Here is a 72,089-nt window from a genome sequence, read left to right on the forward strand (position 1 = left end):
AGACATTGTCGTCTTCGAAATGTAAATGAAGACATTGTCGTCTTCGAAATGTAAATGAAGACATTGTCGCCTTTGAAGGCATGCAATGACTGAAGATATTGTCATCTTCGAAATGTAAATGAGGGTTATTGTCGCCTTTTGAAGGCATGCAATGACTGAAGACATTGTCGTCTTCGAAATGTAGATGAGGACATTGTCGCCTTTGAAGGCATGCAATGACTGAAGACATTGTCATCTTCGAAATGTAAATGAGGGTCATTGTCGCCTTTTGAAGGCATGCAATGACTGAAGACATTTTTTGTCTTCAAAATGTGTGCAGATTACTGTATAGGGCGTTTGTGCATGCTACCTGACTTCTCACAGGTCAGGGTAGCATAAATGTGTGTATGGATAACCCTTGGGTGTCTCCGCATGTCACCCGATTCTCACAGGTCGGGGTAACATATTTGTGTGTGTGCGGATAACCCTTGGGTATATCCACCGGCCACCTGATGCATGGGTCAGGATTAACAGATGTTGTGTTTATATGGATAACCACTTGGGGTATTTTTGCCTGCCACTTGACGCATGGGTCAATATTAACAGATGTTGTGTTTTTACGGATAACCACTCGGGGTATTTCCACCTGCCACCTGACGCCTGGGTCAGGATCAGCAGATGTTGTCTTTGTACGGATAATCACTTGGGTATATCCTCCTGCAACCTGGCGTATGGATCAGGATCAATAGATGTTGTGTGTGCAGATAACCATCGGGTGTTTTCGCATGCCATTGGACTCTTGAGTCACGTCAACAAAAGGTGTGTGTGTGGATAACCATTGGGTGTCTCCGCATGCCACCGGACTCTTGGGTCACGGTAACAAAAGTGTGAGACTAAAAAAAGTCTCGGTGTTCAACAAGCTTGCTTGCCCCTAGTTGACAAAGGTGCGGATAACCCTTGGGTATTGATGTGCCATTATTTTCTCTTATTTCTTAACCCTTTTTGCACCATTTTAATGACTGATTAGTCTTAATTGTCAAATTAATTAGGCAGTTTTATTATTTGGGCTCATTCAGCTAATTTGATGTTTTTAATCTAATTTCAGGAATTAATGAAGCATTGGGCTTGAATCCAGAATTGGGCTTGAACTTGAAGAGGGCTGACTATTTTATTCTACAAATTTTTATCTTATCTAGACTTTATCTTATCTAGATATTATTTAGATTTGATCTCATCTAGATATTATTTCATCTAGATCTTATCTTATCTTATCTAGATTTGATTTTATTTTATTTATGGGCTTGGATTTAAAACAGATTTGTAAGCTTTGGGGCTGGAAAAAAAACTATATAACAGCACCAAGGTTCTAGTTTAGGCTCTCTCCTCTCTTCTCTCTCCTCCTCTCACTCCTCTTTTCGTTTTAGTTTTAGGCTTCTCTTCTTCTTTTAGACACTTTTTCGTTTTGCAATTCTAGTTGTTACTTTTCGCTTTAGCAATAAAATTTCGTTCTCTATTGATTAATGGAAGGCTAAGTCTCCAGCGTTGTTTTCTCTTGAGGATCAAGCACAGTTCTCTTTGAGGTTCTATTATTACTATTAAATTATGTTTAGTTTTTTCTCTTCACTAATTACTCTGAATTTGTTGCTATTAATTCATGCATGCTAAGTGCTTGATTAATTGTCTCTGTGCTTAATTTACGTTCATGCTTAATGATCGTTTATGATTAATTGGTGTATGTGTTGCTTAATCACATAATGAATGCCTTATGTTAAATTTCGCTTAGTAATTTAATTTAGGGTTGGATTAAGTGGTTGAACTAATAAAGGATAAACTCTCGTAACCTAGGATAAGAGACTTGCTTGTGAATCAAGGGGAAGCAACGTGTTTTAATTCTGATATTTTCTAATTCAATTTTTTATCATTGCTCGTTGGGAAACGACCTAGGATCACTTCCTAGTTACTGCATTTTAATGTTTATTTGATTCGGGTACGACCTCGATCAGGTATCTTCGCATGTCATCGGACTTGCCGTCTCTAGATGACAAAGGTGTGAGACTAAAATAGTCTCGGTCAACAGGCTTACTTGCCTCTAGTTGACAAAGGTGCGGATAATCCTTGGGTATCTCCCCATGTCATCGGACTTGTCATCTCTAGATGACAAAGGTGTGAGACTAAAATAGTCTCGGTCAACAAGCTCGCTTGCCTCTAGTTGAAAAAGGTGCAGATAACCCTTGGGTATCTCCGCATGTCATCGGACTTGCGGTCTTGGATGACTAAGCTGTGAGACTAAAATAGTCTCGATCAACAGGCTCGCTTGCCTCTAGTTGACAAAGGTGCGGATAACCCTTGGGTATCTCTGCATGTCATCGGACTTGCCGTCTCTGGATGACAAAGGGGTGAGACTAAAATAGTCTCGATCAGCAGGCTCGCTTGCCTCTAGTTGACAAAAGTGCGGATAACCCTTGAGTATCTCCACATGCCACCTGACTTGCTGTCTCTGGATGACAAAGGGGTGAGACTAAAATAGTCTCGCTCAATAGGCTCGCTTGCCTCTAGTTGACAAAGATGCAAATAACCCTTGGGTATCTCCGTATGTCATCGGACTTGCCGTCTCTTGATGACAAAGGGGTAAGACTAAAATAGTCTCGATTAACAGGCTCGCTTGCCTCTAGTTGACAAAAGTACGGATAACCCTTGGGTATCTCTACATGCCACCTGACTCATGGGTCGAGGTGACAAAGGGGTGAGACTAAAATAGTCTCGATCAATAGGCTCGCTTACCTCTAGTTAACAAAGGTGCGGATAACCCTTGGGTATCTCCGCATGTCATCGGACTTGTCATCTCTGGATGACAAAAGGGTGAGACTAAAATAGTCTCGATCAACATGCTCGCTTGCCTCTAGTTGACAAAGGTGAGGATAACCCTTAGGTATCTTCGCATGTCACCTGACTCATGGGTCGGGGTGAGACTAAAATATTCTCGATCAACAGGCTCGATTGCCTTTAGTTGACAAAGGTGCGGATAACCCTTGGGTATCTCCACATGCCACCTGACTCATGGGTCGGGGTGACAGAACTGTGGGGTGGTCGACAAAAACGGGGCTTTTGCTCCTACGTATCCTCAATTGCGATGAGGAACTCAGGCCTACGCAGTTCATCAGGCAGTGTGAGACTAAAATAATCTCGGCGTTCTTTCACTAAAATGTGAACATGCTTTAGTAAAGAAACAAAAACCTCCAACTGATTAGAGCAACATATAATTTTTGGAGAAAAACAATGTGTCTATTGGGGAAGGAGAGTATGCTGATAAAATTTTCCCATAACCACAAATGAGATTTTGGATGTTAGCGTTTCGTTTCTAAACGACCATTTAGAGGAAACACTAGGTCCAACAAAATAGAAGAAAATCACTCGAAGTGTATCAATCTCACACAGGCAAGTGTTTTATCCTAATTCCGAACCATAGATATGTCATGACTTGATTTTGCAAATCATTTCCTATCAAATCAAAGATTACATGCGTGATTATGGATCAATAGGACTTTTTCGGGAATGGTGTTTTGGTGAGAAATTTGGCTCTGAGTGTTTTGGCCTTTTCCTTTTCTATTTTTGTTTAGTGCGGGGCGAGAAAGTCGCCAGCGCACAGGATTTTGGTTGGCATTCAAAGAGAGAGGACCACTTTAAGTCGTGGTTTCCTTCTTTCCTTATTTGGTTGTGACTATTCCGTATTGTTTGGATATTTGTCTGGTCCGAAGACCCTTCTATATAATTCTTTCATTTTCTTCCGATCTTTGATATGGGATTTTCTTTTTTCCTTTGTTTTCTTTCGATCTTTGATCGGGAACTTTCTTTTTTCTTGTTTTCTTCCGATCTTTGATCGGGAAATTTCTTCTCTTTTTTTGTTTTTGAAACATGTTAGCAGCTCAGCAGTGAGTGACCCTTCTTTCTTAGGAAACCCCATTGTTCCTTCTTCCGAGGGCAAGGATGGAAATTCTCATCCTGGGTCAAGGTTTATGGTGAGTTGGGATTTTGGCTCAAGGCTTGTAGAACGGCTGGACATGATGTATGTCAGGGTGTTGGTTTGGCCAGCGGTTCAGGGATAAAGGGGATGTCCCACATTATTTCCATGACACACATGTAACAATGATGATTAGGAAATTTTATGCAAAACTGGTCATGCATGCACCCATGTGGACACTCAAGCATCAAGTTTTTATGGTCATGTGACACTAGGGCTCAGGATTCATTTTCCCTATTTAAGTCAACCCAGTGTTTCCAAAACATGCTCTTCTATCAATTCATGCATTCATCCAAGTCCATTTTGGGCATTCGGGAAAATTTTCACAGCATTCACCCTTCAAGTGCATACACTTTTTTTTCAAAAACCTTGTGTCCTGAATGGCCAATTCATTTCCTTTCAAAAGCAAGTTGGCTTTTTAGCTAACCAATTTTATTTTTATTTTGTTTCTGTTTTTGTTTTTGTTTTTGTTTTTTCCATGAAGTATTTTGCTACCTAAACATATACATACATATTCAAAGTATTTTTGCTACCTAAACATATATATATATATATATATATATATATATATATATATATATATATATATATATATATATTTGTGAGGTATTGGCTACCTTCCCAGTTTGTGCTTATTTATTTAAATTCCTAGGATTATAAGCAACTAGGTGTGTCCTACTATGACTTGAGAAACAAAGGTGATCAAATAACAAGCAGAAATTTAAAAGGTATTAGGTTGCCTCCTAGTAGCGCTTCTTTAACGTCTTGAGCCAGACGCATGATGACGATTTGTCGATCATGGGCCCAGTACCTTTTCGTACTTGCCCGGGTGGTTGGTCGCCTACTGGTCGGCCACGTGTCGTAGGCAACGCTCCAGCCTTTGTAGATGAGCTGAGTTGGACTCTGGAGGCGGTGGCGATGTGTCTGTTGCCCGCTACTGTGATGCCTCGCCTTGCGCCTGCCTGGGGGCGCAGTACTTCTCGATGAAAGCCCTATTAATAGGGGCCTGATGACCCTGCTGAGGGCAACGGGCACTCCATAGAACTGACAGAGGCTCGTAATCATAGCTGGAAACCCTAGGACCCTGTTGGACTTCTCCGAGCCCACTGAGTGTCTTGTGGGCACGATCCCTGCAAACAATAGATGGCATCAGAAATCAGTTCAGCCACGTGTATACTTACCTATGTCATGATGGCATAAACCAGCTGACTCTTCGGCAGGGGGAGATCGGAGTTGTGGTGGTACGCATGATCCACACTCGTCTCCCTGCAGCGGTCTAAGTGAAATCTTGCCCCAGTATGCATAGTAGTTGTGCGATAGCCTCCTCGTTGAAGCTGGAGACCTGCCTCCTCCTCTGGTTGTGCTTGCACAGTTGTCCCTCCTCCGAGATCAGGGGGGTGGCCCAGGGACTGATAAAAGGAAACTATTGGCCCCTCACCCGAGAACGCAAGTCTCGGTTAAGCATTAAGGGCAAAGCACCTTGAGTTCTCCAAAGGCGTAGATGTGGAGCCCCCTAAAAGCGAGGACGTGCAGCCCTCTGAAGGCGAGGACGTGTAGTCTTCTAAAGGCGAGGGTGTGTGGCCCTCTGAAGGCGAAGACGTGTAGTCCTCTAAAGGCGATAACGTGTAGTCCTCTAAAGGGAAGGATGTGTAGTCCTCTAAAGGTGAGGGCGTCCAGCCCTCTGAAGGTGAGGACATGTAGTCCTCAAAAGGCGAGGGTGTGCAGCCCTCTAAAGGCGAGGACGTGTAGTCCTCTGAAGGCAAGGGCGTGTAGCCCTCTAAAGGTGTGGGCATGTAGCCCTCCGAAGGTGTGGGCGTGCAGCCTTCTGATGGTGAGGACGTGTATTCCTCTGAAGGCGAAGGCATGTAGCCCTATGAAGGTGAGGGCGTGTAGCCCTCTGAAGGCGTGGGCGTGCAACCCTATAAAGGCGAGGACGTGTAGTCCTTTGAAGGTAAGGACGTGTAGTCTTCTCAAGGCGAAGGTGTGTAGCCCTCTGAAGGTGAGGACGTGCAGCGCTCTAGAGGCGAGGACGTGTAGTCCTCTAAAGGTGAGGACGTGTAGTCCTCTAAAGGGGAGGACATTAGTCCTCTGAAGGCGAGGGCGTGCAGCCCTCTGAAGGTGAGGACATGTAGTCCTCTAAAGGCGAGGACCTGTAGCCCTCTGAAGGCGAGGGCGTGTAGCCCTCTGAGGGTGAGGGCGTGTAGCCCTCTGAGGGTGAGGGCGTGTAGCCCTCTGAAGGCAAGGGCGTGCAGCCCTCTGAAGGCGAGGACGTGTAGCCCTCTGAAGGTGAAGGTGTGCTACCCTCTGAAGGCGAGGACATGTAGTCCTTTAAAGGCGAGGGCGTGTAGCCCTCTGAAGGCGTGGGCGTGCAGCCCTCTGAAGGCAAGGACGTGTAGTCCTCAAAAGGCGATGATGTGTAGTTCTCTAAAGGGGAGGACGTTAGTCCTCTGAAGGCGAGGGCATGCAGCCCTCTAAAGGTGAGGGCGTGTAATCCTCTAAAGGCGAGGATGTGTAGTCCTTTGAAGGCGAAGACTTGTAGTCCTCTGAAGGTTAGGACGTGTAACCCTCTGAAGGCGGGGGCGTGCAGCTCTCTGAAGGCGAGGATGTGTAGTCCTCTAAAGGCGAGGACCTGTAGCCCTTTGAAGGCGAGGGCATGCAGCCTTCTGAAGGCGAGGACATGTAGTCCTCTGAAGGCGAGGACTTGTAGCCCTCTGAAGGTGAGGGTGTCTAGCCCTCTGAAGGTGAGGGCGTGTAGTCCTCTAAAGGCGAGGAGGTGTAGTCCTCTGAAGGCGAGGACGTGTAGCCCTCTGAAGGCGAGGACGTGTAGCCCTCTGAAGGTGAGGGTACTAGTACCCAAGGATCCACCCTTATGGGAAAGCAAGAGATTGACTTATTGAGAGGGTCGGTCATCCCAAATTCAAAAGATTGGACATTAGAGTAGGAAATATATGTAGTTAATATGATTTTTAGGGATGCAGATGCATGCAACCTTTGTCTTGAAATGTGGTAAATGCGGACTTCGTATGCAACAATGCAATGTGATGGAAAGTTGTACAATGTTCATGACATTTTTTTCATATTTTGTGGTTTTGATTTTGATTTAATTTTTTTGGAAAACACAGATTGACTGTCTTTTGAAAGAGGTGATAATTCATGCAACCTTATCCTATCTTTTGCAAATCTCTCCGGGAACTCCCTCAGAGTGGATGTTCTGTTTGATTTAGTCACTTGACCATTTTGGAGTGACGATAATGAAGTCGTTTGACGTTTAATCAATCCATTGAAATCCTAAGGTTTGTCCCCCCTTTTTTGTTTAAAAACATCAACGGGTGAGAACTTTTGATCTGCCCCTAGGTTCGCTTGAGGCTCATACACGGTGCCCCTCATTGCCCCAGTGTAGGGCTCTAAGGTATCCATCGTTCTTTTGTTTTCACAACCTTGTAGCAAGGAAGAATGAAAGAAGCGGTTTGAAATTCTGATACTGAGGACAGATGTCGTACAGGATGTCACGACATCCCGCTTCAGAACATGCAGATTATATATGACAGTATGAACAGATTAAACAAGTAAATAACACAAGAGAATTGTTAACCCAGTTCGGTGCAACATCACCTACATCTGGGGGCTACCAAGCCAGGGAGGAAATCCACTAGAATAGTATTAGTTCGAAGATCTAACAGCCACTGTATACAACCTTCTCACCTAATCACTACCCATGCAACTTCTACCTAAGAGCCACTCTTAGATATGAGAACCCCTCTCACTCCCTCTCAATCACTCACCCGTGTTTACAAACAAATCAAAGACACACCAGAGATTGCTCTCTGAACAATAGAGATCAACTCTACACACTCAGGTCCAACACTTGATGTTAGGGTAACATCAAGGTGGCTCACAAAACACTCAAGTCCCAAAACTCACAAAATAACTCTTCAATCTCGGACTTGGTAGAAAACTCGTGCAGCCTTCATGTTTATATAGCAGTGTGCGTATCTGGGCTGCAACAACTTGCGCTGGATAAGATCTATCATTCTCCTGAAAAATCTGCACTTAAAGATCTAAAAGATAAAGTTTGATCTTTTAGTTTTTATCTTTAATCTTTAATCCCTGAACGAACTATTCAAGTTTGTAATTCGAACTTTAATTATCTTTTAATTCGTTCCTAAAGATAGATCGCCTAATCTGTTGCTGACTGCACATTAATCTGTTAAAGGTATAACAGATTTATGTGTCCAGTATTTTCGGGCAGGATGTCCTGGACATTGTATCCGACATCGTGGATCCTGCAGCTTCAATTCTTCATTTGACATTTTATCTTGCCTTGTGCATTGTGCAGCCCGATCTGATTCCTTGACATAATGTTAGACATCATGTGCAGCAACTCCAGCTTTCCTTCATTGTCTAAGTGCTTATGTTTTAACAAAATTTTAGCCAATCTTTTAAAACTCAGTAAAGCTAAGCACTAACAATCTCCCCCTTTGGCAAATTTTGTCTAAAACATACTTATACACTTCCTGAGCAGGTACGAGCAGTCATGCAAGTGGGATCAGCAACTTTCATTATCAGAGTAATCAAGCACAGCAGTCTCTGTAGTGGTGACAGCAAAATTCTGCAAGTTGCAAATCTACAAGTCTTTTCCAGGATGTCAAGACATCTCACGTGACATCAGCTTTCTGCTCCCCCTGTCTCCATGCTCTTACTGCAGCATCTTCTATCAGCTACTAGTTTCAGTAGCTTACATCAATCATCATCAGCAGCAGCACAGTATAAATACTACTCCCCCTCAAAATCATAAATCATGCATAATATCCTACATGCATAATCTACATGCATAATATCCTATCCTACTACTCCCCCTTTTTAGACAGAATTTGGCAAAAGTAGAATGCATGAAATTAAGGTGCAAATATTACAGACCAATAGCAATCCATTGTTCAAAGGGACATGCCCCAATAGCTAGTAACAGTAAAAAAATAAAGGTCTGATGGTCATGGGGTGGCATCAGAATCATCATCATCTGATTCTGTATCCTCTGCTGCATCTTCTTCTTCCTCAGCTGCTTCTCCATCATCAATGCCATTGTCTGAGAGTCTTTTGATCAGGTGTTCCAGCTCCATTTTCTTCTCTGTGTTGGCTTTGATGGTTGCCTCCAGCACCTTGCATGTGTCCTTGAGTTCAGCAATCAAATCATCCTTGGACACAGCACCTGAAGCAGCAGCTTTCCCTGATGTCGAGACAATGTCTGGGACATGTGTCCCCTCAAACAGTTTGTAATGCAGGGATAGAGGAGATTCTCTCTTCTTCACAGAGTCAATGTTGTTTAAGATATTGGGATGTTGACTCAACATAATGCCACACAATACAGTTGGGAAGGCAATGGGTAATTTGACAGCAAAAGATTCTGAATGCTTAATAGTTTGATCAAAAATATAGTTTCCAAAATTAAATTTGGACTCGGTTCCAACAGCATACAGAAATTTACCCAAACCTGTGGCAACAGTGGAAGTATGATTGGTGGGTACCCAGTTGGCAGTGCCAATCCTATGCAGGATTGCATACTTCACACTTAGCTTCCCTGCAGAAAGCTTCCCTTTCTTTGGCCAATGCTGGACTTGCTTGGCAGTGATTTCCTTGGCAATTTGATGCTCAGAAACAGCAATATCCACCACTCCTTCAGTTGGTCTGCCCAGGTATTTGTTGATTACAGCAGGGGAGAATCTAATACATTTTCCTCTGACAAACACTTTCTGATACTCATCACTCTTTCTGTTTGTTATGTCAGAGGGAATGTTGACAATGAATTCCCTGACTAGGCTTTCATAACAATCTCCCAACTTGGTGACTGTTTTCAGCAGTCCAGCAGCCTTGATGAGGTCCATGATCTCCTTGCAATCCAAGGCATCTCTTCCCAGTTCTCTTTCTACAGCAAGTCTGCGTTGATATACAAATTTCCACCTTTCAACATTGCCAATGGAGTGGAATGAAATGTTGTCCAATGGGGCATCAGGGACATTTCCAGGCACCTTTTTCCCTGATTTCCTGGCTCTCTTGATGTCGGGAACATCTAGTTCGACATCATCATCAGAATCAGATGAGGAAGTTTCTTTCCTCTTCTTGGAAGGGATTGCAACTTTGCTCCATCTGGATGTGGTAGGAGTGATTGGTGTGCTCTTCTTCTGTGCAATAGTTTTGATTCGTCCAGACCTAGTAATGGGGTTTTTTCCCTTTCTGCTTTGTAATCTTTCTGCAATGCCAAGTGCCAACTTTTTGACAATGGGTTCCTCATCAGATTCTACCTCTTCTAGATCAATGAGGTCACCTGGAGCAGGTTCTGGTGCCCTTGGTGCAGGGGTCTCCTCTGTGGCTTGATCCTCTTCCTCTGTTGATTTCTCTTTACTGGATGAAGAGAGGACTTCAGCATTTGGGGTGGAAGATGTTGGGACATCTTTATCAGCATCAGGGACAGAAGCATTTTTCAAAATGCTATTCACAAGACTGCGGATCTTCTTATCCATCTCAGTGTCTACTTCCCTAGGGCTTGTTGCAAAGCTAGGGTTTTCAGAAATCTTCACTCCCTGTTGTCTTTTAGGGATCAGTTTCTCAGGAACAGGGCCTGGACCAGGAATCATTTGTATGGGTTGGATATTGAATTCGGGTTGTTCCTGGTTTGATGGAGTTTTGGAGGATGATGGAGATGATGGTACAGAGGGTGAAACAGGGGATGAGGTTTCTTTTGGTGAGGTAGCCATGGAGAAGCAGAGCTTTTGGAGTGGTTTCGTGAATATCTGAGAAGTGTTGGGGAATGAAAACGAGATTGCCACGAAAATGTAAGTTTGAATGAGGAAGGTAGGGGGACGGAGTTTGAATTTGTTTTGGCTCAGTAGTGAACGTGCTATTAATGTTGAGTGAGACGTTTGAGCACGTTCAGATAGAAGTAGCTGCTATAATTCCTCTAGCAGACAAATGCCCAGCTTGCCCCTCAGTTTTTCAAACTGATTTGCATCCAATTCCTTTGTGAAAATATCTGCTACTTGTTCCTCTGTTGCAACATGCTCTAGTGTGATAACTTTATCATCAACAAGATCTCTAATATAATGATGTCTAATGTCAATGTGCTTGGTTCTGCTGTGTTGAACAGGATTTTTAGAGATATTAATAGCACTCATGTTGTCACAGTACAATGTCATGCCATCTTGTTCGACATTGTACTCCTTCAGCATCTGCTTCATCCAAACTAGTTGTGAACAGCTGCTTCCTGCTGCAATATACTCTGCTTCTGCAGTAGATAGGGACACACAGTTCTGCTTCTTGCTGAACCATGAAATAAGATTGTTTCCCAAATAGAAACATCCACCAGAAGTGCTTTTTCTGTCATCTGCACTTCCAGCCCAATCAGCATCACAATATCCAACCAGCATTGAATCTGAACAATGACAGTACATAATCCCATAGTCACTGGTGCCATTTACATATTTCAGAATTCTCTTTACTTGATTCAAGTGACTTATCTTGGGATTGGCTTGGTATCTTGCACAAACACCTACTGCAAAGGTGATGTCAGGTCTGCTTGCTGTTAAATATAGTAAGCTCCCAATCATGCTTCTGTACAGACTTTGATCAACACTGGTGCCAGCTTCATCCTTTGACAGCTTCAAGTGAGTAGGTGCAGGTGTTCTTTTATGGCTGGCATTTTCCATCCCAAACTTCTTGACAATGTTCTTTGCATACTTGCTTTGTGAGAGGAATATGGAGTCTTCCATCTGCTTCACTTGGAGTCCCAGAAAATAAGTCAGCTCTCCAACAAGACTCATCTCAAATTCAGATTGCATCTGTTGGACAAAATGTCGAAGCATCTCATTCGACATCCCTCCAAACACAATGTCATCAACATATATCTGTGCTATCATCAAGTTTTCAGCATCTTGTTTGACAAAGAGAGTCTTGTCAATTCCTCCCTTCCTATACCCTTGCTGAGTAAGGAACTCTGTTAGCCTTTCATACCAAGCTCTTGGAGCTTGCTTCAATCCATAGAGAGCCTTCTTGAGCCTGTATACATGATCTGGATGAGTTGGATCTACAAATCCCTTTGGCTGCTCCACATAGACTTCTTCATTCAGGTATCCATTCAGAAACGCGCTCTTTACATCCATCTGGTACAACTTGAATTTGAGGATGCAAGCTACACCAAGTAACAATCTGATGGACTCAAGTCTAGCAACAGGGGCGAAAGTTTCATCAAAGTCTACACCTTCAATCTGAGTGTAGCCTTGAGCAACAAGTCTGGCCTTGTTTCTGGTTATAACACCTTCTTCATTGGTTTTGTTCTTGAAGATCCACTTGGTGCCAATCACATTAGTTCCCTCGGGTCTAGGAACTAGCTCCCAAACTTCATTCCTTTTGAATTGCTCCAATTCCTCTTGCATAGCATTGATCCAGAACTCATCAGTCAGTGCCTCTTTCACATTCTTTGGCTCAGTTTTGGAGACAAAACATGAATTGGAGACAATCTCAGACTCCCTTGATCTTGTAGTGACTCCTCTGTTTGGATCTCCTATAATCAGCTCCTTGGGGTGCATCTTCTGGATTCTAATGGAAGGACTCTTGTCAGGTTGATTGATGTTTGGTTCATCTGAAGCAGAATCAGAGTTTTCTGCATTTTCTGCACTTTTAGCTGTATCTGCTACATTGTCTCCCGATGTTCTGACATCGTCTTCGACATCCTTCTTTCTTGCTGGAGTTAGATCATCAACAACCACATTGATGGATTCCATCACAGTTCTGGTTCTGGAATTGAATACTCTATATGCTCTGCTGTTTGTAGAGTATCCCAAGAATATTCCTGCATCACTCTTGGGATCCATCTTTCTCCTTTGCTCTCTATCTGCCAAAATGTAACATGGACTTCCAAAGATGTGGAAGTGCTTGACAGTTGGCTTCCTCCCTTTCCAGATTTCATACAGTGTGGTTGGAGTCCCTCTTCTAAGTGTGACTCTGTTGTGGATATAACATGCTGTGTTCATGGCTTCAGCCCAGAAATTATAGGGAAGTTCTTTGGCATGAAGCATGACCCTAGTAGCTTCTTGCAAAGTCCTGTTTTTCCTTTCAACTATGCCATTTTGTTGTGGTGTGACGGCTGCAGAGAACTCATGAGTGATGCCTTCAGATGTGCAGAATTCAGTAAACTTGCTGTTTTCAAACTCTCTGCCATGGTCACTCCTAATTCTCTTGATGACACAGTCTTTTTCTCTTTGAAGTCTTAGACTCAACTCTTTGAATACTTCAAAGGTGTCTGATTTCTCTCTGATAAAGTTGACCCAGGTAAATCTGGAGAAATCATCCACAACAACATAGGCATACCTCTTTCCTCCAAGGCTTTCAACTTGCATAGGCCTCATCAAGTCCATGTGAAGTAGTTCCAGCACCCTGGAAGTGGTCTGATGTTGAAGCTTCTGGTGGGACATCTTGACTTACTTTCCAATCTGACATTCACCACAGATTCTGCCTTCTTCTATTTTCAGATTGGGAATGCCTCTAACAGCACCTTTGTCAATGATATTCTTCATGCCTCTTAAGTGCAGATGTCCAAATCTTTGATGCCATATTTTGACCTCATCTTCTTTGGAGGATGGACATGTGGAGGAGTAACTGGTTTCTTGAGGTGTCCATAGGTAGCAGTTGTCCTTTGATCTGCTGCCCTTCATTAGAACTTCATTCTTCTCATTTGTCACCAAGCATTCTGACTTTGTGAAGTTTACATTGAATCCTTCATCACACAACTGACTGATGCTGATCAAGTTTGCAGTCAGTCCCTTCACCAGCAGTACTTTGTTCAGACTAGGAAGTCCATCATGGACTAGCTTTCCCATTCCAGTGATCTTTCCTTTAGAGCCATCTCCAAATGTCACATAGCTAGTGGAGCAAGGTTCAATGTTCACCAGGAATTCTTTAACTCCTGTCATGTGTCTGGAACAGCCGCTATCTAGGTACCAATCTTCCTTAGCTGATGCTCTAAGTGAAGTATGAACAACAAGACTAACAATCTTGTGTTTTGGAACCCACACCATCTTTCTTCCGCTGCTGCTATTTTGAGTTCCATGACGTGGATGGCCATGTAGATGATAACAAAAAGGCTTTATGTGACCATACTTGCCACAGTAGTGACACCTCCACTTCTTTCTGTTGCTCTTTTTCTGCTGCGCTCCATGATGTCGAGACCGATGTTGTGACATCGAGGCTCCAGTGCTGTTTTTGGCAGGAACAAATTCTGTCATGGTTGATCTGCCAGCAGATTTATGATTAAATCCAAGTCCTCTCTGGTTTCCAACATTCTTTCCAAGCTGTAGCACCTCATCAAGCATATCTGAGCCTTTATTCAGCATCTTTATTGATTTTGTCATGTTTTCCAGTTTAGAGTTCAGAAAACCAATTTCTCCTTTAAGCTCAGAGATTTCCTCTTCATGTGCCTCCTTCTCAGCCTCCAGATTTGCAATGATCTTCTTCAGTTGTGCTTCTTGCTGAAGAATCTTCTCACTTTTGATGCATAGTTCTCTATAGGATATAGCAAGCTCATCAAAAGTGATTTCAACATCAATATCACTTGAATCTTCATCAGATTCAAATATCCCAGTGAGTGCATTCACATCTCTGTCAGAATCACTTTCTTGTTCACTCTCTGTATCATCAGACCAACATACAGAAAGTCCTTTCCTCTGCTTCTTGAGATGGGTGGGACATTCAGCTTTGATGTGTCCGTAGCCTTCACACCCATGGCATTGAATTCCTTTGCTGGGCTTTTCATCTGACATCTTCTGGTGTTCACTACCTTTCCTGATGTCGAAAGGGATGTTCCGGACATGTGGTTTCTGCCTCCTGTCCATTCTTTTCAGCACTTTGTTGAACTGTTTTCCAAGGAGCACAACTGCGTTAGTCAGACCTTCATCAGTATCCAGGTCATACTCATCTTCTTCTCCTTCATCATTGGACACGAACGCCAGGCTCTTGCTCTTCTTTTCAGTCCTATCCGAGAGTCCCAGCTCAAAGGTTTGAAGGGAACCAATGAGTTCATCTACTCTCATGTTGCAAATGTCTTGGGCCTCCTCTATTGCAGTGACTTTCATGTCAAATCTCTTAGGCAAAGATCTGAGGATCTTTCTCACCAGCTTTTCATCTGTCATCCTTTCTCCCAAGGCAGTGCAAGCATTGGCAATTTCAAGAATGTTCATGTGGAAGTCATGAATGCATTCTTCCTCCTTCATCTTCAGATTTTCGAATTTTGTAGCCAATAGTTGCAACCTGGACATCTTCACTTTGGAGGTTCCTTCATGAGTGATTTTCAGAATCTCCCATGCATCCTTGGCAACTGTGCATGTGTTGATCAATCTGAAGATATTCTTGTCAACTCCATTGAATAGGGCATTCAAGGCTTTGGAGTTTCCAAGTGCCAATTCGTCTTCTTCTTTTGTCCAGTCTTCTTCTGGCTTCAATTCATCAGTGGGCTTTCCTTCTGTGTCCAGCATCTTGGGATGTTCCCAGCCTTTGATGACAGCTTTCCAGGTTCTGCTATCCAGTGATTTGAGGAAGGCCACCATCCTTGCTTTCCAGTATTCATAGTTGGTTCCATCCAGAATTGGTGGTCTGTTCACTGGTCCTCCTTCTTTCTCCATGTTCATCAGAATTTATCTCCCTAGATCTCACTCAGTGATTTAGAGTGCCTGCTCTGATACCAATTGAAATTCTGATACTGAGGACAGATGTCGTACAGGATGTCACGACATCCCGCTTCAGAACATGCAGATTATATATGACAGTATGAACAGATTAAACAAGTAAATAACACAAGAGAATTGTTAACCCAGTTCGGTGCAACGTCACCTACATCTGGGGGCTACCAAGCCAGGGAGGAAATCCACTAGAATAGTATTAGTTCGAAGATCTAACAGCCACTGTATACAACCTTCTCACCTAATCACTACCCATGCAACTTCTACCTAAGAGCCACTCTTAGATATGAGAACCCCTCTCACTCCCTCTCAATCACTCACCCGTGTTTACAAACAAATCAAAGACACACCAGAGATTGCTCTCTGAACAATAGAGATCAACTCTACACACTCAGGTCCAACACTTGATGTTAGGGTAACATCAAGGTGGCTCACAAAACACTCAAGTCCCAAAACTCACAAAATAACTCTTCAATCTCGGACTTGGTAGAAAACTCGTGCAGCCTTCATGTTTATATAGCAGTGTGCGTATCTGGGCTGCAACAACTTGCGCTGGATAAGATCTATCATTCTCCTGAAAAATCTGCACTTAAAGATCTAAAAGATAAAGTTTGATCTTTTAGTTTTTATCTTTAATCTTTAATCCCTGAACGAACTATTCAAGTTTGTAATTCGAACTTTAATTATCTTTTAATTCGTTCCTAAAGATAGATCGCCTAATCTGTTGCTGACTGCACATTAATCTGTTAAAGGTATAACAGATTTATGTGTCCAGTATTTTCGGGCAGGATGTCCTGGACATTGTATCCGACATCGTGGATCCTGCAGCTTCAATTCTTCATTTGACATTTTATCTTGCCTTGTGCATTGTGCAGCCCGATCTGATTCCTTGACATAATGTTAGACATCATGTGCAGCAACTCCAGCTTTCCTTCATTGTCTAAGTGCTTATGTTTTAACAAAATTTTAGCCAATCTTTTAAAACTCAGTAAAGCTAAGCACTAACACGGTTGATTCTCGCAAAAAGAATTTTTCAAGGACGAGAAATAGTTGAAGGATTTTTTCAGTTGACAGATTAAGTCAAATGACTCCTATTCTTGATAACTCAGTTCTCTCTAAAAAAGACAAACTTTTCGGAATGATAAAATGAGGTCATATGAACGTCTATATTTTACTTGAAAACACAGTCAATCAAATGTTCTTTTCCTTTTCTTTTTGAACTTTTCTGCTTTACTCGTTGTTTATGACATCCTCACCAAATGTGTAGCACGAGTAATTTCTGATTGAACGGTCTTGAAAGTCCAAACTCAGGAGTGCAACGCTTGAGCAAACAAACCAATGGTTTGCACCCACATTCCAGTGGAAGCAAAGATGTAATTACGAGAGGATGAGGGACAAAGATGTCAAATTTATCCATTTTATTTAGCATTGTAACAGTGGTTTACAATAATGACATAAACTTGAAAATCCTGATGAGTCATTAGAGACATCTAACAACAGCTTTCAAAATTGCCCCATGTATGGTGTCGCTTGTCAATGTTAGGATTCACAAGCGATTCTCCTCAAATTTCAGCCAACCCGCATCAATTAGACTTTGCACCTTATGCTTCGAGGTCATACAGTGCTCAATGGAATGTCCCGGCACTCCTCCATGATATGCACATGTTGCGTTCGAGTCGTATCCTCGAAAAAATGGAGGTTGAGGAACCCTGGCAAGGGTTATGACTACCACTACATCATCAAGTAGATATGGGAGCAAGTTAGCATATGACACCAGAATTTGGGGTGAATCCTACAGGCTTTTTTCTACAAAATTCCTTTTTCGTTGGTGTTTTGGCATCGAATGTGCGGCAGACAGATTTTATGGTTGATTTAGGGACGGCCTTTGTGGATGACTAGGTGGTGGGTAATGAGAAGGGCTGATATTGGCTGAGTAATGACATTGTTGGGCTGATGGGAAATTTGACCATGTAGGAATGGCAGTCATAGCAAGGATTTCTCCCTCGTTCTCATCCTCTTCATTTGCCCAGTTTTTGCATTTATCAAAGCAGGATGATCAGATTTACCTCTTTTCAGACCCACTTTGATCCTTTCGCCAGCGAAGACCAAATCCGCAAAGCTTGAAGGTGTGCAACCCACCATTTTTCCATATAAGGGTTGTGGTTGGGGGCGAAATTGAGGCCCCTCTAAAGTGTTTTGCAGGGATATACCACCAACTGCTTGCCCTTCAGTGGCATATCTGAGGCAAGGCTCGAAGTTGGCTAGATTATGGTGGGGAATTTCATGTGTCTCCCTCATGGGTTGAGAGACATGTGCATGATCAGATTGAGGTTGTTGGCTCTCAATGAGTATGGGAGTGGAGTTATTGACATTCTCATTGGGAGTGTACGCCACATTGGGTGGTGTATAGTTGGGAGGCAAGCCATATGGCGGGAAGGCGTGCTTGTTTTGAATTTGCACATAATGGGGGCCGCCCGTACTTCCCAAATCTTTTCCTACCATATCTGAGGTTGGATGATTCATTTGGTTGAGGCCAAATAGGGGCATCGAGTTCACCTTAGCAACAGCACTGGTAGCGACAACTGCAACCGCATTGGCTTCCATTATCTTCTTCATGCTCATCATGGCCTCCATCATTGTGGCCATTTGCTCTTTCATGGCCTCCATGTCGGCCTTCATCTGCTCTTGCACCTCCTCTACTTCACCCATTACTCTAGCTCTAACACGGGTTCGGTAAGGGCATCGTAAAACGTGTTCTTTTCTTTTTGATAACAATGATTAAGTTCATTTTTTTTCAAGGAAAGAATGCAATAAGCAATGCAACCAATGAAAAGCATGGATGTATGCGAATGATACGCAGTTGAAGTATTGCGAATTTTTACGCAGGACATGGGGTTGAATCAATTTAGATTTTCAGCATGGTCCATGAAATCTTGGTCAAAGTGAAACTGAAAGTTACAGGGACATCAACAGTCCTAAATGTGTTTGGCAGTAAACAAAGTAGCAATGTAACTCGATTCATCTTTTGCCCCAATTTGCAAGTTGGTTACTTCCATACTTGACCTTGACTTGATGAACCTTTTCTAGAAAGCATGAGCTTGGTTCAACCCTATAATCCAAGGAATGGCAATTTCGATTGCCAATAATTTGACAACATTTCATAGAGATGAATGACTCGAGCATACTTAAGCTATGCATGACAAATGTAATTATGAAATTAAGATGGCCGAAGAAACATCTTTTCTTAGTTAACCATGCATTAGGTACCATGTTCAATCATTTTGTTTTTAAGTGAACGGGTTTATGATCCCAACATAGTTGGCTCATGGTACCGAACATGTGCAACTAAGAATGCAGCGTGAATTTTCATGCTTCAATTTTTTTGTTTTTGTTTTGCAGAGGAAAATGCAAGGATCATGCATGAGTAAACATGAAAACAAATGGTATGCAAAAAACATGTTAGATGCATATGCATGGTGATGAAATGACTTATGCAAAATGCAATGCGTGAATATGGTAAGTGACAAATGCAGGAACGATATGTCAATTACGATGCCATGAAGAGATGCTTATGCGGTGCGTGATATGAATGCATTTACGAACACGAGAGCCCGAAAAATCATCTCTTCTTGCTTGTGCATTTGGGGGCGCAGTGCCCCGTGTGTGCAGTTAAGAAGGTGATATGGACCTTTCGGCTTCCCGTGTCAAAAGACAAGACCAACATACAACGCATGCGTGACAACATGATGCAGATGCGCAAAAGCGTAACAAGGGGATGTACACAGCATGGCAATATCCACAAAATAATCATACAGCAAAGGCATACATGACATTTAGGTTATATGCATGACAGTGTTTAAAAGAAAACAAAACACGTAGCGTGTTTGCTTCGTGCCCCTACTTTGGGAACCTAAATGGGAAGAGCTAAAGGTCTTTAGTAACATTTCTCGAGGTGGTCATATCTCTCTTAATGGTTTCTAAAGGTATCATCCCCTTTAAGAAAACATATTGCGGCAGTAGGAACTACCAGCAACAATATGTTATCAAAGAGAAAAACTCTAGATGAGGGTTCATTGTTATCAAGCAAGTCGGAGACCCAACATGACCACAGATTCACCTCCACTCCTTATGTTCCCATGGACCCGGGTGTAGGGCCTAGTATCTCATTGTGTGTATGAAGGGTAGGTGTCATGTGTGTGTAGAAAAATAGTATTTCTAACTATGAATGTAATTGATAAACAAACACATCAAACACAACAACATAGCAAAGGTTATGTACAAATATGGACAAAAACCAAAGATAAAAGGGAAGGGAGAACATAAATAAAGAAGAAGTCATGATGAGATGTTGCACACTGATTGATTGGCCTAACTCTCTAAAAAACAGTCCCCAGCAGAGTCGCCAACTGTCGCAACCTACCCTTCGGCGAGAGGGTGACGTGGGGCTCACGGGTGCGTCTTCCAAGGGAGGAAGGCGCGCGGAGTCGCCACCAACGTTTATTCAGGGAAAATGTCGGAAAAACCGAAAAGCATGTGTTCTACGAACTTTAAGTATGAAAGGTTCGGGAGTTGTTTTTACGCATGGGAAAAGTATTAGCACCCCACACGTTCGAGTGTGCAAGACATAACTTCAAAATTATGTATTTTTCCTTTTTTATGTTTTTTAGCTTTTATGGGCCTTTTTGTATTTTTATCTTTTTGTGGTCGACAAGGGTGTTTCTCTCGCTCCTACGTATTCCTCAATTGCGATGAGGAAATCAGACCTACGTAGTTCTTTCAGAACTAAACGTTGGTTAAGTTGTTTTGATCTTTTTCCGCAAGATCAATTTTAACCGAACAAAAGTCGTTTAAGGCATTGGACCATTAAAGGATCTTTTGAAAGGAGAGAAACATTAAGGCATTGAACCATTAACGATCTCTTGGTTTTGAAAAGAGATAAACGTTAAGGCATTGGACCATTAATGATCTCTTGGGGTTGTCGACAAAAGCGGGACTTTTGCTCCTACGTATCCTCAATTGCGATGAGGAAATCAGACTTACATAGTTCTTGCAAATTGTGGTAAAGTTATGTGTTGATTTTATGTTTTTGAACAGTCCATGTTAACCGATAAAAGAAAAGAGGATCGTTTAAGGCGTTGGACCTTAAAACGGTTTTGAGTGACTTTTATGGACAAAGCTTGATTTGTGAGTTGATTTTAGCCTTAGTTTCACTTTGGTTATTAGTCAATTCATTCAAGGAAACTTTCAAAGAAAAACGTCCGATTGATTTTTTTGATTATTTTATTGAAAGATATTTTGATTATTTTTTTTTTCAAGATATTTTGATTATTTTATCCTTATTTGCCTTTTTTTATTTAACCAAGGTTACAGCGTGAACGATCAGTTAGATTTCATTTTAACAGTGATTAAATGAGATTACAACATAAATGATCGTTAAAATTCATTTTATCATTTATTAGGCGAGATAACGGCTTAAACAATCGGTTAAAACTTGTTAAAAATGGAAGAAAAGAAAATCGAAAGTGAACAAGATGAAGATGAAAGCAAACAAAACAAGAAATGAATTGAAAGTCTCAGATTCAAACACTTATCGGTTGAAGAACAAAGAACGAACGAAGAACGGACGAAGAACAGCGGAAAATCTTCACGAATTTGCTCATGAAAACGTCTCGGAAGCATTACAGAAGCACATTGACTTGGATTTTCTTCACGGAAACACATTTTTTCACCCATAACAGTTGAAATGCATAGCATAAGGGTTAGGGATCCTTGAAACTCAGCCTACTTCCCCTATTTATAGCTAAAATGGGGAGGTGCTTGCCGCCCAGAGGCTTCTTGAGGAAGATTTCTAAGCGCAACCCAATTACTAAGTTCACCCCCTTTTTCGTACTTTACAGAAAAGTTACGGAAGCGTTTCAGACTTTATTTTCTTCTTTTTTTTCTCTTCCCTTTCACCAATATTAAGTGAAATATGCTAACCCAAGGTTTTCAAAAATTTTACGGAAGCCTCGGATGCCATTTTTTAACAAAATGGAGGTGGTTGCCGCCCAGAGGCTTCTTGAGGAAGATTCCTGAACACACCCCGTAATTGATAAGTTCACCCCCCCCCCCTTCAAGAAAGTTATGGGCAATGTTTTTTGAGTGCACCCCCTGTGTTTGATAAGTTCACTCCCCGTTTTTGTATTTTTGGCTGTTTTCTTTCCGAAACGTTCCAGAACTTTACGGGTTCCATGACAATGGGTATTAAACATTTTGAAGTGGTCAAACGGAGGTCACATGCCGACAAATAATGATCCCCGGACGAAATTAGGGTATGACAGTAACAACAATTTATTTTAATTTTAATATAAGTCCTTATAATTTTAAATATGTAGTTTTCACTTAGTTTAAGTTTTAGTTCCTATAATTTTATTCTGTTTAGGTTTTCCTCGTTGTAGTATCAGCAAAACCAATTTCCCCTAACAAAAAAGAAAGATTCAAACAATTTTTATTAAAACTGTAATGACCTATAGATTGAAGTTTTAAAGTATAAGAAATAAAATTAAAATCAAGGTAAATTCTAAAGGCAAAAATATATTTAAATTTATTAAATATATTTGAATTTTAAATGACTAATTGGATTAATAAACACATTATTAAAGAACTAAATTGACTATGGGAGTTTCATATAGTGAAAATTTGATAACTCACTGATAAAATCAACTAGTACTCACTAATATGATGTGATATAATTGGTATATAACATTATCTCTTAAACATGTGGTCAGAGATTTGATATCTATTAATATGTAAAAAAAAAATATTATTGAAAGATATTAACCCCTTAAACGGATTCCAAAATCTCAAAAAATTAATCCTTAGCTTTCGATTGAGGATACTAGGGTTCACCTAAAATCAAGTAGTACTCGATAAAAATATCAATGCAAATTGAAGTAATGAGATAAAATAACTAACGTTTTAAAAATCTAACTTCTTGTTTAATCAATAAAAGTATTGGTTTACAATTCATTGGTTGAATTGTGATTCTAGTTATTGATTAAATATATTTAGTAAATTATATTTAATTGGAATAGGTCAATTAAATATCATATTCATATCATATATTATGTAAAAGATAGTTGTTGACTTTGTCTAACTATCAGGACACGTGTCACACTCTAAAAAAATGTTTCTCTTTTCTTTTTTTCATTCCAAATTAACTCATCATAACTAATTTATAATTATAATTTTAAAAATAAAAGTTAATATTAAATATGATTAAGTTAAGGAAATACTAAATATAGAAAGATATAGTTTAATATTAAATTATAATTAAATCAATCAAATGTATATGATAATATAATGTGATATATATTAAAAAAATTGAATAATTTTAAAATTACTTTAGTGTATAATAGACCTAACTATTGAATTAATTTTAATTCTTCAAATAATATATAAAATCAATAAAATCTTTAATATAATTTTTTATATAATAAAAAAATTTCTCCTCCAAATTTACCTGTGCATCGCCACGGGTACCAGTAATAAATTAATATAAAGTTATAAGAAAATTAAGTTAGGTACAAGTTTAAATTAACATAAAAGGATGATATTAGAAAATAAAGAATTTATAATAAATAGTTAGACGATAATAATTCATATGTAAATCTCATATGATTTTTTATTTATTTAAAAAATAGAACTAAAATTAAAAATATTTTTTAAATAGAAAATCAGTTCAAATCAATCTTTAGCATCAATTCTTGGTCAGTTCGTGACCAGTTGTTAACTATATTTTTTTTTATTATCATTTTCCTTAGTTGTGAGGACCAGTGACTTGACCTATTCTTGGTCCAATTGAACAAACAAAATGGACAGTCTAATCTGATTTTAAAAAAATGAAAAAAAAAAAACTTGATAAAATATGTAGTTAGGCTAATAAAATTGAATGTTAAAAATTGGACCAATTCGTCATAGTATGATGTTAGTTATCCGAGTGATCCAAGCTGCTCCACAAATTCGAAATAATCATAATTAATAACTGTAATTATGAAGTTTTTCTTTCCTAATTTACTTAAATTTATTCTAAAAAAATTATTTACATTAAATAATAATAGATTTTAATATAAGTTAATATAAATGTATTACTACATGTCAGTTAAAATTATTTTTTTTTCACTCTAATCATATAAATAACTCGGTTGCATATAGTAAATCAACCAAATTATAGTTTTGACCCAACCCATAACAGGTTGATACAAATAGGGTTGTTGCTAGGTGCACTCAGCAATACTGCTTGTGTACCCAGCAATTTAAGTAAAATGGTAAAAATACATTTCACTTAAATTTTTAAAACACCCTCTCCCTCTTTTCTCCCTTGTGCATTTTGTACATGCTTGTGCCGCAACGCAGCTTCTTCCTCCTCCATCTCTATGTTAACGTTGTCACATTGTCATCGTCGTCAGCCTCCATTGGCTCCGTTCAGGACATCTGCACCACTATCGTGCTTTTCTGTCATTGAGGTAAGATTTTTTTTTTTCGTGGTTTAGGATCGCATTTGATATCCGTGTAACACATACGCATTACCTAATTCATATGAATTATACAGATTAGGTAATCCATATAACTCATATGGATTACCAAATCAATATAACTCATACGGATTAGTTAATCCGTAAGTTTTTTAATTTATTAATAAATTAATTTTATTTTATTTTTAATGATAGATGTTTTTTTATTTATAAAAATATTATTTTAATTTTTGTTTTTAAATAATTATTTTTTATTAAATATAAATATATTATTTTGTTTTTTTGTAAATATTTATTGTTTAATTTTTAAATAAAAAAGATTATTTTAAATTATTTTTAAATAGTAATTATTTTTTTAATTGTAACTCATATGGATTAATCTGTATGAGTTATATGAATTACATAATCCATATAATTCTTAAGAATTCATCAATCCATAAGTTATATTAACACTTAATTATATTTTTAGAATTTTTTAAATACTGAATGCACAAGGAATATAACTTATACATCTAGCAACACCCCACAAATAGGCCTACCCAAACCGTTGTTCTCCGCACTTGAATGGTGCACACATATATGATGAGTAAATTCTACAGGATTTATGATGTTGACAGAAGGTTGCCGAAAGCTAAACTAAATCTACTTTTAAAAAGAAAGTTCAAAAGATAGTGCAGTTGAAAAGTAGGAAAAGATGTTTTTTTTTTATTATTATTAACATTTTTGAGGTGTATGTAATCTGTTTTGACATGGATAGAAAGAGAAAATAAATATATGAATAATGTTTTTTTACAATAAATATTAATTTGTTAGTGTGGTCTTCATCTTTTTTTCAACCAGTGGGTAAATCTTATTGTGATTAGAAGGAGAAAAAATATGGAGGAAAAAGATATATAAAACTTCAAGTGTTAAGAAAAATATCCTTATAAATCACACCCATATTTTTTAAAACATTAATCGTTTATATAATTTTTTTTTAATTTTATTTATCATTTTGTGAATTTTGAAATATTTTTTTAAAATTTTATCATTATTTTGTTTAAGAAAATTAGAAAAATCATCAATGGAAAAAATTTAATTAAATTTAGTTATATTTTATTGAATTAAAAATATTTAAATACTTTCTTAATGTTAAAACTTACAAATTTGAATCCTTTCCTATTTATCAGTATCATGAGAAGTCTTGTTATAAAAGAAAAAGTCAAAAATAAAAAATAGTCTATGCAAATAATAATAAATTTATTATAATTATTTATTGTATATTTTTTCTCTCATAACTTGACAAAAACTAAGATAAAAGGGGTGATAATTTATTTATTTGCCTTTCTTTTCTATGGAAGAGAAGAAACATAAGAAAAATAGCATATTTAAACACTTCAAAATTAAGAAAAAAAATGTTTAAATCATAATTTCATATTTTGTTTCTCTCTTGTCTTTCCTCCATTCAAGCAAAATGGAACGTTTTCTTCAAGAGTACATAACATGGATTTCCATTAAATACTCACAGTTTTTAACGTGCCGCTGATAATTTGGGAAGTTTTGACAATCAAATTATATGTTATTTTCTTATTAATTATCTTTTTATTTTTAAATTAGTCCTTGATTATTATTTTTTAAAGTTGTAATTTTTTAAAAAATTAGAAAATATAATTAAAAATAACTTTAGAAGTCTCAACCTTAAATTTTTTTGTTATTTTTTACACTTTTTATTAAACCTATGCTTAAGAAACAATAATAAAAAAAATTTAAACCCTAAACCTCAAAAGATTTTTTTATAAAAAAATGTTGAAAGTAACAAAAAGACTTTAGGATCAGACTTCTAAAGTTATCTTTAATCATATTTTCTAATTTAAAAAAGTTGCAATTTAAAATTTTAAAAAAATAATAATCAATGACTAATTTGATAAAACCAAAAATAATTAATAAGAAGATGACATGTAATTTGATTGGTTAAAAAATTAAGTATGCAATCACTGGGAACACTATAAAATCTCTCTTAAATAATTTCCCCTTTTTATTTTTTAAATCCAATATACATTTTGAATTGATTCGGCATTTCTAATAGTGGATAAGCAATTAACAAAATCCATTCTTCAAATGTAACAAGAAATTTCCCTATCTAAGCTGTATAATTGTTGAGACAGTAGTACTCCATTTTGATTATGAGATTATTCAATTCCTAGTATATAATTTTGAGCTAAACATGTAAATAACACCCCTTTGAGTTTCAAGGTTTATTGAGTTGATTTATGAATCATTGCATAAGAAACTTGGCCGGTATTACAGTAATCTTGAACTCTCCCTTAGAATGGAAAAGGAAAGCAAGAAAGAAAGCTGAATTAGACAAACAACAGAAAGGTAGAACAACCAATTTGGAGGGCCCTCAATGATCACAATCTAAACTGCAGTGCTTCAACCCAATTCTATCAAATTCACATGCTCTCCTACGCACCATAAAGCAAAGACTAAGCCTTTTGAATGAGGGGTTGGTCAAAGGGAGAAAAGAAGAAGGAAGGTAAGGTGGAGAAGGGGAAAAGAACAGTGAGTGAAACATTGAATAGGGCCAGCCAAAGGAAGAGGAAGCTGCTAACACCTGGACAAATTTCTAGCATTGTCACTATTCACATTAAAGTCCTCGTGCTAATGCTCAAAGCTAGAAGCAATGCTCATGCATATGTGTGTGTTTGAGAAGCACTTAAATCCAACGCCAAAGGACTTTCAGATGAAAGTTACAACACAGTTGTTTTGATATTTTTGCTTTGGTAAGTGTGATTTTTTGGTTTAAGGTGGTTTCAACGCGTACCCAAGCATACTCTGTGGTTACACATTTTCTTAACAAATAACTATACTCCTTAAACATGTGGTGTTAGATATCTGATTTTAGGTTCGTATGTATAAAAGAGTTGAAAGATATCATATCCTTAAATGGATTGTCATATTTTAAAATATTAATCTAAGATACTTTAGACACACAAAAAAAACCCAAATCTAAAGGGATTGGTCAAAGCATAACAAGCTCATAGTCTTGCATTTCATAGGTTACATATTTGAGTCTCTACTTTCCTTGAGGTGAGGTACACTTAAATATTTTTATAAAAGCTCTTTAAATTTAGTTATTTTTTGTATCCACTCTCCCTAAATTTCCATCGTCTAAAAAAATGAGTTCAATTTATTTCAACAAATGGAAGAGTCCCACATTAAATTTGTAGAGATTCAAGGCAAAATATAAGGTGCATGCATATTGGAAATTGAGTTTTTATTAATAAGGTTTAGATGACTTAAATGTAAAGTGAAATATTGCATTTTACTAGATGAAGTTTATTTGAATGATGCAATGAAAGTTATTTTTATTTTAATTTTCAAGAGAACTTATCTATTATAGTTGGTAGCAACCTTCACTATAAATAGTGAAGACAATTAGTGGAGAAATACACATGAAGAGAGTGTGTGTGAGAAGACAGATTATGAAACAAAGTCACTTTATTGAGAGAAAAATGTCTTTATCTGAAAGTATTATCATTTCTTGTAACAATTGAGTGAGATACTTAGATTTGTAGAGTGATATACTATTTGGAGTGAGTTACAATCTTGTAATTATTTTTGTGATAAGAAAATATTTTTGAGACAGTTTTGTGGACATAAGTTAGAGGTGTTAAATCACGTTAAATTCTTGTGTTTATTATTATTTTTTCCACGGTGTAATTTTTGTTATGTTCTTACGATCCTTTGTAAGTAGATAATTTTACCTGTGGGAGTATTGATTACCCACCAGAATTTTTTTTAGTCATGATAAAAAAGGGATGTCTACAAAAAGTTATGATGGTGGTAGTTATGGTTATACTACCACAAATACTTTTGTTACCGTAATTGAATTAATTAACGAAATAAATTTTAGCCAAAAGGGTGTTTAGGAATAAGGGGGATTTCTGATTGAAGTATGAGTGGGGTAGCAATGTTTGATGATAGCAATGATCAAATCATGAGTAGAAAAGGAGAGTTTGAAGGCCGTGATATGGGGCTAGCTCATTGACTTCTTCCATAAACTTTAAGTACGGATCATTTGGTTATCCTTCTTCATTTGATATATTAGAGGGGATGGATTGGTGGGGTCATTGGAGGAAGATCGAGGACTATGATGAAGATGAACCAGCATCAGTTAAAAAAGCCTCTTACCATTATGAAGCTTGACTTTACACCCTAATTGGGGTGTCTGGTGTTTGCGGCTAAAGGTTGGATCAGAAAATACATAGGAATTGGGACTTTTTGAAGGATATAGATCATACCAAAGAAGTGGAATAAAAATGAATGAACTTTTCAAATGGCAGGGCAGAAATAATTTGAGATTGCTGAGGCACTAACATGAAGAGTCTTCTTTAATTTATACTAGAACATTCTCCTTGATTTCCCTTGACTTTGATGCTGTAACATTATAATCACTTCAGACTTGGTTGAGTAAATTTCTTTAGAAATACTTTTAAGAGAAAAAAATAAGAAATTTTTTTTTATAAGTTAAAATGATTTTTTCATTAATTATTTTATAAAATCTCTATCATATAACTTATCTGAAAGATTAGAGAAATATACAAATTAATTAATAATTAACTAATAAAAAATTGTTTTAACTCATGAAGAAATTCATTTTATTTTTTTCTTTTTATATTTTTCTCCTAAAAATATTTCAAGAGAACCTTAAGTTAAATAAAGAATTTTACAATAACTTACCTCAACTAACTTCATCTGATATATATGATATATAACTACATGAACAATGAATTATCAATATATTAGTAGTTAGTTAAAATACACATGATGAAAATTAATTTTAAAGTACATACATGCAAAAAATTTAAAAAATATTTTTCAGCATAAATAAGTAAATGCTTAAAAATGAAAAACAAAGCAAGGTATAAACTCAAATTTGGTTAAGCACGAAAAACTTTGAATTTAATTGATTCATGTATTTGATGGTTGTTAATTAATTTATTCTTAATACTAATATATTTTTAAAAAGTCAATTTGTCTCATAAAAAATTGTTTTTAAAAAGTAAAGTTTTTTTTATCAATATATCTATAATAAAATTTATTAAAAAATATTTAAAATGATATACTTCCAGCATTTTTTTCAACCCAATAAGATATATATTTCCGGCAGAAGTAAAAAACTAATCATGTTATCATGATATTCTTTAATCTCAGTAAATCTTCTTTCATACACTTGACCTCAGAAAATCATTCAACATTTTACAAATAACATAATTCTTTTTACTATAACTAATAACATGATTAAAAAGAATATTATTAACTAGTATCTTAAGGATATTAATAAAAAAATTAAAAAATATATTTATTGTGAAAAAAGTATATGATCTCATGAGCATATAATTTTGCATATCCCAATAAAAAAATTCCTTTTAACTTCTTAACTAATATAATTTTATAATTAATATATATTACAAAAAAATATCATTTATCACCCTCGCCCTCACCCATTCACCATGACCAGTACCCTCTTTACTTAATGCACGTGTTGTAGGCCTTACTCTCTTCTTACTGTGCACACCCTGTTCTCTACTTATCTTCATTCTCATTCTGTTTAGCATCTCCGACCTTTTCTTCGGTCTCTGGGTTCCTGCCTATTGCCTAGTACAATACAGTCACCATATAACTTCAAAGAAGAGATGGTTATAGAGCATGAAGACAGTAAAAGATGAGTACAAGATATGCAGAGACAAATGTAATTTACTACTCATGATTATAAAAGTACGTAGTATATATTATTTTTATTATTTTCAATTTTTTATAAAATAAAATAGATTTAAATGAGTTTTTAATTCTTATAATAGTTTATTTTTCCTTCTTTTTTTTCTGGTCGTCAATGCGTTTTTTTATATTTTATTTTAATCCCCACCTTATTGTCTCACTCCTTTTAAAATTGATGATTTTGTATGTATGTCGACTTTTTTGACAAAGGTGGTATTAAAAAAACTATTTACACAGATAGAGTAGTTTGAAAACTATTTGTATTACTTTTTTTTCAACACACGATAAAGGACAGTGTTACCCTGAATGATATTTTGTATTCATTTTTTTTATCTTATAATAAGAGGTGTCATTCACGCGATAAGATATATTTAATTGTAAATATAATTGATATAAAAAATAGTTTTTTTTACATCAATTATGAATATAGTCGATTTAAAAAAAAAATGCAACGATCAAAACAAGACATGTCACCCTGAATAATATATCTATCCAGAACAAAAAATAAACATAAAATAACATCAGAATAATACCTCTTGCATTTTAGGTGACAAAAACCCACATAAATAATTTTGAAACTGCTCTATCTGCCTAAATAGTTTTTTTAAATATTACTTTCTTAAGAAAAGTCATATATGTCTCTCTTTTATATTACGAAAGTTTCCTTTTAATTACTATTATTTAAGAAATATTAAGCCTGTTATCGAATCTCTGATAGTCATGCCATCTCTCAACAACATTAACCTCGTGACATTGAAAACTAATACCTAGTTTAAATAAACTTCTCAATGAATATTTAATTTATAAGAGAAAAAAATAAAAAGTAATTAAATAAATAAATAATTCATAAGATAAAATCAACTTATATATACACCTAAACTTTCAGAGAGATTTGATGAAAAAACATATGAAATTAAAGTGTATAAGTTGATTTTAATTTATGAGAAAATTTTAATTTATTTTATTTTTTATAAGTACGTATTAAAATAAAATTTTATTCAAACAAGTTTTAAAATGAATCAAAAAGTATATAACAAGGGTGCAAGTAAAAAAATAAACATAAAAAGGCAAAAACAACTATATTATAATAACAAAAAAGTTATTTGAACAAAAATATAATCTTTTTTTTTATTTTTTCATAAATTGTCAAAACCATTTGTATGATTAATATTTTACAGAGAATCATATCTAATAAAAAAATGGAAAGTAAGATCAAATAACACCGCATTGAGAAGACACAACTAGGTGTGGGTCACATATTCTTCAAAGCATGGACGAACTACATGACAACATAGGTGGAATGCAAAGCCAACATCATAACACGCGACCAACCGATGGGGTACAAATTGAGACACGTTCTTGTGGACACACAACGTGTCCTACCCAAGTAGTCTTCTTTGTCCTAAGATCTTGAAAATGACAAGGACAATAATAATCAAGAAAGAAGATCAACACACTACACTTAAGTGCACTAGTGATTATGCTACCGGACACAAATGTGAGATGAATGTGGGGTCAAATGGAAGATTGAACTACTCCACAAGGGAAATTGCAAGGACAAGTTTGTTATTCTCCTCCATCACACGAGCATATGAAGAGCTAGTGTAGCTAGCTCCAACAATAATTGGACTCAATTTTGGGAAAGAAATTCCCAAATTTAAATATATAGAACTTTTTTCACCTTGAAGTTGTTCTAAATGTGAATTGAGACATTACTATAACATGTTGTATGCTAAGAGAATGTGGAAAAACGTAACTAACAGAAAATATTCTACCAAGGATGTATAATTTGCTTCTGCCGTTCAGGTTACTCATTAATAAAACAGATGAACAATTCATATTTATAATATGATAAAAAATGAATATTTATTTATTAATATGTTGTTTCTTTTTTTATCATATGTATTTTATATTGAAAATAATAATGTTTGAGTTGGATATGATTATATAGAAATAATTTTTTAAAAAATATTTAATACAGTTACATCATATTAAACTTAAATAATTTTATGTTAATTGATATATATAATTAATTATATTTTTATCATAATAATCAAATTTGGATATCAAAGAATTTACGATAATTTATACATATAATTCAATCACTTTCTTTGAATATGTAATCGGTGGTATGCTTCTTCCTCTTTGGTGCGCCAGTTTTTTAACAAAGCCACCCCATGGTCTTGATAACATCACCAACAACAAGCCAGCTAGAGTTTAAAGTTTAAACTGTGTTTATTGCATGGAGCATTTCCTTTTTTATTTTATTCTAATGAAATGGTTCAATTCAATCAAATTGACTGACACTTTCTTAAACAATTATTGAGCCACCGATTACCGATATAAGGATTCTTTCTAATTATTAAATTATACTATCAAATAGTAACTGTAGGCATTAATTTTATTTTAGACTAATATTAATAAGTGTCTTTAGTATATTAATTAAGAAATTAAAAAGAACAAAAAATTAAATACATAAAATTATATTATTTATGACTTTTTTACACTCTCTTATAATATTCACAATAAATATTTTTTTTAATTTATTAATCAATACTCTAAAAACATAGATTGAAAAGACCCTTTATTTTATACAAACACTTATACATTTAAACCTTAAGTTATTCACTAGACTAGAATCATTATTCTTTTCATTTTCTTGGTCCAAACCATAATTAATGTCTACCTTTCGTTTATAAAATAAGCTTTGGTTTATAAAATAACCAAGTTGTTTGGTAGTCTTAGTGCAGGTCATACGGGTCAACATTATGATATCTAGGATCTACTTCTCAATCTACCTCCCAAGATACCCAGGCCACCCTGTAATCTTTATGACCTATGGCGCAAAAAGGTTACCACATAAACTTAATAATTAAACTTGATATTTCTGGTTGCAATACAGAGAGTCAATATTCTCATGCATGAATCATGTCCCTAGCTAGGGTGCTTCATTGCAGGAATCTATTCCATTCATTATAGATTAAAAAGAAAAAAAAAAACAAAAGTGAAAAAAGTTTTTTTTTATTAGATTGTGAAATGAATCAAGTCACGTCCAACATCAATTATTAACATAACCAATGTTAAAAGTTTCATCTACTACATTGATTTTAATAATGATGCAGAATTTTCTTTATTAAAAAATAGCATTATGTATTTATCGTTTCATGTTTATACTTGTAATTATGTATCTTATGTTTTTATTAATACACCGTGACCTATATGTTGTCATATTTAGATTGAAAGATATATAATTAATAAAACTAAATATTAAATACCCACAAAGACACACAAAAGAAATAGAGAAACAATATTCATGATATATTATCAATAAATAATACAAGAGGGTTTCCATGTGTACAATCAGTGCATACAAATGAACAAAATCAAGCCAAGCAATAGTACGAAGCTTATAAAATGACAAACATATATACAACATAAAAAAATTTCCAAAACATATATACTGCAAAGGTGTTCGATCTCCCTCTTCAAACCTGAATCTGAATAACGATACAAGCGTTTAATTTCACATATGATCTTTCTATCTACCTTGCCTAACATAATTGAAATATCTGATAAAATTATCACAGCCAAAATTCTTGATAAGCAAAATGAGAACTGATATATCTGATCATTGCAAGATTGAAATCAAATGGTAGGAAAGTGATGGTGTCGCTGGGTGAGAATGGTGTGACTAGTGATGAAGATTCCTGGTTGATGCCATGGACTAAAGAATGATTACTACTCGAGTAGTGAAGATAATGATGAAGATGAGTGAGTAAAATAATAATGTCAATATTAATTAATGATTGTGTGATTCTTGATGATCATGAAAAAGTGGAGGTGAGGTGGTGGTGGTGGCAGCTGAAAGATCATGGTGGTGGTTTGGGTTCATGATGACAGCAGGATTGTGGTGGTGGTGGTGGAAGGTTTGAGTTCATGGTGGAGACAGGTTGGTGGTGAAGGGTTTGGGGTCGTGGTGGCAATGGGATCAAAAGAAAAACTAGGGTTTGTGAAGAGCATGTATAGAGAGCAAAAGGATCGGGAGTTCAAATAAGTATGAGAGAATAAAATAGTTTCAACATCGGTTTAGATTGTCATGTTAGATTATTAGTTCAACATCAATTTATAAACAACCAATGTTGTAAAATTACATTTAATTCCAATGATTTTAAAGAACCAATGTAGTAACGACTACATAAAATGTATTTCATGTACTGTTAAGAAGGAATTCCCCAATTCAATGCTAGGATCCCTACATTGAGCTTGTTGTATTAGTGTTGGAAACATTGCATGTGTGTTGAAATGCAAGATATCTCCAAATATTTTTGGATTAACATTAGAAACATTGATCCCAACACCCTATGTAAGTGAGAAAATATATAATATGCTATAATAGTCTATGGATTATTTATGGGCTCATCGAGGTTACTACCTTTGCCTTTATATATAAGATCATTTTAACTAACTCACTAGAATTTAGAAACTTAACTAATTTAGTTAGTTACATTGAATTTGTTAATAGTTTATATTATTTTTTCAAAATCTACCCTTACAGTTATTAAGACTTATCATCTCACTTTTTCTAAATAATTACTTTGCACCTAATTAATTGATGTGGGGGAGAAAGAATACTGATTATATAGTTTATCTTTTAATTTGTTAGTCATTTTTTAAGAGAGATAAAAATATTATCATTTTAATTTACAACTTTTATTGTTTATCGACTAAAAGATTCTAAAATAGTTAAGAGTATTTCGGCAAAATAATAATAATAATAATAATAATAATAATAATAATAATAATAATAATAATAATAATAATAATAATAATAATAATAATAATAATAATAATAATAATAATAATAATAATAATAATAATAATAATAATAATAAAATAATAATAATAATAATAATAATAATAATAATAAAAATAATAATAATAATAATAATAATAATAATAATTAATAATAATAATAATAATAATAATAATAATAATAATAATAATAATAATAATAATAATAATAATAATAATTAATAATAATAATAATAATAATAATAATAATAATAATAATAATAATAATAATAATAATAATAATAATTAATAATAATAATAATAATAATAATAATAATAATAATAATAATAATAATAATAATAATAATAATAATAATAATAATAATAATAATAATAATAATAATAATAATAATAATAATAATAATAATAATAATAATAATAATAATAATAATAATAATAATAATAATAATAATAATAATAATAATAATAATAATAATAATAATAATAATAATAATAATAATAATAATAATAATAATAATAATAATAATAATAATAATAATAATAATAATAATAATAAATAATAATAATAATAATAATAATAATAATAATAATAATAATAATAATAATAATAATAATAATAATAATAATAATAATAATAATAATAATAATAATAATAATAATAATAATAATAATAATAATAATAAATAATAATAATAATAATAATAATAATAATAATAATAATAATAATAATAATAATAATAATAATAAATAATAATAATAATAATAATAATAATAATAATAATAATAATAATAATAATAATAATAATAATAATAATAATAATAATAATAATAATAATAATAATAATAATAATAATAATAATAATAATAATAATAATAATAATAATAATAATAATAATAATAATAATAATAATAATAATAATAATAATAATAAATAATAATAATAATAATAATAATAATAATAATAATAATAATAATAATAATAATAATAATAATAATAATAATAATAATAATAATAATAATAATAAAAAAAAAAAAAAAAAAAAAAAAAAAAAAAAAATAATAATAATAATAATAATAATAATAATAATAATAATAATAATAATAATAATAATAATAATAATAATAATAATAATAATAATAATAATAATAATAATAATAATAATAATAATAATAATAATAATAATAATAATAATAATAATACAGCAGACCAGTCTTATAAAAAAAGGACAAAAAAATCTCAAAATGTTCTTATATATATAGGGGTGAGAATAGGTCAGGACAGGCCAGACTTTAAAAGACCTGAGCCTAGCCTACGATTAATTTTTGAGGCCTGAGCCTGGCCTATAGTCTATCAAAGACTTTTATTTTGACTCGGCCTGACCTTTTTAAAAGCCTAGCCTAGCCTGGTAGCCTATTTAAAAGTCTTCTTCACATTAAATCTTTAATATTCCTAGTTGTTTTTACCAAAAAAAAAAAAAATAACACCTTTTATAATAGGCTAAACACAAAATGTTAATTATCTCTATCAAAAAGCTTGAAGTGAAAATGATATGATTTTTGTTTGGTTAGGAACGTAATAGGAAAGTTAAAAAAAAAAATGAAACCTGATAGAAAAAAGGATATGATTTTTGTATAGAAACTTAATAGGATATGATTTTTCTATAGGAACCTAATAGGATATGATAGGATATGATTTTTGTTTGGTTAGGAACCTAATAGGAAGTTAAAAAAAAGGAAACCTGATAGAAAAAGGATATGATTTTTGTATAGGAACGTAATAGGATATGATTTTTGTATAGAAACATAATAGGATATGATAGGATATGATTTTTATTTGCTCTAGAACACAGGAACGTAATAAAAGAAAAATGAAACCTAATAGGAATAGAAAAAGGAACTGTTAACAGAAATAGAAAAACTAATAAAAATAATGAGAAATATAAAGGAACACCTGACCCACACCTTGTAATTAAAATTTTACTTAATTATAGGAATAGAATCTGCTAGTTTTTTTAAAAAATAATATTAATTGTACCTAAAAAATAATATAAGTATATATATATATATAGGCCGGCCTATCATGTGACACCCTCTACCGCACACATATATGCACTAATAATAAAAGAAATAATTAAAAAAAATTAAACTTAATTCAAGTTTTTAAAACATATTTAAATACAAGTCTTTCAAGAAGGTAGCAGGCTCACATTCACCTTTTTAACATCATCATAAAACTTTTTTAAATAAATAATAAATTCACTTTAGCTCAAACAAGACCGTCTATAAAACCCTATACCCCAATGTCACATCCTATCAGAGTGTTGTGTCCCGACGTCCTTCATCACATGGTTCCTTAAAGCAATTCACCTAGTCATCTGCTCCCCCGAACACAAAGTTCAAGATCATCACAGGATCCAAACACAAACAACACACAGGGAGTGAGTTATCACATTCCTAACTAATAGAGCAACAAGACAATTAGATATACATATCATATAAACCAAATAAAATTTAGTTACACGTAATTCACGTAATTCCACCACTTTGTCATTCAAAGTCCACTTTTCAATCATCAATCACATTACACAAGAATCACACGCTCTGATCAAGATATAATAACACATCAATTTCATAATGAACAATTAGCAAGCGCATGAGACAGTTATGCTAAGACTCAAGCCTATATGCGATGTGGTACCATGTCAGTGAAAAACCACCCTAGGGCGCTTAGGAGTACATAACCAGACACACCAAACAATGGGTTTGTCAGGTCACTCTCACTAAGTAAGATCATAGGGAGACCAATCAGGGTCACGATGTTTTGCAAGAATGCTTCAACCATACGGGATCAACATAGGCTTAAAGGAACACTCAAACCCGGTGACCCCCAAGGCCTACACTCCGAAGAGTCCGTCAGGGCCTCTTCCTCCTGATTCAGGTCCAACCCCTAAAATTATTTTTAGCACACGGACACTGCTCGTGAATTATACAATACCCATGACCTCACACTCGTGTGTTAAACATGTACTACATATTGCGCTACAATTTAACACTGGTTCCTAAATAGGAAACCTACGCTTTCTCTTTAACACTGCGCATTTACACTTTTCTCAAGATAACACTGGTCGGGTTATTGTACAATTCACAGCTTACAACACAAATAATGTCACATCAAGAGTTAATCACACACGTATTCACAACCAAAACTCATTCACAATTTCACATCTCATAATGTCACAATCCACCATCACATGTTTTCACGTATCTTACAATTCAACACATGTTCTACTTTACACTTTTACTCAATCTCAATAACAATATTATAATCTCAAGGCAACATATTATTCCATAATTCATCACATATTTCATTTATAAACACTGCTCATGAATTATACAATACCACGACCTCACACTCATGTTTCAAACATGTTTAACACAATTTCGCTACAATTTAACATTGGTTCCAAACTAGGAACCTACACTTTCTCTTCAACACTGCGCATAAACACTGGTCGGGTCATTGTATAATTCATAGCTCACAATATAATTAATGTAACATCAAGTGTTAAAGACATTCACTTATTCACAATCGAATATCAGGTCCATACTTTAACATCTCATAACATCACATCAACCATCTCATAACATTCCTAATGATATTCATAAGGTACAACATACACATGTTCATCAAATTTAACCATAATATTCTCAAACTCCAACACTTAATAATTTTTGAAATCATACTATAACACTCTACAATATTATTTACATAAATTATTAATATAAATAACTACCTCTATATATATAAACTAGCATACATCATATTGAATCACAAATTACAAAGTAAGCTTTCAATGCACAAATTCTAAATAATTATATGAACACTTTTGGTCAATTTCAATTATGATATTAATTTTTTAAATTATATATAAAAACTTAAAAAAAGCAAGAAAAAGAGAAAATACAAAAATCAATATCTCTCTTTAAATTTTTCCTTACTTTATTTCATCAATTTATATTAATTAGAAAAATGCTTGATTTATAGGGTTCACGCTCAACACAATAGCATGTCAATTTCACAACAATTGGTCTGTCAAACATATATAATTTACTGTAATAATTATAAGGATAAAATAAAAATTGCAAAATACCCCAAAACTCATTTCAATTGATATCTCTAAGGATCCCTACACATGTTCTCATTAATCCCCAATTGTGAATAACTCATCCCTTACCTCTGAGCGGACTCACGTGTCTTCAGCCAGCGATAGCAGCATCTCTAGCGGTTCCCTGAGATTCTTTCAGTTATTTCTCCGACTGCTCCGATAGAATTCCCAAACGTCAAGAGAGACGGAGAAAAGATTTAAACCTCCACTTGTACTGTCTTCATGCGATTCCTTTTTCTCCCTTCACGAATATTATCTCGCAAATCCCAACGGTGGAAGTGTGCGCAATTGAATTTCAAAAAACATACTCAACTTTCATGAAAATCCAACGGTTATCGAAATCGGGATCATAGTTTTACCGAAACAGTTTTGGGTTTCTGCGGGAAATTAAAAGGCTACAATGCGAAAGGTTTTCCTATAATCTCAGACATGATTTTGAAATTCCCAACGGTGAGAATGCTGGAAATTGGGTTGCAAACCTGGTGTTTAAAGTTCACGACGATCTAACGGTGAATGAGTCCGAGATCGTCGTTTTTCTAAGACAGGTTTAGTGAGCTACGGGAAAAAGAAAGGATTTTGAGAGGAGAAGGGGAAAAACGAAAATGAGAGGCAGAGGAAGCTGAGGAGTCCGTCTGAAAAACCTAGCATGTTGCTATTTATAGCTAGGGGCATTTACGACCTATTATTTACTCTATTTATTTATTTTTATTATTTTTACTAAAAAACTTTTTAAATTTATTTGTGAAAAAAATGGGATGTTACATATCATGCTTATAAGGCTTTTTAATAAGTCTAAGCCTGATCTATTTAATTTAATAGGCTTTTAAAAAAGTCTGAGCCTAACCTTTTAATTAAATAGGTCAGGCCAGGTCAAACTTTATGTAGGTCAGGTCGTAAGTCCATGTAGGCCGGCATAGCCTATTCCCACCCCTATATATATATATATATATATATATATATATATATATATATATATATATATATATATATATATATATATATATATATATATATATATATATATATATATATATATAAGGATGGAGGTAGATGTTGGAACCAAAGACATATAGAGCATCCAAATTTCTAAATCTAGATATTATTAGTTGTTCTAAAGTTGAATTGAGCCCTTCATAATTTCTAAATCTATAGTTAAACTTTCAATCATAATTGCTATATTACCTTTGGAGCTTGTTTCAATTCTTTGATCTACTCTTGAAGGCAACATATTAGTTCATCCATTGGATGAAAAACTCTATAACTCTATGCTTAACCATAATTTTGTAGACTAGTTGCAACTAGGGATGAGAATAAGTCAGACCGTCAAGAAGAATCTATGACCTAACCTATTTAAAATCTGATCTAGCCTGACCTATTTAATAAAAAAGTTAGGTTTGGACTTTTTAAAAAGCCTATTTAGTTAAATAGGCTAGGCTTGTGCTTATAAAAAAACTTATTAAGCCTTAAGGGGGGCCTATTTATTCATTTATATATGATAAAAATTAATATATATATATATATATATATATATATATATATATGTATGTATGTATGTATGTATGTATTATACTTGTATATTTAATATCTTAATAAATTAATAATCTTATATCACAAATTAAATATATATTTGAGATATAAAGGCTTTTAAGTAGGCTAGTAGGTCACGTCAGACTTTTAAAAAGGTCATATTAGACTTAAAAAAAGCTTTTGATAGGCTAATAGGTCAAATTAAACCTTAATTTTTTTATAATAGATCAAACTTATTTACATAAAGTTTGTCCTAGCCTAGCCTATTTCCACTTCTAGTTACAACATTGGTGAGAAAGACCAAGAAGGAATGTGGCTATTATAAGTATTATTGGGCAAGTTCACCTCCACTTAACCTTTGAGGGTTACTTCAACCCTAATTATGTGACTATGTATTAACCATAATGAGTGAGAATTGGATTTATCAAATTCTCTAAGACAACATCGAGTGATGCTTCCTAAATGGATTGAGCTAATGTGTTAGGGGTTGACTGCTGACCAAGATTAAGCTCTAGTAGACATTGATTGAAAGGGACCTTTGAGCAAATTGACGTCTAAGACCTTAAGACACTGATAATAGGTAAGTTCTCCGATATGGTTAGGACATCGTTTGAAATGGTGAGTACCTACAAAAGACACAATGATGCTGAAGTTAGTGAATATTCCATCAAAGTAATGGTATGCAATCAATGTTTACTTACTATAATGATATTGGTTGTATATATAGGAATCTAAAGTGAGCTAGATCCCGTATCATGAGACCCAAGGCCACTTATGAACAATATATACTCTTATTGTAGTGACAAGGTAACTTTGCTTCAAGGCAAAGTGTCATATATTATTCAGAAATGCATGAAACAAATTTCGTACCTTATTTTGACCTTAATTAATCTATATATTTTATAATTAACTTGAGCTAATTGGGTATATAGGCCCAAGTAAGCCTCTATACCAATTAAACCTAGACTCCATCCTTGACAGATCTGAAAAATATAGTTGTCCTAATCCAATATCAGAGTTACAAATACATTATGATCAGGAAATGGTAGCAAAATATGTACGCTGGACATAGCATAATATCCATTACTGTTTATTATTTAGGCAATTAGCAAAACCATGTTGAGAAAAATAAATAAATTACCTAGGAAAACCATAAACCACATGTCCACATCACAGAGAGATGAGTCAGATGTTTGATAAAATAGTTCTTCATGATCTTTTTTTTTTATAGTGATTTTCAAGAGCACTCAACAACTGAGCTAGTGAACTGATACTTATGTATGCCAACCACTACAGATTTTGCCTATCAATTATTGACATTTATGTTTGTACAATTGGCCCTCTTTGGAATCCATTTACCGACAAAAAACACAAGGGAAGTTTATGATTCCCTAGACTCCTTTTCAAAGCAAAATTATGCGCCATGAATTCAACCATGTCATAAGCAATGAACAAGAGGTGACAAGTAAAAACAAAAATGAGCTCTCAATCACTTTGATGCCAATCTGGAAACATTTGTTCTTATCTCTATATACAGACCATGTCACTAAAATCTGATTAAACGTCCTATGAAATAGAGTATTGAATTTTCCTTCAGAATTATATATATTAATCGGTTAAGCATTTAAGATATCAACTATTTTGTATTAATACTTACTAAAACGGCAAAACAGAAATTGAAAATCCACCTTAATTAATATCTTTATTATGTATTTAGATCAAAATCTTATATCTGTTTTCAGCTTTCCTATTAATGTTTTTGCTTGAAGGAGGCACCCTTTCCTATTTTTGTATTTAAAGGGAAAGAAAACAGGACAAAAGCATGAAATCATTTTCTAACATGAACACACACAAAAAAAAAAAGAGAGAACTTTAGTGGGAATTTAGGTGAACATTTACAGAATTCATTTTGCAAAATTAATTTTAAAATAAAGTGATTTATGTTTGGATTTTTTCTTACCCTGAAAGTAAGTTTGTTGTAAAACTTGATGTAAAATTTTCAATTTAACGCAGGTTACTTTTTATCACTTCTAATCAAACTCAATTTAAACCTTGAAGACAGAATTAATTATACCTAATACTACTAGTGTCTACCACATCATTAAAACTATCTCTACATACTTACTACTAGTAATAGCCAGACATTTGTATCTTTACTAGTAATAATTAATTGATATTTCTCAAAGTAAAACTAAACAAACACTTAGATAATAAGAGTATGAGTAAATTATATTTGTATATTGTGTTTTTTTTAAATTACACTCGATACTTCTTTTTTTATATCCTACAAAAATTTTCTTAATTATTTAGTTCATATTATACTCAAACTCTCTCTCCCTCCTAAATATCGTTTAATAATTTAACATAAAACAGACACATGTTGGTCACATAACTTTTAATGAAAACTTATGTCTAAAATATCTTCATCTTCTTCTTAATTTCATAAAAGACATGACATTATTTTTAACCTGAAAATATTTTAACACTCTTCCTTCTTCGTCTTTTTTATCTAATTGGACATGAACTCAGTTTTTTGTTGGACGTGAACCCATCTTGTTGGTATGTATGTGTTAACACCCTTTTTTCTTCTTTTTTTTAGTTCAATTTTTTTGGTGTATGTTGGGTTGTTTGATTGTTGTGTTTTTGTTGGACGTGTTCCCAATAATGTCTATTGATTGAATATAGTCATTTGCTTCAAATTTTAGTGTTTTGTTCCTGCGTTTGTGTTTTTAACTTTTTTCTTTGAAATATTTATTTTTGATAACTAGATGTTTGATATAATGTCTCAATTAGGAGTTGTACTTCTTCAAATGTTAGCAATAATGAAGTAAGAGTCAAATATTAAAGGAAAAACTATTATTGCCTTAAGAAATGTTCATTCACATGATCAATTGTTAATTTGTTATTGAATATTTAATAAAGATGTTAGGACAATTTCGTTTGCTCACATATTTGAATTGGCGTAAGTTAACAACGTTAACAAAAGAGAGTAAAAGTAATGTAAAAAAAGGACGGGGTATTCGATGTAATTTGAGAAAAACATAGGAGGTGCGAATATAACAAAGACATTAGAAAAATTTCATGTGCTTACATATTTGAATTGATGTTAGTTAATGAAGTTAACAAAAAAGATAAAAATAATATAAAAAAAGGATTATTAGATGAAATTTGAGAAAAATAGAGGAGGTACGAGTATAATTTATTATAAGAATATTACCTAGAAATCAAAATCAATTCCTAGGTGTCGACGTACCACATCATTAAATCTGCCTCTTAAGACTACACCAAAAAAATTATCGTCCACAAAAGTTTCCAATGATAAAACAACATTGTAGCAGCTTAAGAAATTTATGTCAAATTTCAATGGCTAGCCATAGTGGCCTTAAATAATTTTATCAAAAGAAACAACATTGTTAGCAGCAGTGTTATTAAAGTGCATCCCTATTACTGAAAGTTTATCATAGTTCCAAACTACGAAAGAAAAGAATCTTTTGTGTGGTGTGGTGAATTTGGGAATTAGCAATAATAAGCACAAAAATATGGCAGGCACAAAACCATAAAAAGGGAGTGATTCCTCATGCTGTATCTTTCATGGCAGGCATATCACAAGTACAACAATAATAAATTAAAGTTTTGAAATTTGTAAGGCAATGCCAGTGTAGTCTGATTTCAATTTTTACAACCATATCTTATATCCATATTCGATGGAATGTACAGAAAAGAGTAGTAATAAGTGTCACAGTTGAATCAGTAAATAAAGTCACCATAGAAAATCACTTTTGAATTAATAAACATTCTTATAGAAATTTATATTAAAATCAAATAAAAGTGACCTTTAAAATGCAGCATTGTTTAAAAAGCCTTACTACAGGAAAGTGAACAGAAAGCAAAGTGAAGATCTAGGGATCATCACAAATATAGGGCTGGCTAGGGATTAAAGTCTATGACTTCCACTCTCAATTCAGTAAGAATCATTTTGCAACTTCTCAATTCGTAACATTAAATTAGATTTTTTTACCCTCTTTGGTTTATAATGAATAAAAAATTCAAATGGAGCCAGTTCACAAAATGGCGGTGGAATATAATGTAGGTTTTACATGATTCCCCTACACTATATTTAGAGTACGAATTATTTAAACATTTTCTTTTGATAACAACTAATATCAATTCACATGTCAAACATCCATATAATATAAAGTTGGTTTTGCCCAATGCCAACTGAGGGCAAGGGGAATGGAAAGGAAAAAAGATTATGCTTAAATATCTGTGGTCAAATTATTGTCAATATGATTTTGAAAGATAAAGCATAGTTAAGGATAATGACCGTTTTATACCATAGGCAAAAACTATATATGAATAGAGAAAACAAAGTGTAAAATAGTGTTATGTTGTTATTCAACCAAAAACTACCATCAATTCTATATAAAACAACATTAAAATTTTTGAATAGATTTTATGAAATCTCAAAAAATCCTGCTATTCAATTATTCATTAAACATACATTTAATAATTTCTACAATAATTATCTTAATAATTATATATACAAACAATAATTTATAATTAAATAATGATGTAAAATTATTTTACGGTACGTCACTGTTGTTGGTGCATACTGTTGAACCGAACTCTCATGAATATACTTTGAATCATATAAAAACTAAAATTACTTAAATATCATCTAATAGCCTATAAAAGAATGAAGGAATCATTTCATGTTACGAAAGATTATGAAAGCAGTGTATAATTAAATTGAGTTACATCAGTAAGTATAGACAAAATTATGGCAAAAAGACATTGTAAACAGCATTAAAGCCAATGGATACTAGCTAGTGGGGTTATGTGGTATACATTCAAACTAAACTTATCTTAATGCTCCACATACATAATACAGTCCCATCATCACATTCAACCGACGTTTGTCTCAAGAGACCCACCTTCTGAAGTGCATGAATGGCCCTTTTACGTCCCACCAACACTGATTATGTAGACTAAAGATGAGGCAAATAAAAGGATTAAAGATTAGATAAAGATGAACTAAAAAGAAAATTAGGAAGAGTAAGCATGTTGAAATAGCTTATGCTCTCTGTTGACAGTTTTTTTTTTTATGTATATAGTTCTAATTACTAGTATTATGAAAAATCTGTCTCTACCTCTGGATTAGACAAGGGGTTGAACTTAAATCTTCTTTCAATTGCTATGTGCAATGAACCTAAATTTATCCAGGGGAGTTGAATGAAAAGGAACAGAAAATGATAGGTATCTCTAGGCCTGAAGTTCTAAACAGAACATTACTTGATAAATTATGCCTTATTTATCCTTAGACTGAGTTTCTTCTGTGATTTATTAGCTGAATGTCTGCTCAGGTTATGTTTGGTTTTGTGTTTGAGAGCTCAAAACTCAATTTGAAGAATAAACTTCTTTGGTTAACATGTTTAGTTATCTCAAAAGTATGTTTGCATTTGAAAATTTTACATACAAACTCAGTTTCGTAGAAATGAGACTTGGATTATTTTTGCAAACTCAGGCTGCAAAGTTTTAAGCAACTTAAGTTTGTAAACTTTAATCCCAACATGAGTGCATATTTTCAGCTCTAAAGTTATGTTGACACGTAACAGCTAATTTATTATAAAGATTATGACTGTTTGCATGTTTAATTATTATATTTTTATCAGTATGTTTAATTAAATTTATGAATAAATAATATATTTACCGACATTCTGAAAGTTTTTTTTTTTTTACATTGTTATTGTATCGTAAACTGATATGTATAATAAATTTATTGATTTTTATAATAATTATCTTATAATTTATACTAAAAATAATTTTTAACGGGTTAATAATAAAAATTATAAGGACAATGTATGGTATTAAACTCTAATTTTTTTTTAAAAAATAGCAATTTATTTTTACCAATTCCATAAGAATCATTTTTTTAAAAAAAAAGGATTATTTTCTCATATAAAATCAATTCCAAACATGTTTAGCCATTTTCATGCTTGTAGAAGTGGTCCCAATTATGCAAAATGTAGGAGATATGGAAGAAGAGTGGTGTAGTGATGACGAAATAAGCAGAGCACCAGCAGACCAAGCTGGAAAATTCAATGCGTGAAAATGGTTTAAGCCTGCACAAAACAGACAACAATAGTGACATAACAAAGGGATGCTGATGTTTTAGACCAGAGTGAAACGAGAGACAAAATGTGAACTCAAATTGATCCATCCAAGTGGAAGATGAAACCCCAATCCCCATAAGCACAAATGTAAAATCCAACAAAAACAAATACATAAAGTAGTGTGTGAGAGTGTGAAGGTTTCTTTGGTCTTTCCCTCTTAATTTGACTTCCCATTACATATTCAAAGGAAAAAGTGTAGGCCAGTGTTGTGTGTTTGACAGTGAGTCAAGGACCATGTAAGATGGTATGAATGCCCCTATACATATCATACACTTACACAGACAGATTGCAAACTGCATAAAGACAATACCTCTTTGGTTACTGCCATTTTACCCTCTCATTTAATGCAACTCCATGGGTACATGCCAATTTTCTACTACTACTACTACTATCTTTTTTTCTTCACTTTTTTTATTCCCATTAAAACATATTGCCACCACACCAATCTCAAATACTAGTGCATAAAAAAACCTCCAGAGGCTTAATAAAACCCAAAGTTCTTCTCCTTCCATCCTTCTGTGTCTTCTTCTCTCTAAACACTTGATGTAGTTTTTGTTGTCACTTCAAACTTGTAGTGAAAATACAAAAACCAAACCAACCCCATCTTCATATATTCTCTAAACACACACACACTCTCTCTCTCTCTCACTCACACACACTTTCATTTTTTTTTCTTCTCTTGATCAAGCCATGGAAGAGACAGATGAGTCAACCAATGCTAACCAGAAATTCGCCATCAAAAGAAGGAGCTTCAGGAATGGAGGCAACTCTCATGAGCATCATCATTATCACCATCATCACCACCACCACCACCATCATCATCACTATCAGCACCACCATCATCATCAGCTGCTACAATACTCAAATCAGCTTGGTTTCTGCAACAACCAGAACAAGTTTCAGAGATACTACCCAGCTCTTCTGCCTCTACCTTCTCTTATACCTCTTCAACAACTTCCTTTGACTCCACCCTTCCCTCAGAACCACACTATCAAATCAAAAACCCATTTGCACAAACCTCCATGCATGCTCAATAGCTCCCCCTCCTCAGATTACAAGCTCTCTCAACTACCACTTAATCCTGGTAAGCACTAGCATTGTTCCCTCACTTTCAAACTCACCCTTTCGTTTGCATTCTTGTTTTTTTAATTCAGAAGACAAAAATTTGTTCTTTAGGCCTTCCTGTTTGGTTTTCTTGGAAAAAAAAATCAATTTTCCTTTATCTTCTCAGTTCTCACATAAAAAGAAAAAAAGCCTCATCATGGCAATACCATGAAGAAACCATTTCTAGCTGTTTCTTTTGCATGTAGTGTGTATTTTTGAAACATTGCATTTGGGTTTGTAATTTATATATAGTTATATATTGATGTGTTTCTAAAGTTCAATCACGAAGGGATTGGTGCATGTGTTGCATTAGTTTGGTGGTTTTCATGTGGAAGTGTAAGGTCTTGTTGGGGAAAAACAAACTTCAGATCAGTGTGCCACTTGCTGCAATTGATGCCTTATGTTTCTATGTCGATTTTGTCAAAAGTAGTACTCTAGTGTATTCTCTTTTATTAAACAGTCGTGGGAAAAAAATTGTTCAACTCTTTCTCTCCATAGTAGTATTTCATGATTGGATTTTATTCACTCAACATCTTTCCTTTTTAATTCTTTTTATTTTCCTACGGGCTAGCGATGTTGAAAGTCTTTCTTCCTTTTCCCCTTTTTTGGTGCCAGTTGTTGGAAGCCAATATTAGCACATTCTGAAGTACGGTGGATTTTCCTATTCACTATGCTGTCCCAGTTCATGGGACCCTTTTCCTTTTCTTTTTCTGTTTTTTTATCTGGTGTCTGTCAGGCTCGGGCTATATCAGAAAAAAGTGCAAGGGTTGTTCTAGTTATTAGTGAATTTAGGTCGGGGATAAAATAGTTTCCTAACCAAAGTCAAGGTCTAATTATATTAGTAATTTTGATTCTTTAATTTATTTACTTTTACTCTAGATTCATGGCTCCAGTTTTTGAAGCTGGAATTCCTAGGAAGTGCTATTATGGTATTTTCAAAATCATTGAATTTATTTTCAATACTTGCTTGTATACATCATGGCTTGCTTTGAGGAAATATTTAGTGCTTTGTTAAACATTTATCTCCAGCAAAATATTTGTCCATGCTATTGTAATTAATATGGGAAATGGTTAATTTATAAGTAGTGACTTTTAATAGGGGTGCATGATAAAAAAAATTATATTTTTTATATAATCCAAACAAAGGAATTTTTCAATAAAATACTTTTTAAATAAACAAACAACAGAATATTCTGTAATAATAATACTTTTTAGAAAAGATCTAAGCTTTTCTAGAAATTCTGTATTTTCCTGTGAAAACATATGGACATCTAATGAGCACAAGGAATTAGTCCTTGTTTGGTTGAAAGGAACTGGAGAGGAAGGCAGAAACTTTGATAATAAAAAATATTGTTTGGTTCAAAAGTTTGAAGGAGACAGAATATAAAAGGTCCAAAATTTTGTCTGTGTACTAATGGAAAGGTTTATTTTTCCATTACCTCTTCCCCTCCTTCGAAGCAATCGATAGGCATCAAAGTAAATTGGGAAATTGATGAACCATCTTGTTTCTTATACTGATTCAGCTCCAAAAGAACTTCAGCAGCAATCAAAGGCATCCTTGAAAGGAGATGATGGGAAGAAACTCATTCCAGCAAGGAAGCCACATGCAGTACTTGTTGCAAGTAGGCCAGACTCTGGTGGCAGAGAAGGCTCTGTGATCTCTCTTCTTGCCAACCACTTTTTGGTGCAATTTGATCCATCACAGAAGATATATCATTACAATGTTGAAATCACTCCTCATCCCTCCAAGGATGTTGCCAGAGCAATCAAGCAGAAGTTGGTAAATAACAATTCTGCAGTCCTCTCAGGTGCTACTCCAGCATATGATGGTAGAAAGAATCTTTATAGTCCAGTTGAATTCCAAAATGACAAGCTTGAGTTCTACATAAGCCTCCCAATCCCCACTAGCAAGTTGAATTCACCTTATGGAGAAATGCCTGATTTGAAAGAGAAGCATGAACAGCTTAAACTTTTCAGGATAAATGTCAAGTTGGTCTCAAAGATCAATGGGAAGGAGTTGAGTAATTACTTGAGCAACGAGGGTGATGATTGGATTCCACTTCCACAGGATTATCTGCATGCTTTGGATGTAGTTCTTAGGGAAAGTCCAACTGAGAAATGCATACCTGTAGGGAGGTCATTCTATTCAAGTTCAATGGGAAGAAGCAAAGACATTGGTGGAGGAGCTGTTGGATTGAGAGGCTTCTTTCAGAGTCTTAGACCAACACAACAAGGACTTGCTCTCAATGTGGATTTCTCGGTAACTGCTTTCCATGAGAGCATAGGAGTGATTGCATACTTGCAGAAGCGCGTCGAGTTTCTTCGAGACCTGTCTCAAAGGAAGACAGCTCAATTAACTGGCGAAGAGAGGAAGGAAGTGGAGAAGGCGTTGAAGAGCATCAGGGTCTTTGTTTGCCACAGAGAAACTGTTCAGCGATATCGTGTCTATGGCTTGACTGAGGAGGTTACTGAAAATCTTTGGTTTGCTGACAGAGATGGGAAGAATCTGAGGTTGGTGAATTACTTTAAAGATCAATATAACTATGACATACAATTCAGAAAACTGCCATGCTTGCAAATTAGTAGGAGTAAGCCTTGTTATCTCCCTATGGAGCTTTGTGTGATCTGTGAAGGCCAGAAGTTCCTTGGGAAACTGTCTGATGATCAAACAGCAAGAATACTCAAAATGGGCTGCCAAAGACCGGCAGAACGAAAAACCATTGTCGAAGGAGTCATGAGAGGAACTGTTGGGCCTACCAGGTAGTTAACTTCAAGATACTATAGTAGTTCCATTTTTTCTTTTTTGTTGAATAGATAGTATGGTTCTTAACCTCTTATGTACTTCTATGGATCCTTTCTTTGACTTTTTACTTTTGCATATTCATATTGCTTTTGTATTATTTTCTAATGCCTTGAAATGATTTTGACAGTGGTGATCAGGAAAAAGAATTCAAACTCCAAGTATCAAGAGAAATGACAAAGTTGACTGGTAGAATTCTTCACCCTCCCAAACTAAAGCTTGGAGATGGAGGTCATGTAAGAAATCTGACTCCTTCGCGTCACGACCGCCAATGGAACCTTCTTGACGGCCATGTCTTTGAAGGAACTACTATTGAAAGGTGGGCACTAATTAGTTTTGGGGGCACACCTGAGCAGAAGTCCAATGTCCCCAGATTTATAAACCAGTTATGTCAAAGGTGTGAACAATTGGGCATTTTTCTCAACAAGAACACTGTTATTAGTCCCCAGTTTGAATCTATCCAAATTCTTAACAATGTCACCCTTTTGGAATCTAAGCTCAAGAGAATCCAGAGGACAGCCTCAAACAATCTCCAGCTTCTTATTTGCATAATGGAGAGAAAACACAAAGGGTATGCTGACTTGAAGCGAATTGCCGAGACAAGTGTTGGTGTCATGAGCCAATGCTGCCTGTACCCCAACCTCAACAAGTTGAGTTCACAATTTTTGGCTAATTTGGTCCTCAAAATCAATGCCAAAGTTGGTGGATGCACAGTTGCCTTATACAACTCATTGCCTTCGCAGTTACCGCGCCTCTTTCATATTGATGAGCCAGTGATATTCATGGGTGCTGATGTGACACATCCTCACCCTCTTGATGATGTCAGTCCATCTGTTGCTGCTGTTGTTGGTAGCATGAATTGGCCGACAGCAAACAAGTACATTTCAAGAATAAGGTCTCAAACACATAGACAAGAAATCATCCAGGATCTCGGTGCAATGGTGGGGGAATTGCTTGATGATTTTTACCAGGAGGTAGAGAAACTCCCCAATAGAATCATTTTCTTCAGAGACGGGGTTAGTGAAACTCAGTTTTACAAAGTGCTGGAAGAGGAACTTCAATCCATCAGGTTTGCATGTTCAAGGTTTCCTGGCTACAAACCTACCATTACTTTTGCAGTTGTGCAAAAGAGGCATCACACAAGGTTGTTTCCCTTTGAAACTGACCAGTCTTCAACTCAAAACAATTTTCTATATGAAAACATTCCTCCTGGGACTGTGGTTGATTCTGTGATCACTCATCCAAAGGAATTTGACTTCTATCTTTGTAGCCATTGGGGTGTTAAAGGAACAAGTAGGCCAACTCACTACCATGTCTTGTGGGATGAAAACCAGTTTACTTCTGATGAACTACAGAAACTGGTTTACAACTTATGCTACACTTTTGTTAGGTGTACCAAGCCAATTTCTTTGGTGCCTCCTGCATATTATGCACACTTAGCTGCATATAGAGGCAGACTCTACCTTGAGAGATCAGAGTCCTTAGGTTTGTTCCGAAGCACATCTACACTATCCAGAGCTGCTCCTCCAAAGACAGCAGCTCTACCTAAACTTAGTGAAAACATCAAGAAGCTCATGTTCTATTGCTAGTGATTATTTATTACTCTTCTGCCAATGCCATTTGATTTCTAGATAGTTTACTTAAATGACATGCAATCAGTGGATATAGCATGTGCAGGACAAATATTAGAGGAGCATATAAAAAAATTGAAGACGTGTAATCTTGCATTTTATCTAACCAAAAAATTCTCCATTTAATGGCCAAAGTGCAGGCTAATCAGAATGCTCTTCAAACTGTACATTTCTTTTCTAGTTCAATGGTGACATTCATAAGAATATTAGTATAATAATTTTATAATTCTTGTTAAAGCTGAGTTACTTCTGAAGTTTTTAAGTTCCGTTCAGTTAGAATAGCCCTTGGATTCTACATACTATTCTACTTCTTCCAATGTTCAAATTATATATATGCTTCAGATGAATGCTAACAAACTCATGTGAATAAACAACTGGTTTGGCACTGGCAGAAACAAAAAATAGCTTCAACAAAGGACAAAAGAGTTGTCAGTTCCTCATACAATCTATAATCTTCAGTTTTCAGGTATAGGTAGTTGTGCATCCGTGCATGCAGCTTTAACTTGTTACCCTAACAAACGTGAACTACTCGTGGTATAAAAACTAGTCTCAAACTATTTTACATAACTGTAAAGATGACTTCATCTAAGCACAATAGTAAACAAATGAAGTCAAGTCAAAGGAAACTATTTTTTTTTCTTTCATATATCTCCTTTTATAACTCAATGTTTTGTTAATATATTGACCCTTTCTCATTACATCTATCACTTCTTCAACAAGTATATACACTTGAAAAATTGTAAAATTGTTAAACACTTCATTTCATATGTATTTAATTAAGCAAGGTTGTGAATATGGATATAAGAAGTGGCATAAATAAAGCAACTGGACCATTATTTTGGCATGCAATTAATGCTACCATATCTTTCTATACCTCATTTCTTTTTTAATCTCTTCTCTTATTATATCTCTCACTTCTTCAACAAGGTACATACACTTAAAAAGTTGTTAAACACTATATTTTGTACGTGTAATTAAGCAAGGGTGTAAACATAAATGTAGAAGTGTATGTGGCAGAGTACATTATTTTTGGCATGCAATGCAACTATCAAAGTGTATGTGGCAGAGTAAAGAATCCAAATTGAAAGCAAAAGACAAGAAAGTTTATGGGTTTACTAAAAATCAAAGGTGTAAAGGAATGTTATTGGACCCACAGGGAATGGTACAGAAGCTCAGTTACAGAATCACACTGCGCGGCCAATGCCAGCCCAATTGTATTCTTAGAGTTGCAGAGAGAGAGAGAGAGAGAGATGAAGAAACAAAACAAAACCCAAGAAAAGAAGGGCTTGAAAAGAAGTAAAGTGAGTGTTTTGAAGTTCCCCTTTTGTCCCTTTAAGCTATTTAATATATAATATACGAATTATTATATTTCTACACATACATTCAACTTTTCTTTCATTTCACTTTCACCATAAATTATTAGATATTCTCTATATTTATGATCCCACCCTGATCAGTCTCTACATAAGAAGTGAAATATCTCAATTTTAAAAAATAACACTCAATTATGTAAAGATTAATTAAAAACATTGTGGTCTAACACTGCGCACAAAAAATAATCCAAAACTACTTAATATTATGCTATTTCTCTTAAGTTTCGCAAAATTACATAATTTCTTCCTTCTTTTTTAACATGTACACTGACTTTCCTTATGGGAGAGCATGACGTAATGTTTCTAGTAATGTTTTTCAAAAGTGAATATTTTTCAAACAATTAATGAATTTAGTGGAGTAGAAAAAATAGTGAGGATTTGTATAATTTCACGTATGAAATCTCAAGAGAGATAGTTAGTGTAATTTATTTTAATAATTTCTTCACTTTTATTTTATTTTTCATTTTATCTCTTTGTTTATTTATTATCATCTCATTGATCATATTTATTATCCAACATTATTGGTTTGAGTACAATTAAGTTTAAATTTAAGATATTAAATTTGAATTATATGTATGAAAAAAAACATAATTAAAAATAAAGACAGTTAGAAGTAATCGTAAAATTGTCTAACAAAATTAATCATATATATATATATATATATATATATATATTAGAATTAATGAATTCTATATCAGGTTAATAACATGATTTAAAAAAATTACTACTGTGATACTTATTTCTTCTATTCTATTTTATTTTTATCCTAATTTATTTATTTCTCTTACACTAAGGAATAAGGAGTATCACATACACATCCACTCTCTCATCCTTACTTTTGCATGATGCTTTTCAGGACTGCACTTCCATGGCAAGGGAAGGGACAGAAACCTGATAAATGAATATGGTTTCTTTCTGGCAGTGATAGAGCCGTGGACTTACTAAGATCCTATCACATAGACCATTGGATCTGTACATCACAGGAGTTTCAGGGTCCCACCTCAAGTACGGCATAGATTCTTTAAATATTTGTGTTACCCCAAATGTTTTTCTGTTATTTTTTCTTTGGCTTTATCTTTATCTTCAAGATAAAATTCAGAGATATTTTTTTAAATCAAAGTTAGAAATTTTACTTTCCAATCTTTACAATGAATTGTTTTAAATTGAAAATAACAATATATATGTATATATATGAGTTTAATTAAAATATACTCATAATAACTGTGCCCAAAAAAAAATATACAGATAATTATAATTTAATTTTTAATCTATTGAGTATTGTATATGATACATGTAGTCAGTCTTATTTAATGAAATATGATTTTGTTGAAATAATAATAATAATTATATAAAAACGAATTTTATATTTGAAATTATTTTTAATTTAATGATGATAAAAAAAATTCTATATTAACATTATATTCAAATTAAACTCAAATATATATACACCCATATGGTTTAAGTTTTGTCGTTGTTATTTTAAGTTATGAAAATTACATCACGTGATTTTTAATGCTGGTAATCACATGCTTCTGAGACTTGTGGTCACGTTTTCTCCTTCTGTAGGTATGATGATTGCTGTACAGTGACTCAGTGAGTCTGTTTATAATGTGCGTATCAGAAGGGAATCACTACTATAGTAGGTATGTGAAAAGCTTGTGCTTATTTCTTTTTTATAAATATTAGATGCGTAAAACTTTGTTAAATTTTGTAAAAAAAAACTTATGAATACATATAAATCATTAAACAAATTTGTATTTATTTGTAATTCTTACAGCTTATTACAGAGGAAGTAAATGTAAAAAGAAAAAGATAATTAATGGGTTCGTTATACTATTTATCTACTTAAATATTTTTTGTGTTCACAATTTTGATGTGAAAAAAGGTAGATAATTAATGATGATATGAGAAGAGAGAGATGTGAACAAAGCAAGCTTTTTGGAAAAGGTTTAACTAGGATCTTGTTAACTATCAATTGTCTTGCAAATAAAATGCAACTATGTACTTCAAAAGTTTACAAATAACTATAACTCAAAATCTAGTGAGGCACGTGCCTAAACTATTTATATAATATAAATGCAAAGTAGTGTTTTGTTCTTCCCTTGTAATTATGTACTTCAAAAGTTTGCCAATAACAATGACTCAAAATCTAGTGAGGCATGTACGTAAACTATTTATACAATATAAATGCAAAATTGTGTTTTGTTGTTTCCTTGTACAGTATCATTAGGCAATTTTACTTTATTCCCCGTCTATTTATCATAATATATAAACATTGAAATATATGATGGTGTTAACTTTTTACATTTTAGTTTTAAGTTATATAAGTAAAATTTATGCATTCTTCATTTTTTTTTCTTTTTAACCCCTCACTTTTATCCCATGACGTGTCATTTTTATTAACTATTGATGATGATAACTATTGCTTTTTAAATCGTCACTAGGCTTTTTTCACCTTTTGTCAATAATGTGACTATTTAGATTTAATGATTTCAACACTCTTTCTCGGTCTCATTTGATTTTCCAGTATATAACCAATTTGAAAGGGTGATTGAAAAGATTTTTCTACGTAGCCATTATAGAAAATTTTATAATTTTAACATTTAATATATATATTCGTATTCCATTTGCTCAATCAACTTGGGTGTGTTTGGTATGGGGAGAAGAAATAGAGGAAGAGAAAATAGATAGAAGAAAAATATGTAAGAAATAAAATGAAAATAAAGGTTTTTTGATTAAGAGAAATAGAATGAAAATATACCTTATAGATAAAATAAAAAAAATTAACATAGAATAAAGATGTATTTTTATTATTTATTTTTATATATGCATGCAGACCATACAAAAGAAAAGAGCATACAGGGTCTCACGAGGCTATTCATGCGGCTAACAACCTTCAAATAATCAAACAGTAATTTCCACGGCGTTCTTCTCATATCAACAAGGAAATTTTTACAAGGACCCCATAATATTTTTTGAATATTTCCTTAACATTTCATGCCTCCCAAATCGTGAAGGTACGTACACTTCCACACCTTTCTGTTTCTTTGTTGGTTCTACCAAACTCACTTAAAGAAGAAAGAGATGACTTTAGGTAGGACATGTGGAAACTTAGTTATTTCCTTAATTTTCCAATTCAACTTAGGTTATATTTGATAAAATTAACTTAGTTAGAAAATTAAAAAGTTAATTGATAATTAAAAATTAAAAAAAAATTAACTTATTTAATTATAAATATATAATAAAATTAACTGTTGAAATAATTAAAATATATAAAATTAGAAAAAAATTCTAAAATAATTATTTATTTAAAAAAATTAAAAATTTTGATAAATATATTAAAGATAAAAAAAATATAAAAAGTTAAAAAAATAAAAACTAATATTTTAAACAAACACTATAAGTCAAACTAGAGTAATAAGTCATCTCTCTCAATCAACCCATCCAACCAAATTCCTCATAAATCAACCCATCCAACCAAAGTGTAAAAGTGATTCGACATTTCACTATAAACATGGTGCCAAAGTTGTAGATTCCAAAGTCTAGCTTTGACTCATTTTAAACTTTTTGCTTTCTCATTTTTTCCATTATTGTTTAAAATGTCGTGGATAATCTTTTTTTGTAGTATTTCAACGTAAAATATTATAAAACTGACTAACAAAACCTGAGTAAATACTATTATTTAAAATTTAAAAAGATCATTGGACTTTCATTTCTTATGATACAACGTTATGCCTGTGCACAAGCTCCTGATAAAGTCCCTCATGTCTTGAGTTCTATAACTTTTTAGAGTGACAAATACTTAAAATTTTCTTAGACATACTATACAAAAAACTGATAAAAGAGAAAAAAAAAATTGAGAAGACGATGAAAATAAAGTCGTGGACAAACAATTGTATGTATGACATGGTACTCGCTCTCTCATTGTCGCTTGGTTTTTTTTTTTTTTTAAATAAAATCACGCACTTATAAACTATTTAAAAGTAATAGAAAATGGATGCTTTCTTGGAAATAAATTCATGAACAAACAATTGCATATACAACATGGTATTATTGTTGTTTTCTCATAGTTGTATTGGTTTATTATTTTTTTAATAAATAAATGTTGTCGCGAATTATTTGAAATAATGAAAAAAAATTGTTTTTTGTTATAATTAAATCACTCACTTAGAACATGATTTATGTATAGTTTTATTAGCTAAATGTACCAAGCTTTACAAACACATGCCCAAACTTAGAACACCTATTTTAAGTTAGAGGCAACTAACCTGTGAGTGTCCAAGGCTTCCAAGTTCATATGTTTACTAGTGATTCTTTGCTATACCAACAAAAGTTGTGTTATTAGAGACACATCATTCATAGCCACTGAGCTTCACCACATCAAAATGCGAGCAATCCCCATCTTTTTTGGTTCATTACTCCTTTTTTTTTTGTTCAGTAGAGCAATCCCCATTTAAAAAGGCACAAAGGGATTTCAAGTTAACTCACCTTAAGGAATATAAGTATTGGAATTTTTGGGCAAATATAGTTATGATGATTTACTCACCTTAAATTAAATGCGTAAACTTCCAATAATTTTGTTGCTATATCTCTTTGATTAGAACATGAACACAAGATTTCACCGTTGAATTATTATTTATTAGTAACATGTAGTGTTTATTTTCTATTTCATCTTCTATTAAGTTTTTTCTCTCCTTTTTGTTTATACGTCACTTATCATATCTCTCATTTTTCTTTCTTTTCTTTTTTTTCTTTCTATTATTCTTTCATCCACCTCATTCACCCCATTCTTGGGGTGTATTTTCCCCATTATCCTTCAGTTCATCACAATCCATACAAGCATTTTAAAATTTAAAAAAAAAATACTCACAAATTTCACACCTGCCATCGAAGGTACAAAAGGCAAGCAAGCAATCAGCAGAACAAAGTGTGAGAGAAACCTTACCTGGGGAAAAAAGAAAGAAAAGTGAGAGGGTGTTGGATTTATGTGAGAGGGGATATGTCCATTGTTGGTGATGGAACCTATGTTGATGCTTCCGTTAAATCAGATCAGATGCAATTCATATCACAACACACCGACCCATAAAATAAAAAGCAGTAACAACAGCCTTATGATCAATCACCAATCATGATGCCAGCAACCAAATGCAAAACCTATCAGACAAACTAAGATATGACGTTGCCTTTCTTTTGTATGGATATACGTTATAGGTCCCATCACTTCCATCTTATCCTCCTTTCTTCCAACCCTAGTAGTAATCAGTTTCTTGGATGCCAATTTAAACTCAATTTGTAATTCCAACATTGCAACTTCAATTTGTATTGAACCTTGTATTGTATGGCTCAATAGATAATAATTCAAGAATGCATCCAAAACTTGTCGATAATTTTACTACAAACACGTGATGGTACTTGCATGGGTTGGCTCTTGTTGCAACACAGTTTCAAATCATTGTATTATTAATGCCCCAGCATTCATTAATCATGAGGTGACTTGGGTATCTTTGTTGGATTGTATTGTGTATTTGATTTCCTTGCTATCTCTCTTATTGTTTTTTATTTATTTATTTAAAACCAAGAATGTCACATCCACAATTAACACATCAAAATAATGTTACAATCAGATTTGTACAAAACCCACGTACAATTCTGTACATGGTTGATTTTCATTCATTTCTTTTCCGTTTGTTTGGAGTATAGTGGTTTCAATTCTATATTATATATATAGACTATAGTTATATTAACTGTTTCTTTATTTTTTGGTCGAATTTAACTACTAATTTCAGTGAACATATCACGGCCAAATGAAGATAAATTCACTGTAAGTTTGTACGTGTAGCCAAGTTTTTTCAAATTCTTTGAATGCAAAACTAAACTAGCCCCTTCTTATAGATGATTTCCCATAAACTCAAAAGCATGATATTGACAAAGTTCCCTAACAAGTTTAGACCTAATGGCTAACAAAAACAAACTTTGAGGCATCACAATGCCACAAGACCAAAATAGAAAAAGGGTAACTAGACAACATTCGATATATCTTCATGTACTTTGGTTTAAGGTCAGAGAAAGAGATACAATCTTTCCTACTGGATAAATATCAATCTCTGTTCTGTTCACATGCGTTGATTCAGTAAATATCAAAATATCCGTTCTGGTAAGGATTTCTCAGCTGGAAGTTGCAGTAATTCTCGAATCCCTTCACAAACCTGCATTGTAACAATTTAAAGTTCATGGAACTCCAAAGTAAAATAATTATTATTTGGATAAAAATAGATTACAACATTCCTAAAATATCTTCATGGAAAATTCAATCCCAGGTCAGTACCAGAATTATGTCAAATGCTACCCAACATTCTTGGGTATCTCCCATTGTAGAGCTATCAACACGGGCAAATCCACCTCACTCAGCCAGCCCTAGCCAACAGTGGTCGATGCAAAAAGCATCGGCACATGTAGGTTAAGGCCAATCCATTAAAAATTAGCTCACTTCTCATATTGGCTAACCCTATGCATTAACAATAAGCCAATAAGCCTAACGCATAACTATGCATCCTAATTACCAATGACTATGGACATCAAATGTAGTTTTACACATTAATTCCAATTGGAATAAAACGTAATATAATCTATATTACTTATCTTAATATCTAAATAACTAATTCAGCGTTTCCAAGACGAATAGTAAAAATGCAATGAGCAAAATAGAACAACAAACAATAATTCTTGTTAGTCTTCAATTTTATCTTTTCATGCATATTAACTCTATTGTTGACGTCCCATGACTGGAAAATTTACAATAACCTTTGTCTTAAATTCACAAACAATTATAACAGTATTACAAAATTAATCCCAACGTAGTCAAGCAAGATTACACAAGTGGTAATAAAAAATTAAGCACAATCACACAACACATATGACTGGGATTCAAAACAAAACCATGCATAAATTGACAAAAAATAATAAGAAATAAAAGGTGCATGGGTACACCTTAATCGTAAGGAGCATATTAGAAAAACCTTATTTTTACTGTTTTGTTTTGCTAATTGAATTTGCTCATTGGGCTTTAATATGGTTCATTAGTTATTCAGGTATTACAATCAGTCATATAGACCACATTTTGTTCCAATTAATGTATTTGGTAATGCAGATTACATTTTAATGTCCATAGTTATTTCAATTGGTATGCATAGGTGCATATGCACAAGTTCATGCTAGGGAAACCCAGTAAGAGGTACGCTACGTTTTTTTTAAAGAGCTTACCCATGAGTTGGTCATAACCTAAATGCCCTACAGGCTTTTTGGCCTTAAGGGCATTAGGCACTTTGTAGGCTTTTCAGCCTTATAAGCTTTTTGCCTATCTCATGTGGTCTAAGGCTGTGTGTAGTAAGCTGGCTAATATTGACAGCTCTGAGAACTAGCATCTAAAGCGACCAATTACCACCCCTTACATGAAAATAATTTCACAAGAAAAGGGAATTAGGAAGTTGGTGAGTTGAAGAAAACAGAATGAATTATACATACAAGCTTAATCTGAGCTTTAATTGATGCAATCAACTGGGTGTACTCCTCTATCTGCCTGCAACATAAGATATGCCTTAAGTTTGAACATGAAACAGTATTTTTAAGTTTCAACCTTAAAAAGGAAAAGGAAATAAAGAAAAGAAAATTAACTGACCATGTTTAGACTTTAAACAGATGGAAAGAAAAGAAAAGGATGAACATAATTTTGTCCCCCAATGGCCAAAAGAATTACCAAAAGATGACATATAACAGAAACTACTCAAGACCTAATCACAGTTCATTTAAACAAGGATCTCTTAATTGTTTCCATAATGATGTTTGACAAAACTTCTGTACCTGTATCTTGACATCTAATCTCATGTAATGAAACAACCAACCTAGTAGCTAATGTCTCATAGCACTAAGAATTGATGAACTAACACCATATTAGCCAAAATGCTTGAGCACAGATTTTTGCAATGTTAGTCAAGTTCCAAACTATCTGCTCTTTCTATGTATGTCAAACTTGTGAAGTGTTACAACTCACAAGCCAACCTGAAATTCCACTAACCTAAGTTACAGATTCATCAATCAGCTTTCAACCTGTCCACATCCAAAACATATGCAAGGGAAGACAGGGAGATTCAAAGGAAAAACACAGAAATTTGCCATATACCAATCACATGAAAGATAAGAATCCCACATAAGTATAGAATATGATCATAACTACCTTCTAGCCAAAGGAATAACAACAAAGCATAACTAAAGAAAACAAAGTGCTACAGTGCATTTTTGTAAATTACAGGTGGATGGATGAACCAAATTCGGGGAAAATATTGATACAGAATATATGAGACGGGAAACATGAGGATTTTGACCATAATTTCACAAAGTCAGTTTCAACTTTCAACATCATTTAAACAGCCCCATTTAAGTATGCCAAAATGTTGCTTAAAATTAGAAGGAAAAAAAAAGCCTGAAAAGCCATAATAAACAGATTGGTTTTCAAGTTTCAACTAGGTAAATTATGTTGAATCAAAAAGTTATACCTGGCTATCTTTTCTTCCCTTTTATCTATGTAGTTCAGAGCTTCTGACCAAGTAAACTCCACATGGAATCCAAATCCTACATCCACAAATATGTGTTGTGTATCTGGCCTGTAATCAAAAACATAAAATATGCGCATTTCACTGGATTGAAGACAAAACAAAAAGATCCATAAATTATAATGTGCAGATGAAAAGAACTAGCACTGTGCAAGTGGTGAGGGGTTGCCCTAATCTCCATGCATTGATTGTACCCTAGGAGGAGGGGGGAGAGAGCGGGCAGTGTCTAGATGCAAGTTGAGCAATATAGCACAAATCTTAATATTTGATAGTATGATGATGAGTCATGTCTGTAAAGATGATATACATAAAACAGCAATGACCGGTAACTATAAAGATGGTATATACAAAAGAAAAACTCTTGATTCAAATGGACTGGTGATAAAGTATGACTGTGCATTAAAAAAATCAAGAACATGAAATTTAAAGAAAGAATCAATGCTATTAGTCACCAAAGCTAAAAATCTGATGGCTTACACTTCTGCCTGCAGGTATACTTCAGACCCAATATTGACCAAAGTTCTTAGACTGGTTACACTATTCTTCTCAAGGTTTTCAATGTTTTTTCTCAAATCAGTGCTGAACGAACAAGTCAAGTGAATCCATACATAACAATAATCATTTACTGAGTGCAACATTGATATGTCAGTCTTACAATGGTGCTAATTGATCCTAACAGTATATATAAAACTTAAAAAGGATACAAAATTTTCTGTTGTTCAAATACCTTGTCCCTGCAATAAAGAGATGAGAAAATGAATAAATACCATGAAACACAATTAGAGTCATGCATGTATGTAATTTTTTCTTTAAATCCATTTTGCAAGATATAATTTGAGACCTCAGAAAACCTAAAGACAGACATACATAACTTATGCTGCAGAATGAACTAAGTATATAGATCATGTAGACATGCATTTCCTATTAGAAGGACTTAGTGTTCCATATTCAATATGACATGCATGATGCATTTAATACACATTGTTTCAAACAACGAAGAATAAAACGCAGAGAAGCAAACACTATACCGCTGAGCAATAGCATGAACAAGATCAGGTTTCAGGCGTTTGTCAACAAATTCTTCAAATCTTTGAACTTTCTCCTGGCGTAAGCTGTCCATATGATGAGAGTCCTAGTAAAATGATTGACCAACAAACAATTATCAGTTATATTTGTAATGCATACACAAATATCACAAAAGTCTGTGTTGTGTGATGAGTTCAGTAGGTTATTTGCTATCTCTCTACAACAGAATTGTAAGGTCAGTGAGGTGGGTAGTTGGGTGGGGAGGAGAGTTGAAAAGGGAACTTTTGTGGAGGTCTTTTTTTGCGTGAGAAACAAAAGTGGTTGAGAGACTAGTGCAGTACATTGTTTCATTTAAACCAAAGAAATTTGGTAAGGACTCTTGGGGGTGGGCAGGCGATGGCTTTTCTACTAGAAATGTATACTTTTTGTTACATAACCCGGTTGGTCAAGAGGTGTCGAAGTTCTGTGACACTTTGAGATTCATTCCGGTTTCTTCGAAGTTTGCAGGTCTTTCATGGAGAATAGCTCTGGACAGATTACCAACTAGATCAAATTTGAGGCAAAAAGGAGTTAATTTGTTGAATGATTACAGCAGCTGCCCCCTCTATCACGATGATAAAGAACCTGTTTCTCACCTATTTTTCAGCTGCAGGTTCTCTCATCTTGTTTGGTTTAACTGCTACAAATGGCTTGGGGTGCGCTCTGCCAGGCCAATTCAAACTGAGGACCATTTATGGCATCACGGGGGCTTGGTGATTGGAAGGGGTGTAAAAAGAATCTAGTGGGGCATCTGGCAGATCACGTTGTGGTCAATTTTGGAGTCACCGCAACAATATTGTTTTTAATGAGGCTCAGTTAGAAATACATAATGTGGTGGACTTGATCAAATTGAGGTCCTGACAGTGGTGGAAAGCAAAAATGAAGATGGATTCAGTTTCTTTCTATGATTGGTCTTCTTCGCTTCTTGGTGTGGTTCTAAAACAAAGTGTTTCTGCTACACTTATGAAGAGGTGCTGGTATGTATGCTCCTGTTTATGTTGGTTTTTTTTTTTTTTTGTAGCAAGTCAGGTTTGGTGATATTGCTGTCATAAGAATTATGTGGGATTCTTTGGAGGGGTGATGTACTGGGAGGATTCCCAATTAAGTGAGTGTGGAATTATGTTGTATCTGGGAGTTTCTTTGTTTTTATGCAATCTGCGTTTTACCACTGCAGTTTGCTCTCCTGTTTCTGTCCGGGTACTCCTTGTACCATTTCTCTGAAAGCTATCTTATTTGGTTGATAAAAAAAAAAAAGTCCATGCTTATTCCCAACAGTAAGTAAACAACAAATAACACCCAAAAAAGCACATCAATAAAACAGCATAGATATCTTAACTTGTGGTTCATTTGGGCATTTTATCAAGCATGTAATGGGCAAGGAGACCTGGAGGTACAAGCTACTGTTGATTCAATTGCTGCATTTGCACATGAATTTGCTTAAGATTACACATAATAATTGTTGTAGAGGGAAGTATTCTAATCCCACTATTAATGATTTTGTCTCTACAGTTCAAAGTAATTGCACACAAATCATAGCAATGGCACCCCCAATGATGCTGCAATTGATTGAGAGCGATTGAGAATCGAAAGAGAGTAAGGTTTAAGATGCTTACGTAAACGTAGCCTCTGTTTCCGCACGACACCGTTTTTCCAAAACGCAAGCCACCCACTGTGAATGAAGTTCCACCACGCCGCCACGACGGAACACCCTTCTTTTGTCTTTTGCGTTTTCCCTACTTCAGCCCAACTCCTCCCTTTGTATTTATTATTTATTACTTGTATTTTAATTTATGCATTCCACTTAATAATATAACTAAAATTTATAATAAATAAATACTTCAAAATATATAAATTACTACATTGTAACTAAAATTCATAATAAAGAATACTTTTAATACATAAATTATATTTTAAATTTATGATAAATAATTTACTGTGATATAATGTTATTTTTAATTATTGATAAATTTTTTTAAAAATTATTTAATTACTTATTTAGATTTTATAGTTTTTAAATTTATTTTTCTTAGTTTTTATATTTAATAAGTGATTTTTTTAATTTTTTTAAAAAAATTTATTTATTAATTATAAAAATTAAAGGAGATAAATTTGAAAACTATAAAAATTAAATGAGTAATTAAATTTAAAAAATATTAAAAATAATAGATGGAAAGAATCAAATAAGAAAATTCTCTTAAGAATGTTCCCGTTAAAAAAATATCTTAGGGTTATGTGCGAGGGTAAAATTATATTTTATGCCTGTACCAAAAAATACACTGTACCAAGTAAATTATTCTTTTCTACTTTTTATGCATACCTTCTCTATCCTTCACAACAGCCACAAAAGAAGAGATTCAAGTTGTTCGTCTTGTTGTCACGTCCACGGATCAAAGTTTTGGAGCAACTAAATTGATTATTCAAAGTGAGTATTCGTTCTCGTAAGTTAATTGCAAATTTTTCCACTTTATTTCATAAAAAAAAATATTTTGCAAGAGTTTTATTTTATATATACTTTATATATTAACCACTTTACATATATAGATATCAATGTATAAATAAAATTCAAATTTATGTAGGTAAGAGATAATCATCAACAGTTTACATAAGTAGGAAGATGATAAATAAAAAAATAAATAATAACTTGTCTAAACAAATTTATTTTAAACATTAATTTTATTTATATAAAAATTATCATAAAAATATATTTATATTATTATAGCAATGAAATAAAAAAAATTATTCACCCAAATAATTTAATCTTTAATGTGTTTTCGGATAAATTTTTTATTGGTCTCTTATTTGATTTAATAAAAACAATTATTTATTATGGTAACTTTTCTTTTATATATAAAATTTATATTAATAAATGTACATATAGATACATTAGGAAGTACCTAGAAATTTTAAGTGTGATTAAACTTAAGCTTCATAATGAATATTATAGTCAACTCAAAAGGGTCCAAGCTTGTAAAGATATCCCAGCTGACTGTAAGATCAATTATTCTAATCACAGTGGTTATAGGAAAAAAAATTAAATTTATGCATGTAAAATCTTCAATAATTAACATAAGTAAGAAAATAATAAATTAATATTTTCATCTAAAAATAATTTTACACATTAACTTTGCTCATGTAAGATAAAATAAAACATTCAATAAAATTAGTTGACTAATAAGATTTTTGTTGTGAATAGTTAACTCGTCATATAGTAAGCAAGAAAAAAAATTCTATCTATATTAAATTATTATATTCATATATAAATAAAATTTAATGTAACATTAATAATTTAAATGTTAACGTCGTTTCAAGTGAATAATTCATCACAAGTTAAGTGTAAATTTTGTACTTGCTTTCAGAAAAAAATTATTACTTGTGAATTTTATATATAATTTCTATATTAATAATTTTACATATATAAATGTATAAAAGAAAATATAAATTTACGTAGTAAATAAATTTTTCAATAATTTACATAAGTGATACGGTAATAAATAAAAAATGAATAATGATATGCCTTAAATTAATTTTAGACATTAATTTTTATGTTAAAAAACATTCAACAAATTAATTTTTTCGAATAATTTAATAAATTAGTTAAGTCACATGATAATAAGCAAGAAAAAAAATTTATTAAAATTAGCATTATAATGAATTATATAAAGGTAATTTCACTCTAATAATTTAGATATGATATGATTTTAGGAAAATTTTTTATTCCTATAATTTGTATTTATATGATTTTAGGTAAATTTTTCATTTTTGTAAATTAAGTGTAAATTCCCCTACTTTACTTTATAAAAGAAATGTTCGTCCAATAATCATATATTATATATAATTTCTATTTCTAAATCATTTTTTTATATAAGCATAATTTCTATATTAATAAATTTACCCATAGATATTAATGTATAAAAAAATGACCCTAGTAAAATAAAATTGAAATAATTTACCTAAACGAAAAAGATAATGAATAAGATAAGAATAATGCTTTGTTTAAAAATTGATTTTAGACGTTGACTAGCTCGTATTTTTTTATGTTAGACAACATTCTAAAATTTAGTTTAGTATGCTGAAAGTAATCAGGAAAAATACATTTATATTAAAAATACTATAATCATGAATTAAAGAAATTTAACTTTATCGTACTAATTTAGATATTAATATGATTTTAATTAAGTAAATTTTTCATTCTCATAAGTTAAGTATAAATTCTCATATTTTATTTTATATAAAAAAAAAATTAATCCCCATGAGTTTAATTTATTATATAATTTCTATATTAATCAAAACTTCTAAATGTTAGTCAAACTGATAAACATATCAATATCCAGAAAAGTTCCAAAAAATTTATTATCTACATTGATATTTAGAGGTGTCATAACTATATAAAAAAAAAGTCAGTTCAATGTCCTTAAGAATTTGTAGAGCCGAAATACTCCATTATATATGATAATATTATGCAAATCCTCTGCCGTAAATTAGAACAGTATTTAATTAAATTAGTAAAAAAAATTATTGATCAATCTTAGACTTAAATTATACACTTAATCATACCAAATCTATTCTTTATAATATCTATAAATATACCATTTCATTTGTTTTATTATTTTTTCTCATTTCCTATTTACTTTTTGGATGCCTTTTGGTATTCCAGTATTCCACAACAGAAAAAAAAAAAGGAAAGCAAAGGATCACCGAATTTACACACTGAATACATGTAGAGAGGTTAAATTTATATATGTTCCACCCATTATATCAATTTTTTTATATGCTACACCAAATACAGAGGTGGTGATTTATATATGTTGGGTAGAAATTTATACGTTAAATTTATATATGTTGCACCCATTTTGTTACCCATCTTATACGCAAACCCTTTTGTTCCTACTGCTATATAATCATCAGTTTAGCTGTGCGATGCATGAGCATTTTAGTTAACTTTTTTTTTTCTCGATTTCTTTGAAGAAAAAATATTTTATAAGTTGCACAGTTAAAAGAAAATGATACACTCATTTTTTATGATATAATGGTGTTTCATTTAATGATAAAATAAAAAAATAACAAAAATTAAAAATGAGCACTTAGAATGAATAAAAATAAGGATCATAATAATACTTATATTGAAGATGTGATTTGCTACATTGAGGAAAGCTCGACATTCATAAAATACGAAAGAAAACAATCAACTAAAACTACACTAGAACAACATTAAATTCAAATATTAAAATAATAATATCAATGATAAAAAAAACGAATAGAAGATAATTATATACCAATTTATCTGAAGCAATATCAGATGCCCATAAATTTAGTATCATTGATATCATTTTTTATTTCCTGTAGCCTTTTTTTTGGAGTATTTCATAAAAGGCCTCATATTCTGTACTTTCTTTAAAAATATGTCCTTAACATCAATCAGTAAATAATTCATCCTTAAAAAAATTAGGAGAAGCTACCCGACATCAATTAGCTTGCAAAATTTTAAAACTTTCTTACTCCCATCTATAAGATAAACTCTGTTGATTTCTTTTTGAACTACTTCAAATTTGTTTCCATTTGGGTCTTGAAGAGTAACCTTGTTTGCTATTTGGTCGTAAAAATCAAAACTGAATAGATTCGGCATCCTAATTCGTTTCCGGAAATTATCCATAAAACTCGAAATCAATGGATATGAAATAAAGATGAAGCATATCTATATAGAAATTAAAAAAATATATATATACTATAAATGATTACAAACGCAAAATGAATGCCGCAAATAAATGTCCTCTTCTTCAAAATACTGGATGATTGGGACACCATTGTATGAGAGCAAATGGTTTTAATATGGTAGGTTAAATTGATCATATGGAATTAATTTTCTTAAAATATTAAAAATCGTTTGATTAATAATTCTAGCAATTAAACATTTGAATTAATAATTAATAACTTAATAATAATAGAAACATGGATCGCTTGATTGATAATTCCAATTTCAATCTTGGAAACAATTAATGATAAATTAATAAGCACGTAAATCACTTGATTAATTATAAATATTTATGATTGATTAATAATAGAAACATTAACAACTTAGTTGATAATGCATATTTACGATTTGAAAGGTATAATAAAAGATTTACAGTATATAAATCCCAACAAAATATGTAAGTTTAAATAATTACTTCAGGAGCCTCCATTAAATAAGAAATTGTCATCTGTTCGGTTAACAACATGTCCTCAAATAGCGAGATGATCAAAGTACCAGTCATTTGAGAAATCCCTTAAGTTCAATTTCAGAAACATCCATACGGTAAGTGAATACATTTTGAAAGCAATTAGAGGAAGAACTGGATAAATATACAACCAATTAGAGGGAAAACACAAAATATTCTCTGCAAATATGCTTTACTTATTTTTGTAATTAAACTTATACTTTGGGAATATCCGGATTGAATAGCAGCTTGGTCCCATAAAAAGATTTAGATATTCCCGTAGCACCTATTTGTATCAATTAACAAATAAAAGAATTTTAATAATTTAAATTTTTTATTTCAATATAAAATTAATAATAGATTCAAAACTTATATGAACCAAGATATTTCTTCACCTTGCACAGTTGTGAGATCACATGTCCAACATTCGAAAGGTTATTCAAATAGTCATTAATTTGTTCAGCATACTCTCCCCGCGGACAACAACTAATCGAATTATTCCTGAAAAGTTAGATTATCAAAAATTAAAAAAGTTATAGAATTATTAAATCCATAACATTTTCACGTGTCTAAAAGATTTGAAAATAGAAATCAACATACTCCAAATCCTGAAGAACAATGTCAATCAGTTTATTCTTCTTCTCATTCTTTTCATTTTCTTTCATGTCACCCTTTTCAGTAATATATGTCCGATAACATCAGCAGTTTTAAAAAATACAAACACTTAACAAAAATCCGAGCAAATGGATCATGTTATGGACGATATAGTTTATAATGACCATTAAACATTACTAAGCAATATGTCTTCCCCTAGTTTTTCCTAGAATATCTGTAAAAGAAATGAAATCGAAGGAAAATTTTGAAATTCAATGATCTCGAACTTCTTTGCACTTGATTGAACCCATAAAATTCAATTTGAATTTGTGTGGGGTAGTTTTAAACTTGTAATCATTCAGAGCAACCAATAAATTTTCGAACACGTAAGCATTATCTTCTTGGATAACATCTTGGAAATCTTTTATTAGTGATTTTTTCACATATGCACATGAATCTTGTCACCTTGCAAAACCATTAAAAAAATAATTAACAAAATAGTTTTCACTCTAAAATATCGTTTATTAGATGCAGAATGGAGGTATGAGCAAGTACCTTTGCATCAAGCAAAACCATCTCCTTGCTTTTCATGTCATTTGAATTTTTAAAGTCTGGAATGAACCATAAACGATATAGCCTTACTTACAACCTCCATTCAATCGTGTCAGGCACTATCTTTGAAACCTCTGCCACCCTTTTAGCCATTCGAATAGAAAAAGACTAATAGAATAGTTTGTGTAAAATTTCTGTGCAAAGTAGAACCCAAAATGAATAGAGGATGGGTATAATACCCCGTGCCATGAATGTGTAATCTGGAGTAATAATTTTTGCGGGGCCAAACATATTCTCAATGAACTGCAGCGCATCATCATATCATCATAAAACTTATTCCAAATGTTAGATAATAAAAGGGTTGCAAATATGAAGAGTTGGGAGAGAATTCTAAAGGCTTTATTTGATTCCCAATGTTTTATGAGGCATTAAAAATTGAGAGCCATTACATAACTCTTCATATTTAGATGAGTGGAGATTACACGATCATTAGTTATCCAAGGCATTAAAGGTTTAGAGTTGTTACGCTTATTTAATGCAAGACATGGAAAGTTGGTCATTTTGCATTGAACACATCTTTCACAATAACAACTGTATACATGGAATTGAAGAAGTTTACGTGAAAAATTTTCTTATATGGGCGGGATTATACATGGAGTTTGGGCAGAAAATGAGTTTAGAGAAATTATTAGCTTTAGTAATAAAATATTATATCATATACTTTTGATATTTTTCTTTGAATTTCCAAATAAAATCTCTTGTTAGTTATTTCCAATAGACCTAAATATTTTCACTTGTAGGCTTCGTGTGACCTAGGTAGCAATTCAACAAATTATGGTATGCATTACAACTCATTGAAAATCAAGACCCTTTTACTCAATTATTAACATTGCATATATTTTAAAAAAATTATTTTTATATAGTGAGTTTGTTTTGCTAGTATGTACTGACCGTTATTTATTTTCTTGCAGCAAGGTTCAAGTATCTTTTGTTCTTAGTGTTTTATTTCCAAGAATTTTGAGAATGTTTAGATAAACTCTGTTTGTTTTCATTAAGTTGATAAAACTAATAGGATATTTTGCTTTTCATAACTAACACGTTTATATAAAATATGAAGGACACAATTGGGGATGCATAGATATCAATGAAAGCTCTTGGGCACAGTGTACTGGCATTGATTTTGATAGTTGGTTCAGGGATTTTTCTAATATATACAACCAATTTTTTGTGCAAATTGGTAGCTATTATGATTTTTCTTGAAAAAAGTTGTTATGATATGAAGTTACAATTATTTTGTGGTTGTTACAATTGTTTTGGATTTCAGAAGATACATTGTTTACTTACTGATATCTAGATCTCATGGTCAAATATTAATATTGAAATATTGATATACTGTTTGTAAATTGAAAATGGTTGTGGAGTATTGGGCTAAATGAATCTGGTGAGGTTAGGTGTATGATATAAGAATAAAATTGACCAATAAAAGTTTTACTGCTCTAATC

At 33.1% G+C, this 72,089-nt stretch overlaps 2 protein-coding genes across 3 annotated transcripts; one reads left to right on the forward strand and one right to left on the reverse strand.

The window, feature by feature from the left end:
• Nucleotides 1-46,877: 46,877 nt before the first annotated feature.
• On the forward strand, nucleotides 46,878-52,404 carry LOC114411651 (protein argonaute 7-like). The gene is made up of 3 exons (XM_028375291.1): nucleotides 46,878-47,752; nucleotides 49,296-50,532; nucleotides 50,703-52,404. Exons 1-3 carry the CDS (start codon nucleotides 47,359-47,361, stop codon nucleotides 52,159-52,161), a joined length of 3,090 nt encoding a protein of 1,029 aa, XP_028231092.1. The 5' UTR covers nucleotides 46,878-47,358; the 3' UTR covers nucleotides 52,162-52,404.
• Nucleotides 52,405-59,378: 6,974 nt separating this feature from the next.
• Nucleotides 59,379-65,027, reverse strand: LOC114411659 (protein UXT homolog). 2 transcript variants are annotated; one of them, XM_028375313.1, is made up of 8 exons: nucleotides 64,861-65,027; nucleotides 64,584-64,662; nucleotides 63,211-63,314; nucleotides 62,887-62,916; nucleotides 62,660-62,761; nucleotides 62,126-62,233; nucleotides 61,098-61,152; nucleotides 59,379-59,782 (listed from the first exon to the last, which is right to left on the reverse strand). In XM_028375313.1, the coding sequence occupies exons 3-8, from the start codon at nucleotides 63,300-63,302 to the stop codon at nucleotides 59,714-59,716; spliced, it is 456 nt and encodes a 151-aa protein (XP_028231114.1). In that variant the 5' UTR covers nucleotides 63,303-63,314; nucleotides 64,584-64,662; nucleotides 64,861-65,027; the 3' UTR covers nucleotides 59,379-59,713. The 2 variants fall into 2 exon arrangements, with proteins under 2 accessions (XP_028231114.1, XP_028231105.1); XM_028375304.1 differs by lacking the exon at nucleotides 64,584-64,662 and having other exon boundaries at nucleotides 64,861-65,008.
• Nucleotides 65,028-72,089: the final 7,062 nt, after the last annotated feature.

Source organism: Glycine soja, chromosome 1, assembly GCF_004193775.1.
Source record: "Glycine soja cultivar W05 chromosome 1, ASM419377v2, whole genome shotgun sequence".
NCBI lineage: Eukaryota > Viridiplantae > Streptophyta > Magnoliopsida > Fabales > Fabaceae > Glycine > Glycine soja.

Coding starts and splice junctions, on each gene's coding strand:
- LOC114411651 (XM_028375291.1), top strand. CDS start 47,359: ATGGAAGAGACAGATGAGTCAACCAATGCTAACCAGAAATTCGCCATC. Junction 47,753..49,295: donor TCAACTACCACTTAATCCTG/GTAAGCACTAGC, acceptor ATACTGATTCAG/CTCCAAAAGAACTTCAGCAG. Junction 50,533..50,702: donor GGAACTGTTGGGCCTACCAG/GTAGTTAACTTC, acceptor TGATTTTGACAG/TGGTGATCAGGAAAAAGAAT.
- LOC114411659 (XM_028375313.1), bottom strand. CDS start 63,302: ATGGACAGCTTACGCCAGGAGAAAGTTCAAAGATTTGAAGAATTTGTT. Junction 62,762..62,886: donor TTTGAACAACAGAAAATTTT/GTATCCTTTTTA, acceptor TTGTTCGTTCAG/CACTGATTTGAGAAAAAACA. Junction 61,153..62,125: donor AGGGAAGAAAAGATAGCCAG/GTATAACTTTTT, acceptor CTTATGTTGCAG/GCAGATAGAGGAGTACACCC.